The sequence below is a fragment of the Lithobates pipiens genome, unplaced genomic scaffold, assembly GCF_037356315.1.
Source record: "Lithobates pipiens isolate NorthernLeopardFrog02 unplaced genomic scaffold, aLitPip1_a1.2 Scaffold_1, whole genome shotgun sequence".
NCBI classification, from domain to species: Eukaryota; Metazoa; Chordata; class Amphibia; order Anura; family Ranidae; genus Lithobates; species Lithobates pipiens.
Window position 1 is genome coordinate 202,406,074 of NW_027507685.1, and position 72,089 is coordinate 202,478,162.

Below are 72,089 nucleotides of genomic sequence, written 5' to 3' on the forward strand. Positions count from 1 at the left end.
TTTTGAAAAAACACATTATTTTTAACTTTTTGCTATAATAAATATCCCCCAAAAATATATAAAAAAAAACATTTTTTTTCCTCAGTTTAGGCCGATACATATTCTTCTACATATTTTTGATTAAAAAAATCCCAATAAGCGTTTATTGATTGGTTTGCGCAAAAGTTATAGCGTCTACAAAATATGGGATAGTTTTATGGCATTTTTATTAATATTTTTTTTTTTTTTTACTAGTAATGGCGGCGATCTGCGATTTTTATCGTGACTGCGATATTATTGCAGACACATTGGACAATTTTGATACATTTTTGGGACCATTGGCATTAATACAGCAATCAATGCTATAAAATGTCATTGATTACTGTAAAAATGTCACTGGCAGTGAAGGGGTTAACCACTAGGGGGCAGGGAGGGGCTAAGTGTGTCCTGGGAGAGTGTTTCTAACTGTCTGGGGGATGGGCTAGCAGTGACAGGACAATGATTGCTGCTTCCGATGACAGGGAGCAGACGATCAGTGTCCTGTAACTAGGCAGAACGGGGAGATGCTGTTTAGATCGGCATCTCCCTGTTCTTCAGCTCTGTGGCGCGATCGTGGGTATCCCAGCAGTGATAGAGTCTGCGATTCCTGCGGACACAGTCACAGAGATCGCGGCAGGTGTGCACGTGCACTGCGGGAATTACAAAATAACATACAGGTATGTTACTTTGCCCAGCCGTGCCATTCTGCCGACGTATATATATGCGGACAGCAGACGGCAAGTGGTTAAAGAGGAAGTAAACTTCCATCTTTAAGTTTTACCTATAGGTAAGCCTAGAATAAGGCTTACCTATAAGTAGTGTAAACATCTCCTAAATGTGCGCCGTTTAGGAGATATTTACTGTGCATTCAGCCAATGAAATCACAGGCGCATGCGCTCCAAAGGAACAGCCATCCGTGCCGTTCCTTCAGAGCCCTGTGCCCTGACCAGCGGCTCCCGTGCGCATGCACCGGAGTGACATCATCGCGACTCTGGCCAGTCACAGAGCCGGAGTCCGCGAACCTGGAAGACCAGGTGAAGATAGACGCCATCTCCAGCGATGACATCGCATAGCTGAAAAGCTATGTTTTGAGGTAAGTTTCACATAATGTGCTAGTATGCGATGCATGCTAGCCCATTCTGTCTTTGCCTTGCTGCAGGTAAGAAAAGAAAAGTGCAGCGATTTACAACTGTTTAAGTTTTAACTATTGTCTTTCCAAAAAAAAAAAACTTTACATAGAAATTCAACCTTTGTGTATTGCTCCTAACTGTCCCTAATTTTGAAGGACTGTCCCTGATTTGGAGCAAAGTCCCTCTGTCCCTCTTTGCTCCTCACTTGTCCCTCATTTTGGTCTGATCTATATAGTTGTGTATAAAATGCACTTTTTATCTTTCAAAAGGTGTTTCCCAGTGCTAAACCTTTCATCCAATTTCTAAATGGCTGCATTTGTAAATTTCAAGAGCCAGTATAAAGGAATAATAGTGGGAAATAATAATTTAAAAAAATCCCTTGTGGGTTTAACTATTTTTTTTTGGGAGGGGGGTTAAAGCGGTAGTAAACCCGCAATTTTTTTTTTTTTAACACCTGCAAAGCAAAAGGCATAATGAGCTAGTATGCACCGCATACTAGCTCATTATTAAATACTTACCTTAGAACGAGGCCCCGACATCTGGCCCGATCCATGCCGAGGGAGCCGACATGCTCCCTCTGCGTTTTTTCCGGGTATCACGGCTCCGGCGCTGTGAGTGGCCGGAGCCGCGATATCGTCACTCCCGCGCATGCGCGCAAGAGATTTCATTCCGGCCGGTCGGCCACTGCCGGATTTTCAGGCTGAGAATCCCCTTGTGCGCATGCGCCGCTGCAGTCAGCGGCGCATACCGAGGGGAATATCTCCTAAACCGTACAGGTTTAGGAGATATTTTTTTTACCTACAGGTAAGCCTTATTATAGGCTTTTCTGTAGGTAAAAGTAAAAAAATTGAGTATACAACCACTTTAACCACTTCCCGACCAGCGCACGACGATGTACGTCGACAGAATGGCGCGGGCAGGCATATTGGCGTACAGGTACGTCCAATATTCAATGCCGCTCTGCCATCGGGAGTGCGCCGCCGGCGGCGCGCTCCCGCGCTGGTCGGGACCCCCGTGAGTCCGGTCGCGGGACCCGCGGACTCGATCGCTGCGGGCATCCCCGCGATCGTCTCACGGAGCGGCCGAATGGAGGAAATGCCGAGTAAACAGCATTTCTCCATTCTGCCTAGCAACTAGTGACGCTGATCTCTGCTCCATGTGATTGGAGCAGAGATCAGTGTTCGCTAAATGAAAGCCCAACCCCCCCCACAGTTAGTAACACACCCCTAGGAACACTTAACCCCTACACTGCCACCCACTGGTTAACCCCTTCACTGCCAGTGTCATTTACACAGGAATCACTGCATTTATATAGCAGTGATTACTGTATAAATGACAATGGTCCCAAAAATGTGTCAAAAATGTCCGATGTGTCCCCCGCAATGTCGCAGTCACAATAAAAATCGCTGATCGCCGCCATTACTAGTAAAAAAAAAAATAATAAAAAATTATTAATAAAAATGCTATAAAACTATCCCTATTTTGTAAACGCTATAACTTTTGCGCAAACCAATCAATAATCGCTTATTGCGATTTTTTTTTACCAAAAATATGTAGAAGAATACGTATCGGCCTAAACTGAGGGAAAAAAATGTTTTTTTATATATTTTTGGGGGATATTTATTATAACAAAAAGTAAAAAATAATGCGTTTTTTTCAAAATTGTCGCTCTTTTTTTGTTTATAGCGCAAAAAATAAAAACCGAAGGGGTGATCAAATACCACCAAAAGAAAGCTCTATTTGTGGGAAAAAAAGGACGTCAATTTTGTTTGGGAGCCACGTCGCACGACCGCGCAATTGTCAGTTAAAGCGTCGCAGTGCCAAATCGCAAAAAGTGGTCTGGTCTTTGACCAGCAAAATGGTCCGGTCTGCAAGTGGTTAATTCTCCTTTAAGGGGGCGTGACCTATTTCTATATACTTTTGCTAGTAAGTGTTCCTCATTCCCATGTCAAAAAGTTGGGAGGTATGTATGTGTATACAAAGTACTATTGCTATGGTTATTACTATATACTGTACAACAAAAATGTTATGGTCTTAACACAGGAGCCATGTTGGTGTAGCCCCACCTGAGCCTCTCTAAAAAATGTCTTCCGCTGAGCGCTCACGCATGCGCACATCTGCGGGTAAACCGGTCTTTTGAATGGGTAGTGTGGAGCTGGATGCCGAGAACTGCGCAGGCGCAAAGAGTCCGCCGGTACGTAGAGCGCTTGCGTGAACTGTCTGCCAAGGCGGAGGTTAGAGCAGTGCGCACGCGTAGAGAGAATACTATAGCCGTATTATGGTAGTTTGGTGGGTGGGAGTGGCTTTGCGCATGCGCCGTTGGTGTCGGTGTGGTCCTGCCGCCCGCGCCCTTCCGATTCCGGGACCAGGAGCCGGGGCAGCGAGGAGCCAACATCAGCTGTGACACGGAGAGCCATGTATGTGCGGGTTTGTGTATGAAGCCGGGGGTGTGGGGGGCGGCCGGCGTGTGAAGCCGGGGTATGTGGTGGGGAGGTGTCTGGTCGAGCTCAGTGCTATCACTATCTGCATTGTGATGACACTGGCAGGGAGGGGGCGGCTGTGGGGCTGGAAGGGGATTGTAAACTGTCTACAACTGTGAGGAATGGATGAGGCTCTGTACGGGAAGGAATACAACATTGGGGGGGGGGGGGGGGTGATTCACTAAAACTGCTGCCCATGGTAACCAATCGGCTTCCAGCTTTTGCTTGCGAGTTAGGCTTTGAAAAATAAAAGCTGGAAGCTGATTGGTTGCCGTGCACATCCCCTTAATGCATTCAGCTATCTTCTTGCCATTTAAAGCAGTATTAAACCCATCGTGTCATTGCAGATTACCAATCTCATTACATGCCACGGCTGCATTCTTTTTCTTTTAGGAGTTTTCACCTGGTGATCCCGCCAGCAATGCACTTCCTGTCTTCAGGCTCTTTCAGACAAGTGGCGGTAAAGACAGGTGACTGACTTCTTGTTAAAAAAAAAAAAAGACAGGTGACTGAGCCGCAGTTTAATAACAATAGAGCCGGACAGAGCTGTGAACATGCGGGCCCAGCCGCAATGCTCCTTCTTTTTTTTTTACTGATTCAGCTGTGCGCAAATTCCGACGCTTCCCACACACGTACAAATCTAAAATGTGTTTCCGAAAAAAAAAATTACTTAGACCCCCCTCCCCCATTAATTTTTAGGCGCATGATAATAAAATGGTGGGTGTTGCCATTTTTTTATGTCGCACGGTATTTGCACAGCGGTATTTCAAATGCAATATTTTTGGGAAAAAATGGACACTAACGCCATATAATACGCGGTTGCCTGTTAAAATATAATAGTTGATGTTACACTTAGAAAATGGATAAGTAAAATGTCACGCTTTAAAATTGCATTGCGCACGCTCGTGGAATGGAACCAAACTACGGTACTTAAAAATCTCCATAGGCGACGTTTTATAAGGCTTTGCAGGTTATCAGTTTAGCGTTTACATATGAGGTCTGGTGCTAGAATTATCGCTCTCACTAGAACGTTTGTGGCGATACCTCACGTATGTGTGGTGCGATCGCAGTTTACATATGCATGCAGGGATGGGGGCACTTTATTATATTTATTTTTCTCTTCTTTTTTTTTTTATTTTTTTTTTACTCCTGTAACTTTTTTTTTTCTTTTATTGCTATTACAAGGGATGTACACCACTCCTTGTGATAGCATGGGCAGTGACAGGTCCTCTTTAGGCCCCATTCCCACCTGAGCATAGTGTTTTCAGGCAGAAGATCGCGTGATTTTAGGGCTTTTTTTACCGCGTTTTGCTACGATTTTGTGCAGGGCCAAAGGTCACCAATGTAAAAAGAAGAAAAATGCCCAAATCTGCCCGATTCGAGTGACAGAAAAGGGTCCAGAACTTGTTTGAGCTTCAGGCGACTTGGAGTGGAGATGTGAACCGTCTCCATTGAGAATAATAGATGTTTTTCCCCCTCCAGCATTTTGTAGCTTCAAGCTAGAAACGTTCAGGTGTGAATGGGGCCTTATGGAGAGATCTGGGGTCTGTTAGATCTCTCCTCTGCCCTTCAAAGCATCAAATCAAACCAACATCTGTTTGATCTGATGCTTGCTCAAGTCGATAATTGGTTGTTTATGGCCTTCTGTTAAAGGAGCATGACTGAAAAAGGTCTGCCGACCAGTGTGTTCTGAAGTGGGGGCGCCGCCCCCGTCAGAACACAATAGCACAACAGGGGGGATTGCTGTATTAACATTGCATAGTTAGTACAGTGGCTGCTCCGGAGCTGTCAATATTTTTGTCGTTCAGCTCTATTCTATGCATTAAGGTGAGAAACCTTCTGTGCTGCAGAATCACCCTTTTCTTACCTGAGCCCGATCGTTCCAGCAATGAGCATGAGCCCAGCAGCTCCAGCTGTTGTCTCGGGTCCTCATTGGATAGATTGATAGCAGCAGGAGCCATTCTCTCTGCTGTCAATCAAATCCAGTGACATGGGAGCCAGGGGTGGGGCCGAGTCCTGCTGTCTGTGTCAATGGCAGTAAGACTCGGGAGCGCTCCCGCACAGGTACCCCCATGGATATCGGCTCTATGTGGGGGTACTCACGGAATAGGAGAAACCTGGAACGCCGCTGGGGACCCCAGAAAAGGAGGATCGAGGCCATTCTGTGCAAAACTCTTGTACAGAGCAGGTAAGTATTAACATGTTTGTTGTTTAAAAAAACAAAATCGCTTTACAATCACGCTCACCCCTTGATTGCTAATAAATGTTATCCCCTTCCCAGCCAGTGTCTTTAGTACAGTGATAGTGTATATTATTAGCACTTATCGCTTTATTAGTGGAAGTGAGTCAGTACCCCCCCCCCCCACGCTGAATTCTGCACTCTGTACCCGGCGCACCGCTGAATTCTGCACTCTGTACCCGGCGCACCGCTGAATTCTGCACTCTGTACCCGGCGCACCGCTGAATTCTGCACTCTGTACCCGGCGCACCGCTGAATTCTGCACTCTGTACCCGGCGCACCGCTGAATTCTGTACCCGGCGCGCCGCTGAAACTGAGCACTAAATGAACTCCTCACATAATGCTCTGCTGGTAATCACTGCCGCCCTCTATACATTTATATAGTCTTACAGATACAACCAGTCCTTTCAGGACAGCCATAATGCTGATGCGGCCTGTGATGAATTTGAATTTGACACACCTGTTTTAAAGCTTTGTTTCCAGAAGTGGGAGGGCATTTGTAAAAACAGAACTTCCCCCTTTGGCTTCATGTACACTGCTGCTGGTAAACGGACGTTTAGGGCCGGTTCCCACTGGTGCGATTCGCACAGCACTGCAAATCACATGTGATCTGTGCGATGCGATTTCAGCCATACAGATAGTATGGCTGCATCGCATTCGGACCAAACTTGCACAGGACCCTTTTTTGGTTTTGCAGCAGAATTGAATCGCACTAATGCGATCCGATTCATGTCCGAGTTTGCAGTTCACACTGCGATATGTGAACTGATTTGGGGGTGTCAAAAACTTTTAATTGACACCCACAGCAGTTCGCGTAGGGCAGTGTGAACTGGTGTCGGTAAACATGCGATGTGGGAACCTGCAGTGGATTCGCAGGGTTCCCGCATTGTGGCAGTGTGATCCTGAGCCTTAAGAGCAGTTGGGCATTTTTTTCAGCTGCCCCTGAACTCTCCTCTATGTTATCTTATTAGTATATGGACACAGGGTCTTTTATATTTGTTTCTAGACAGCTGAGTTCAGAAGCATTTTTTGGAAAGCCAAAAAATGCACTGCGGTAACTCGCGTTTAGCTGCGTTTCGTTTACAGGCATTTTTTAATTTTTGACTATTTGCAACAACAAAAAACACGGCAAAACAAATGTTTTTAAACATTGGTTACTATCTGTCAAGTTAAATTGTTCGGGAGAGGTTTTAAAGCGTCCCGTGTACATTAAGCCTTTGGGTGAAGTTCTGCTTTAAAAGCAAATAAAGCTGTGTAATGCGTCGGTACCCAGGCTGTTAATGCCACTTTTTATATATTAAGTGGAGCATGTAAAACTATTGAGACAACATCAAACACTGTGTAAAAACTATCAGCCTGACAATGCATTACATAACAAAGTCGGCTTATACAATTTTATAGCATCAACTGAGCAACCTTGTCATTGCTTCCAGCGTTAGTTGTTACACTGCAAGGTCAGATGTACACCTCGTCTACATATACGTCAGTTGGTGCAGCACAGTGTTTATTTTTTTTGTCCCAGTAAGTAAAATGTGAATACATGTAATATCTCTACCCTTTTTTTGGTGATTAGCACTTTGGGGGTTATTTACTACAGGAAAATCCACTTTGCACTGCAAGTGCACTTGAAAGTAAAGTTGCTGTTAATCTGAGGGAAGGAAAATAAAAAACATTTTAGCTTGCACATGATTAGATGATAAAATCAGCAGAGCTTCCACTCATTTCAGATCTACCCCTTAGATTTAGAGCGACTGCACTTGTAAGTGCGCTTGCAGTACAAAGTGGATTTGCCTTTTCGTAAATAACCCCCTTTGTGTGTAGAATTTATGCTGGATATACACATGGCAGTTTTCAACCGACTTTAACTTTTCTTGTTCAATACATTTCTATTCCAACTACAACAACCGTTCAATTGCAAATATTTAATAATGAATTAAGACAACTTACTACCAAAAGTTTCAGTAATTTCATGGTTTCCATATAAAGCCTTTGATGGTAGGTTGCATTAACGCTGAATTTTGGGCATAAAAACCTTTATTGAAACTTACCTTTCATTAGCCACAAGGGCTATAAATCCACTTTGAGTGCACCAATTGCCTTTGCAAACCCAGTTATTACCTTGTAACAGTAACATCATCACTGTGCTGCAGTGTTAATTTTGTCAACAAAGACATTTTCGTCTACAAAATTAATACTATTGATAAGAGCCCTTTCACACTGCCGAGCCCAGACCATACTGTCGGATTTGCAGCACATTTCGGCCGATAGCGGGGCGCTTTTACCCCCCCCCCCCCCGCTAGCGGCCGAGAAAGGGTTAAAACCACCCGCAATAGTGGCATTTTGCTGGCGGTAATGCAGCGCTGCCCCATTGATTTCAATGGGGAGCAGCCGTAAACACACCACTCCAAAGAAGCTGCTGGCAGGACTTTTCCCGACGTCCTGCCAGCGCACCACTCCGGTGTGAAAGCCCTCTGGGCTTTCACAACGGAATGAATGGTGCAGCAGTTTGGGGGCAGATTGCAGGCGCTATTTCTAATGCTATAGCGCCTGCAAAACGCCCTCGGTGTGAAAGGGCTCTTGGGCACAAACAATTGAGATGACAAAAATATGACTTAAACTAAGATGGCATTTTAGTCAAGAGTGGGACTAAAAGTAAATTTTGATGTCAAAATTCTATTAACACTGGTCTGTAGTGCATGTTCAAACCTAAATACCATAAATAACATTAGATTTTTCACTCAGCGGTATATAATGAGTTTGGAAATTGTAGAGAAATTCCTAAATAATGCATTACAATTTAACTACACCCATTAGATTTTAGACAACTAAAATTAGTTTTTGTCGACTAAAAAGTACTGGAGATTTATGCCATGTACACCCGGTCGGACTTTCCGGCAGAAAAAGTCTGACGGAATCTTTTCATCTGATATTCCGATCGTGTCTGGGCCTCATCAAACTTTTTTTTTCGAAAATTCTGACGGACCTAGAAATAGAACATGTATAATCTTTCCGATGGAATCCATTCCTAACAGGAAAACCGTTCGTCTGTATGCTGTTCCGAAGGACCAAAAACGACGCAAAGGCAGCTATGGGCTACTGGCTATTGAACTTCCTTTTTCTAGTCCCGTCGTACGTCACTGCGTTCTAGACGTTCGGACTTTCGTGTGATCGCGTGTAAGCAAGACCGTTTCAGCAGAACTCAGTCGGAAAAATTGTCAGTTTATTCTGACGGAAAAACCGGTCGTCTGTACGTGGCATTAGTCAACTAAATACGACTAAAATGGGACCAAAACACCCTTTTTGTCAAAAGACTAAAACTAAATGGAAATGTGCTGCCAAAATGAACACTGCTGTGGGTTGTGATTGACGGTCTGGTTTTACTTTCTCTGTCGTGCAAGATGGTTGTTCTCAATGGGGAAATGACTTTATCCACAAACAGAGTTTTTGTTCTCTAAACGTGCATGAGCATGTTGATTATGAGCTGAAATAATTATAATATTGGGCATTGTAATGTGTAAAAGTGTTGTGCAAGTCAATTTTAGATGTAAGATATGCAAACACCATCTAACCTCTGGCTTGCTCAGATCACCTGAAGGTGCATGTCTAGACATAAGGAGGGATAGAGAGGGATGATATCCATGGTGCTGGGAGCAGTAGTGCTCTCCAGGGAAAGTCTGGCAAATCAATACTTTGTCTGAAAAGGCTTACCTAAAAGATTTAGACCCCTTTCACACTGGGGCTGCATTAGCGCTAGAGCGCTGCTCGTTTTAGTGGCGCTTTTCATGAAGGGGGTTAAAAACTCCTGTGTTGCTGCTCTGCCCATTAGAGCTGCACGATTATGGCTAAAATGAGAATCACAATTTGTTTGATTAGAAGATAGATCACGATTCTTGCCGTGTATCATCATCTTTCACATTCAAGCAAAAAAAAATTGGGCTAAGTTTACTGTTTCGTTTTTTTGTTTTTTTTTAATTCATTGAAGTGTGTTTTGTCCCTAAAAATTGCGTTTTGAAAGGCCGCTGGGCAAATACAGTGTGACATAAAATATTGCAGCAATTGACATTTAATTCCCTAGGGTCTCTGCTAAAATATATATATACATAATGTTTGGGGGTTCCAAGTAATTTTCTAGCAAAAAATATTGATTTTAACTTAAGCAAGTGTCAGAAAAAGATTTAGTCTTTAAGTGGTTAAACTTCCTGCATGGTTTAAAAACTTAGCAGACTACCTGGATTTTTTTTTCACACAAAAGTCTATCCCTTTTGATCTAAGAAGGAAGAGTTAGTTACAACATTTCATGTTAAAAACTTGGCAGACTGCCTGGATGTTTTCTTTTGACAGCTGAGTGAGCAGTTTAAGAGGAGTTTCCCTTAAAAAAATAAAATTAAATTAAAAGTCAGCAGCTACAAATACTGCAGCTGCTGACTTTTAATAATCAGACACTTACCTGTCCCAGGGTCCAGCGATGCGGGGGAATGAAGCCCCGCTCATCCCCCCTCCTCTCGGCGGCGCCGGCATTGCAACTGTGGGCACCCGGCTGTGGCTTCACAGCCGGGCACCCACTGCCCATGCGCGAGTGGCGCCGTGAATGGCCACGCAGTCATCTGGGACTTGTCAGGTGTCCCAGATGACTGACAGGAGGGAGGGGGCAGAGCTGAGCCCTTCCTGCGCCAAGGGGAAGTTTGGTATCTTACTTGGCATAACCTCATCTTTTACCAAAAAATTGGGGATTTTACACTGGGGGTGCTGCTCGTTTTAGTGGTGCTTTAGTTGTTTCAGATGCTATGGGGTTAACAACTCCCATGTTGTGGCGTTTCCAAAGAACTGCCCATTAATTCCAATGGGCAGGGTGTTTTGGGAGTGGTAAATGCATCGCTCCCATACTGCCCCAAAGATGCAGGTTACAGGACTTTTTGGAACGTCCCGCAAGTGCACCGCCCCAGTGTGAAAAGTGACACTTGAATGAATGGGAGGTGGTTTTAAGACGCTTAGCAGAAGCTATTTCCACCGCTAAAGCGCCTGAAAACCTCCCAAGTGTTGTTTTTTTTTTTTTTTTTTTTTTTTTTTTTCAAATAATCAAAAATTAAAAATGTCAGTAAACGAAATGTGGCAAAATGCGAGTTACCGCGTTTAGAAGCTGTTACAGGCATTTGGCGTTTCAAATACCTCTGAACATCCATCCTGAACTCATTTTTTTTTTTTTGCTTTTCAAAAAATGCTTTTAAACTCAACTGCCTAGAAATGACCCTGACCCTTATCAGTACATGTACAGATAAGATAACCTAGAGGAGAGTTCAGGGGCAGCTGGAAAAGAACACCCAACTGCTCCTAAACGTCCATTGACCAGCAGCAGTGTACATGAAGCCTTAGGGCCTCTGCAAAACAATGTTTGGGGGTTCTAAGAAATTCTCTAGCAAAAAATGTAGATTTTTACATGCATGTAAGTGTAAGAAGTGTCAGAATTGGCCTGGAGCTGAAGTGATTAATCTTGATCACAAGTATACACTCCTTACGCTTGTCACAGGGAGGGGAGGCTGCTTTGTTGATTGATCACAATGGTCTTTGTTATAATAAGCCTAGTAGTCATCCATCTGTCTGTAGACCAGCTAAGATGACCTCCTTGCTTAGTGACATAGTAAGCCGGGCAACTAAACTGGTTAATGACCAATATTGTCCTACAGAACTTGAACTAAAGCACTTAGGAGCATCAGACCACCTCATCATTTAATTGGAGGTCTTTGGACTGTAGGGTGCCTGACAACTAGCCAAGCAGCAGAAGGTTTGGCTTATGTCCCATGTAAATTGGCCCTCTTGAGATCAATGTGTTTGTGCTTCAGTTAACTCTACAAAATTTGTGTATAAAGGAGTGTATAAAGGAGATAAAAACAAACATGCACACTAAATGCAATAATGAATCTACTGTTTAGCTTTAGGCACACTTGTGCAACCTGAAAGTTGCACGATTTTGCCGTGATTTTTGCTGCAATTTTGACGTAAATTGAAGCAATGCCTGTGTAATCTTCAGGTCTATGGACCTCCAGTCAGACCAAAGTAGTACATGGACTACTTTGAAGTCACACAGATATGAACAGTACTCATTGGAAATCACGGGGTATGACTTGTCATGCGACTTTGCAGTCCCAAGTCTCACAGTCAGTGTGAAAGGGACCTTGCTGTTTTAAAGATGAGCTTTAGGTCGATTTAAAAAAGAAAAACACTACTTAATTATGTTGTAAAAATGAACTAAAAATTGAACTTTTTTAAACTGAACCTGAATGTCTTAAAGGCAACCAAATGCTGTGATGGCATGCTCTAATTACCGTCACAGCAGCGCTCAGTCCTGCGAGAAAGAGTCAGCTCTATGAACTAATCAAGCTCTGCTGCAGTAGCTTTCTGATGAGGAGAGGACAGAATGATAAATGTATCTGTGTGCTGCTGTTCCTTCAGTCATCAGTCAGTACTATGGCATGGTGCAGGCCAGTGACCAAACAGTTTTGCTTGAAGTGAACCCGTCATGAGAAAAGTATGGGGTCTGCCATTGCTGGCCGCCTTCTGAAAATGCTGAGTAGGTCAGGTTCAACTTTGAAGTGATTGTAAAGGCAGAAGTTTTGTGTTTATTTTATTGCATTAAGACAAAAAAACTTCTGTGTGCAGCAGCCCTCCTCACCCACATAATACTCACCTGAGCCCCATCTCTAGATCAAGCGTTGTTGTAGGATTGTCTCAGCTGCCCGGGACTCCCCTCCTCATTGGCTGAGATAGCAGTATGGTGTCATATAAAGTTAGTCAATGAGGAGAGAAAGGGGGTCGGTCACGGCTCCATGTCCAAATGGACACAGGGAGCTGTGGCTCGGCTCAGGTGCCCCCATAGCAAGCTACTTGCTGTGATGGGCACTCAACAGGAAGGGGACCTGAGAAGAGGGTCTGGGCTGCTCTGTGCAAATCCACTGCAAAGAGCAGGTAAGTATAACATGTTTATTATTTTTACCCCAAAAAAAAATTGACTTTACTATCACTTTAAGGCCCCTTTCACACCAATGGACCAAAAGGGTCCTGTCCGTTTTTCAAGGGGACCTGATCGGACCACCCATTGTTCTCTATGGGGTGGTGGATGTCGGCGGATATGTGACCGCTGTTACCCACCGGTATCTGATCTGTTAAAAACAGATGGATGGGGATATATGTTCGCCATCCACCTGGTGGAACGGATGGCATGCAGTCTGTTTCCATCCAACCACCCTATAGAGAGCAAACCAAGAAAAAGAACCACTGCTCCAGGTGTATAGGGATAAGGCTGATTGGAGTATCTTGCAGAGTGCTAGCCCCGTCCCGCCTCTGTGGGACACTTGGAAAGAAGAAAGAAATGGCTGCAAATCCAGAACTTCCAATTGCCTTTTATTTTGTTTCACAAAGATAACACCAAACTTGTATGCATTTCATTCATACATCTTGTGCTTAATCATTGCAAACGATTAAGCACAAGCAAGATATATGTGTGAAACACGTTCGGTGTCTTTGGTTTTATCTTTGTGAAACAAAATAAAAGGCAATCGGAAGTTCTGGATGTGCAGCCATTTTTCTTCTTTCCAACCCTATAGAGAGCAGTAGGCTGTGTCCGCTCTATGTAGCGAAGCGGATACTGACCTGACCTGTCATCAACAGAGATTCCTCGCTCAGCAGGCCCCGTGTGAAAGGGACATAACACTTTTTAGTTACAGACCCAGAATAAGCATTCTATGTAAATGAGTGTCAGATTTCATATCTCTGTTTTCTAAGCAGGTCAAAAAAGCATAGAAGCCTAACTAATAGCGTGACAGCAAATACAGCATCATTAATTCTGTCAGGCAGGTACACACACTGGTGCAGAGAAAAGGGTCACTGACCTGGATGTGCTTTCTGGCAGGGGGTACCTAGATCACAACACGTGTTGAACAATTACAAATCTTTTTGACAGGTAGGACAAATGCACACATTTGTATTGGTCATGTGCTGCAAAAAATGTTAAAATATCTTGTGACTACTTGGACTATTTTCTGATGATACTCTTGTTCCTTTTTGCCTTTTGACATTTAATAATTGTTTGTCTGAAATGGTCAGATTAGTCATGCTGTGTAAAAGAGATACAAGCTTGCACACATAAGGGCACTATGTTTTGACTGATCAACAAAGACATGTCTCCTGCCCTTTCCATACAGTGAAACCATTGTATTCATTCCCTCCCAATGTTAGCTTAGGTTAGCCATACACACTTGTATTTCTCTTGTTCAGTCCCACGAGCTGAGCAGGAGAAATCAATAGGTTCCCCTATCCACGCTAAACAGCCTGGATAGAGGAACATCCTACCGGCTACTGTATTCTGACAGCTGATGCTCCGGCAGCTGTCACAATACTTGATAGGACGCAGTTACTGTTCAGGCGAGAATTTCAGATTGAAGTTTTTCTGACATTAGAGCCATGTATGGTTGGCTTTAGGCCTCATTTACACTTGCGTTGTATACAAGGCCCCCAACCATTCCCCTTACGGAAATGCAAAATTGTGTGTGTGTGTGTGTGTGTATATATATATATATATATATATATATATATATATATATATATATAATATGTGATGCTGCCCTGTAGCAGTAAAAGTGCTAAAGGGCGGTCAGCAAGTGGTTAAAAGTTTTTTTTTTTTTTTTTTTTTTTTTTTTTATATATATATATATATATATATATATATATATATATATATATATATATATATATATATATATATATATATATATATATATATATATATATATATATATATAATTGTTATTAAAATGACAAACGTGGTATAATTGCCTGCTCTGTGTAATGGTTTTGCACAGAGCAGCCCGATCCTCTTTTTCTGGGGTCCCCTGCTGGCGATCCAGGCTCCTCTACTTTGGCAAGTGCCCCGATGGCAAGCCACTTTCCATGGGTGCACACATGCATGCTCGCTCACAAGCCGCCCTGTCTGCTTCTATTGACACAGAGTGCCCAATATATCACGCAGGTGCCCAGGGAGGAGGGAGACAGTGGTGAAAAACCTGCGAATACAAGGTTTGAATCTCGGCTGATCCCTGCTGAACCAGCCAAGATTTGAACAGTCTATGGTTGGCTTTAGATTCTATTTACACACTTATGGAACATATTGTTATCCTTTTTAAAAGGGTGCACAAAATCTCAGTGCCTACCAAGCAGTCTCTTTATGTAGGGGCCAGCGGGTATATTAAAGAATATGTAAACCCAGCATTGTATATTCCTGATATGTGCCTGCTGTACCATGTACTTCTATGAGAAAGTATCCTGTTCTCTTTGTATTTCTCCCTTTTTGTGTGAAATCCCTGCCAGTCCCTACTGACAACACTAGGCATGAGAGCACATCATGGCCAATTTTCTGGCTGTGCTGGGAACTCTGCATGCTCTCCAATGATCAGACTTGTGCTGACACCCAACCCCCTCACCCCACAAAACTAGTCACTGGGAAAACTGGTGTACTGCTTTCTCCTCCCCCCAGCTCTCTAAGCTCCCCTATGTAGCTGAGAACAGAGGATATGTGATCACTTTAAAAGAAAATTGAAAAAATTATATTTGTAATGTATTTTTATATCTATACACTAATGTTTTGCCTTTTTATTTTATTCCTAATGAGTGTTTTTTTTTTTTTTAGTTTTTTTTTTTTTTTACAAGTTGAGGATTCACATATGCTTTAAGCTTAAAGAGGGATTCCGCCCAAAAAAAAAATATTAAAAGCCAGCAGCTATAAATACTACAGCTGCTGACTTTTAATAAATGGACACTCACCTGTCCCGGGTTCCAGCGATGCCGGCAGCCGAGGCCGATCGACCGCTCGTGCCTCGGCTGCTGCCGCCGCCATTCTAGGTGAGGGAATCAGGAAGTGAAACGAATCGGCTTCACTTCCCGGTTCCCTACTGCGCATGCGCGAGCCGCGCCGCGCAATAGGAAATCTCCGCACTGTCACTGGGACCCGTGTGTGTCCCAGCAGACAGCGCGGCAGGGCAGGAAATGGCGTAGACTCCGTGGGAGTCTATGCCCGGAAGTGGGTGAAAATACCTGTCTTTGACAGGTATCTCCACCCCCCTCCCCCCTGAAAGGTGTCAATTGTGACACCGGAGGGGGGGGGGGGGGGGTTCCGATCAGCAGAGGTTCCACTTTAGGGTGGAATCCCGCTTTAAATAGTTCTGTACAATATACTTCCAAAATTAGGATTGGTTGAGCCTGCCCTTGAGCAGAGATCACATGACCAAATATGTGTAATAAGTGGGAGAGCCTAAAGGAGCATTTACCATTCCGGAAAAGGTATTTTAGGTGTTTTATACACTCCAGGAAGAAAGTGGACATTTGAGTTCACTTCAGGGGGAACATGGTGCTTTAATGTGTTGAAATTTTTGCTATTGAAAATGAACTAATTAAAATTGACTGTGTCCTCTTTTCCCCACCAGCCTATGTGTATGGACTCTAAGCCTCCATCATGGGGCATATGCTATCCAGAGTGTTTGGGAACAAAGAGATGCGAATATTGATGTTGGGTCTAGACGCCGCTGGGAAGACCACCATTTTGTACAAGTTGAAGTTGGGCCAGTCTGTCACGACAATTCCCACCGTAGGTTTCAATGTGGAAACTGTGACCTACAAGAATGTCAAGTTCAATGTGTGGGACGTTGGTGGTCAGGACAAGATCCGTCCGCTCTGGCGGCACTATTATACAGGCACGCAGGGCCTTATATTTGTAGTAGACTGTGCTGACCGAGATCGTATTGACGAAGCACGGCAAGAGCTGCACCGCATAATTAATGACCGAGAAATGAGGGATGCCATCATACTAATTTTCGCCAACAAACAGGACCTGGTGGATGCCATGAAGCCACATGAAATCCAGGAAAAGCTTGGACTAACTCGTATCAGGGATAGGAACTGGTACGTCCAGCCGTCATGTGCCAACACCGGAGAGGGACTCTATGAGGGCCTCATGTGGCTAACTTCAAACTACAAATCTTAAAGTCTCTTCTTTTTATGGTGGAATTTTTTTTTTTAATATATTTTTTTTTCTGTAATTTTAACGGCTCACTAGAGGAGCTTTAAAGGGAGTATTCCTTATCAACCAAATCTTGGTGGCCCATTTTGTTATGTTCTAAGAGTTAAGGGGAGATTTTGGCGCTGCTGGGCTGCAAAGAACTTGCAGGATACTGACAGCCCCTTACGATATCTGCCTTAATTAATAGTGTAAAGCGGTTAACACAAATGAACATTCGATCTTCCTTCAGACCTCAGCAGTCACATCTTTTGTCTGCTGCCCTGTACTGTTAATGAAAAGGGCTGGTAACCTCGGCAGCAAAAACCTTGCAACAGCCTAGCAGTAAAACGATCTGTTTCACATGGGGAAGATTTAGTGTTACATTATTATGGATGCATCCTCTTATAGTGTAACGCCTCATACCAGACCTGTGCCTGAACTTTATAATGCTTGGCAGATGTTTTTCATCAGCAAAATCTGTTTATCGGATGCCATTTTCATTAGTTGATAATTAGTCTGATGTTCAGTGCATGTTGCAATTTCGGGAGCTGAATTTGGATTCATTTACCCTTTAACCCATTCCTGTACTAGCATTCCATAAACCATTATTGACTGTTATTTTTGTAGTTAACATTCCCCATCCATGTTTCTTTAACGGTGCTTCCAATCTTTCTCTTCATTCCACTGTTAGTAACAAAATGTGCTCATTTTAAACGTACCCTTTCGGTATAGCCATTTTCTAACATTGTATAGGCCCACCAATTACAGATCTGTACAAAACGATGGTCTAAACCGCTTGTCTCCCGATGCTCATATACTGGTACATGCAATGATGACAAATCCTATGAGCCAGGTAGTCAAGGCATCTAAAAAATAAAGAGCACTTTTTCCCGTTTTTGCAAAAACTGTCAATGCCTAAAACTACTTGCTAGCCCCTTGATTGGAGGATTATCTGGCAACTTATTTTTGTAGAAATTTGTCCATCTCTGCCTGTTACATATATGTCTGTTACTGAGCAGGTAAAAAGATTGAGTCACATTTCATGTTTTTTTTTTTTTGGATGGTTTAATTATTACTAATTTATGCTTTTGTTTCTAAAAGTGCATTAGTGCCTGCCACGCCACTGACCTCTTAATATTCTGTTATTAATATAACGCTCTAATTGGCAACCAAATTTGCGGCCAAAGCTCAGTTTAGCCAATTGTCCTTTTTGATAATAAAACAAGAATGACACAAGTCATTATATTTGCACTTGACTATATAAATCAAGTTTTTGATTCTTTTTTTTTTTTTTTTCTTCTTTATAAAATCACGTCCACATAGTGGCCTCCGGTATGGTGTTAAAATACAGTGTTAATTGTTGATTATGAGGCTGTCCTACTTTAAGAATACTTTGTTTTGTCTGGCTCAGTCTTCCAAGCCTGACAGGCAATATTGTCTGACATAAGTCCTGCTGCTATACCAATACATAGGTGATGTGGCAGGATGTAATTCTTACTGACTTGTGTTGCTGAGCTATGCAGACTCCCCTCGCTGTCTTCTTTTTTTTTTTTTTTGCCCCACCTTTCCTCTATGCGCAAATGCTATTCCTGTTCCAGAATGTTTTACTTCCAAGATGATTTTTGTTTAATGTTGTATTGCTTTAAATTTCAACTGATCAATAAAAGTTCAACAATGCATCCAAATGTGTGTTACAAAGGATATGTGTTAATACATTAAGCATGTGAAAAAAAAAACAAAAGTCGTTACAAAGTTGTAGTACTGATTTTAGGTCAACATTGCATCCATATGTGTGTTACAAAAGATATTTAATGCAATGCATGTGGAAAAAAAAAAGGATCTGCAAAGGGAGTAGTACAGATTTTTTTTTTTTTTTTTTTTTTTCCCTCTATTGGTAATTTTGGTTTTTGGTCTATGTTCCTGCGACACGGGGCTTTTTTTTTTTTTGTTTGTTTGTGCAGAGAAAAGTTTTCTTTTGCAAAAGTCAAGCCTTTCCCTTGTCCGCTGAGATTTGAACAGTGTTTACTCTTTCGTGACCAGCGTTTTATTTTTTTTTATTTTTTTTATTTTTTATTTTTTTTGAAGCTTGGGTGCCCAGACCAATGCATCAGTTAACTTGACCACTTGTCTGTTAGCAGATTGGAGAACTAAGAGCACACGGTTGAACATTCCTATTTCTCTGCTGCAAGGTTAAAGCGGTTGTATAGTTAATTTTTTTACTTTGACCTACTGGTAAGCCTATAATAAGGCTTACCTGTCGGTAAAAAGAATATCTCATAAACCTGTACGGTTTAGGTGATATTCCCCTCGCAATGAGCCACTGACTTCAGCGGCGCACGCGCAGCGGGGATTCTCAGCTGAAAGTCTGGCAGAAGCCAGACCCTGCCGGGAAGAAAACTCCTGCGTGCATGCACGGGAGTGACGACATCGCGGCTCCGGTCGCGATACCCGGAAGACACGCCGAGGGAACATGTCAGCTACCTCTGCGTGGACCGAGTAAGATGCCGGCGCCTCGTTCTAAGGTAAGTATTTCATAATGAGCTAGTATGCGGTACTCTGTAGCGCACACCCACATGGGTGTCCACTGTAGGAGAGCCTTCTCCACTGTGGACACCTGATGCAGGGAGGAGCCACCACCGCCACTGATGGACCCCAGAAGAGGTAGATCAGGGACACTGTACAAAACGAACTGCACAGTGGAGGTAAGTATCACATGTTTGTTATTTAAAAATAAAACAAGAAACAAGGGTTTACAACCCCTTCCAGCTGACCGTACGTATATATGCGTCTACACAGAAGGGGGTCTGTATCTGTGAGGCCGCATATATGCATACCTGTCTTTGTGCTGGGAGCGCACCACATGGCACCTCCCAGCACAGATACTGTGCTCTCACCGAAAACCCTGGGTCCAGGATTAACAATTAGGACCCCGGACTCCTGGTTCCCAGTCATCTGATCACTGTTTTCTATCTCCTCTGAATGGAGAGAAAGATGCATTGCATCTTTGTTTCCTTGCAGGGAAGAAAGATGTAAACAAAACTGTGTAAAAAAAAAAAAAAGAAATTGGGATCAGTGTCAGTGCAAGTGTGTTTTAGGTAGGATTAACAAAAATAAATAAAAATGTATTATATATATATAATGATATACTGAAACTGCTTCCCATTAATATCAATGGATGATCCTTTCATGCTGGGGGCAGTGCATCTTTGGAAAGCGCCTAAAAAATGCCTCTGTCCATTGAAATAAATGAGAAGCTCCTGAAAAGCGCTGCAAAAGGTTCACATGAGCTTAAAAGCGCACAGCTAATGCCACAAAAACGCCCTACGTTTTATGGGGAGTTTTAAAGCACCTCAATGTGAAAGGGGTCTAAAGCTGAACTCCAGCTTTTGTTTACATAGTCCAAGCTGGTTCAAACATACGATGTCCCTCACTAACCTGTGTGGCCACTGGATGTGTGGTATAAATTGTGTAGCTGAGGCTACATACAGCACACCACTCTGGGTTAGGGTATGAGACTGTGTCTCATACCTGGAACACATTAGATTCTATCTGATCGGCACTCAGCCATTCAGAGAAAGCAATGTATTCTAGCAATGTCCCAGACATAATTCTTGCCTAGGCAAGAAATGGTGGAAGTGCTGCTTTGCAGAACAATAGATTGTTGTAAAAAAATAAAATAATCCAATATTTAAAAAAGGGAAGGGAGGGGAGGCGGAGAATTAGGTTTAGGGTGAATATCCAGCTTAAAATGTTGTATTGTGGCCATAAAGCAGTTATTGGTTCAAATGGTAAAAATAAAGAAAGCAAAACACCGCAAATGTACATCACATGCGTCTGCTTAATATGCAGCCGCGGGGGGCGGGTAGTATGGGTTGCACCTTTGCCTGGCAGCAATAGGGCTGTAGGCTTGGCTCCAAATTGACACATTAAGATTGTATGATCTCCCTGTGTTTTGTATGACTTTCCTCTTACAGCCCATAAATATTCTGTTTCCTACCCTGCACTGGCTAGTCCCAAAACCTAAAAGAGCATAAAGCTGTGTACACACAGCTCAGATTCCTGCATCCACACGAGTGAGGTGGATGCAGGGATCCCCCCCCCCCCCACAGGGACTCCCTGCTGTCAAAATACAGAGTCCTGCAGACACTGATCCAATTAAAATTTTCCAGCAGATCCCTTGAACAAAAGCTGATCCAACAATCTGCTTCTGTCCGGGTTCATATTGCTGCAGATTTGGCATGCGATTTGACATGTCAAATCGCATGCCAAACTGGTAGCAATGGCACCTTCCGAATCAGTGCCGCGGTGCAGCACCAATTCCCAAACATAGTTTCTGCTTTTGCCAATTTCAGGGTGCGATTTCCATTGACATCTGTACAGAAACCTGCACAAATGTCTCTGAAATCGCCCCAGAGGTCGGGACTGAGATGCGGGAATTTAAATTTCATTCCCGTTGTCAGTGTGAACCAGGGTTTTGAAAGGAGGGCTACACAGATAAAAATTCATCTTCATCTTGTCCCTGTTGAATCAGCTGAATTTTGATTCTTGTGTGCACAGCTTATGGCACGAATGTGCAGTACTGTGAAATGGCTTTAAAGCTGCACAAAAAAACTTTCATTTATTTACTGTATATTCCTTCATAACCACAAAGGATATAAGTTCACTTTATGACCACCAAATGCCTTTGCAAACTGAGATACTACTGTGCAAATGTATTAGTGCCATGATCACTGTGCTGTACATAAGCTGTGCAGAGAACAGAGCTGTGGGAGGGATCCAACGGGTCTAGCTATTACAGGCTGCCTGCAGAAAACAGGAGGGGGGTGGATACAAGACCGGTCACTGCACAAGGTGAAGGAGTAGCAGTGACTGGTCTTTAATTCAGGTTCAATTTCTGCAGAGACAAAGTTTTACTGTATTTACTGCATGTGCATATTTAGTTACACTGCTTGCACAGGGACACATGCAATACCACACTGCCACATTGTTTTTTTGTGCGTGCATTCCCCTAGCCTCCCCTAGAGAATGGACTTCAGTGGTGGCACACACTGGCTTATGCTGCTAGAGAATATATACTAATGGTGGCCAAACATACGGTCATTTTAAGCCAATTTGAGCCAGGTTTCACTAAATTGATTAGACAATGCAGCTTACTACCAACAGTTTCAGCTGAGTGAATGAAATAGATGATGGTGGGTTGCCTTGATCTCTCTTTTTGTAGTTGAAGGTTGGTTCAAAGTGCTGTGTGGACATCACAAGTTATAAAGGTAATGGAGGAATCCTCTGCTAGGGTTGGGACAATCTAATGCAGGATATAGATGTTCTGATTTTCTTTCCTGCAGCCATGAAAATCGGTTGATTCCCCCATCAACACGGGCAGCTATTGTCTTCTCCCAACAAGGGGAGCTATCCCTTCCTGGAGAACACAGTGGAGTTTATTTACTAAAGCTGGAGAGTGCAAAATCAGGCTCACTTCTGCATAGAATCTAATCGACTTCTAACCTTAGCGTGTTCAATTAAGCTTTGACAATAAAACCTGGAAGCTGATTGGTTTCTATGCAGAAGTAAGCCTGATTTCATAGCGATCACCTGTAAACAAACCGGCGTCATGATGACGCCGGTTCCTCTCTCCCCTCTCTGTACTGGTGTGTACAGTGGAGGGGAGAAATCGGATGGCAGCCACAGCCATCCCAGCAATACTCTGCAATACCCTGCCAATACCCAGCCATACCCATCCAAGCTCAGCCAATATTACATTGGGGGAGATGACGTGGATATTACAGTGGGGGAGATGTTTATTGCAGTAGGGACTATATGGTGGTGGCATTTTCACAGGTTTTTGCAAATTCAATTATTTGCTGATCTGAAAAATGATCCGATCTGTGACTCTGATCCGAGGAACGATCTGTGAGTTTTTTGATCCGTTGCACCCCTACTGCTATCAGCTATAGCCACTGACAATAATCACATGTAAAAATCCAGCATGCTGATTGTATCCAAGTCGATTGATAGATCGGTTTTGGGTACAGTCAGCCTGCCCATAGATGGTTTGAATCTCGACCAGTCCCTGCCAAACTAGTTGAGATTTGAACCATCTATGCCCAGCTTAAAGCAGCTGATGGGAGAGACTGCAGGAAACTGCAGATACATTTGGGGACATTTATCAATCTTGATCCAAGACAGAGCAATGCTAAACAGGAGCAGTGAAATACAGTTGGTATAGAAAGGATTCCATCTCCACATTTTGTTTTGCAGCCTGAAATGAAGACACCATTTTTGTTTTATCCAGCTGTATTTAGCGCAAATTTTAACATACAAGTAAAAGGTATAACACCAACATGTCAGGAAAAAAAAAAATATATAAAAACTGATTCGCTGAGATGGAAAAAGGATCGCCCCCTTGTGTCAGTATTTGGTTGAATCACTGTTGCTTTAATTACAGCCTTTAGTCTGTTGGGATCTGTCTCTACTAACTTTGTACATGACTAGACTTTGCAATATTTGCCCACACTTCTTTGCAGAACTGCTCAAGTTCAGTTAAATTTGATGGTGTGACTGTAGACTGCAGTCTTCAAGTCATTCCACAGATTTGCAATGCGGTTTAGGTCTGGGCTCTGACTAGGCCATACAAGGACATTCACCTTTTCCTTCAACCACTGTGTGGTCATTTTTGCTGTGTGCTTTGGGTCATTGTCATGTTGAACAACTTTCTGGCAGAGGGCAGCAGATTTTTCTCAAGCATTTGATATTGTTTTGCCCCATCCATTTTCCTTCTATCCTGATAAGTGCTCCAGTCCCGGCTGCAGAGAAACACCCCCATAACAGGATATTACCACGGCCATGCTTTACTGTAGGAATGGTGTTGGATGGTAAGCTGTATTGGATTTCCACCAGACATAGTGTTTGGTGTTGAGGCCAAATAATTCAATTTTAGTCTCCTCTGACCAAAACACATTTTTCCATGTGGCCTCAATATCTTCAAGATGTGTTTTTGGCAAAGCTCAGTTGTGACTGCATGTGGCCTTTCTTGAGTGGCTTTTTATTTTTTCTTGCAACCCTCCCATATAAGCTACATTTGTGGAGAATTTGTGATATTGTTATCACATGCACACAATGACCACGCTTTATCATTAATTCCTGCAACTACTTCAGAGTTGCTGTAGGCCTCTTGGTAGCCTCTCTGACCAGTTTCCTCCTCGCTTTCATCCAGTTTGGAGCACAGTCCTGATCCAGGGAGGGGTCTGTGCCTTGCACCCATAGTTGATTGATTGCTAAAGTTGCACTACCAGGGACTGATATGCTCCAGGAAAGCTTATTTTCATGCTGAGCTAATCAAAATTCAAAGTAATTTTTTAGGAGAGGGGTGATCCTTTTTCCAACTCTGATTCCTTTTTTCTTTTTCCCAGACACGTTGTTGTTCTATCACTTGGATGTTATAAGTTGCACTGAGTATATACAGTTGGCTAAAATAAAAACTATCTGTCTTCATTTTAGGCTGCAAATAAACAAAATCTGATTATTTTAAAGGGGGGGGTGATTAATTTCTATACCCACTGTACAGCGTGAGACGGGATTTAGCATGTTATCATAAATTCCTCCTTTAGCCCATCAAATGCTGTGTGTGCGATTGCAATAAACCTGAGTCTGACCATTTCTTAAAGCGATATTAAGGCAATTTTTTTTTAATAGTATTAAAATGACAAACCTGTATTACTTACCTGCTCTGTGCAGTAGTTTTGTGCAGAGTGGCCCCAAACCTAATTTCCTGGGGTCTTAGCCTGGTCTGCAATCTTGACTGCTCATCTGTGTCTGCCCATAGCAAGTCACTTGCTGTGGGGGCAGACGTGCAGGCTTGCTCCCAAGCTGAGCTGTGTGTGTCTATAGACCCACAGGATTTGACTGACAGCCAATGGCTCCCACTGCTACCTGATCCTCCTGAGATGAGAGAAGAACTGGAGCCAGGCACAGTGCTGGATTGATACTGGACAAAACCATTTTAGAACTACTTTATGCTTCTGCTTAGAGTGGAAATATGTCTTTGAACATTGCAAGCTGTTGCACTTGCCTGCCTGGGAATGCAGACACGCAGGACTTTAAACCTGTTGCAGAGACTTTTCTGAAGTAGCCGCTGCCTGACACCCTACTAATTATCATCAATTTGCTTAATATATCTTCCACAATTATTTGGCTGACGGCATATATGAAGAGCCCTGGTAAGAGTTGTGTACAGCTACACCTTCTAAGCTTTCAGTAAGCGCAATTTTTATGATGTACCGGTACATCTTTTGGTTTGAAAAACAAAAATGAATGATGCCCATCAAAGAAAGGTATTTTATTCAAGTGTATCTCTAGTTTCTTAGACCCTCTAATGTTTTTATTGGTACCTGGGTCCGCTTCTATTTGTAGTGGTGACCGCTGTCACAAATAAGGGAAGTAGAGGGAAAATAGTAGAGCTGTCTCCAGAAGAAAGATGAGCTCAGGCATCCTCCCGGCAGCACAGTAGTGTAGTGGTTTGCACCTTCACCTGGCAACAAAAATCGAATCCCAACCATGGCACCATCTGCCTGGAGTTTGCATGTTCTCCCTGTGCGATTTTCCTCTGGGTACTCCGGTTTTCTCCCACACTCTAAAGACCTGCTGGTAGGTTAATCGGATCCTTTCTAAAATTGACCCTAGTATATGTATGAATGTGTTTTAAGGACCTTAGGTTGTAAGTTCATTGAGGGTAGGGACTGATGCGAATGTACGTATATGTAAAGCTCTGCGTAAATTTACAGCGCTATATAAGTACCTGTAATAAATAAATCCTCTGAACTCATTTCTAACCCGAGCTCCGTACTCCAGTGAGCTGCAAGCTGGGTCATTCCTTGGCCCGCTGCTCGTTGCAGTACAAAAAAAGTTCAGGTTAAACTGCCGTGGCACACTAGTGTGGTGTGGGAGTTTTGAAAAATATTTAAAATTGCTAGCGTTTTCAAAACCTCGAACATGGAAAAATGAAGGCTCTGTTCACGCTTGTGCGATGCGGGAACCCTGCAAACCCACTGCGAGTTCCTGCATCGCACCCGACTTGCACGGCAGTTCACACTGCCATATGTGAACTGCTGGGAGTGTCAATACAATGTTAATGGCACCCCTATTTCAGCTCGCATATCGCACTGCAAACTGACAGTTCAGACATGAATCGGATCACATCCATGCAATCGGATTCTGGTGCAGATCAAAAAAGGGGTCCTGTGTGAGTTCGGTCCAAATGTGATATCAGCCATATTATCTGTATGGCTGAAATCACATCACACGGGCATCGCATGTGATTTGCATTGCAGTGCGAATCTTGCATAGTGCACAATTGTGAACTGGGACTCAATGGTAAATCAATGTTGAAAAAGGTAAAGTAACATATATAAAAATGCAATCTCTGTCAGTCTGTCATTCATTGGTTCCTTTCATAACGCAAGACTTGTGCGAGATCTTGAGAGAATGCAATCGCTCTAATTATATTATAATAATAGACTGTTTCATTCCAACGTTGATGCCTTTAAATAAAGTTTGTTCATTGTTTAGTGATGGGGAAATACTTAATCAAGTCTGGAACTCTGAAAGTGAAACTGTTAAATGATAAGCAAAAGTACAAAGAAGATTACAATCGCTTCAATCTGATTTGCTCTTGAAAGCAGGCACAACATCCTTTACATTAAAGCGGGAGTCCGCCGTGTTTTTTTTGTTTTGTTTTTTGTTTGTTTTTTTTGTTTTGTTTTTTTAAAGCCAGCAGCTACAAATACTGCAGCTGCTGACTTTTAAAATAATGACACTTACCCGCCCAGCGCGCCCGCGATGTCGGCACCCGAAGCCGATCTCTCGATCGTCCCTCCGTGGTGCTGCCGCTATCGTGGGTATGGGAATCAGGCAGTGGAGCCTTTCGGCTTCATTTCCCGATTCCCTACTGCGCATGCGTGAGTCGTGCTGCGCAATAAGGATGGTCCCCGCTGTCTCTGGGATCCGTGTGTTTCCCAGCAGGCAACGGGGGACCTTCGGAAAGGGGCGTAGATTCTGCGGAAAGGGGCATACCTTCTGCAGAATCTATGCCGGAAGTGGGTGCAGATACCTGTACTGTACAGGTACCTGCACCCCCCTCCCCCCTGAAAGGTGCCAATTGTGGCGCCGGAGGGGGGGAGGGTTCCAATGAGCGGAAGGTCCACTTTAAATTTAAAATTAAATCTATGTGTAAAAATAAATAAGTTCTTCACCACAAAAATAGTTAAATCTTTTCAGGTGTGCCATGAAATTTTTTAGATCTTTTTGGTTTGAAGGAAGACAAAGTTTGAGAGACACTGGGTTAAGCCTCGTACACACGGTACGATTGTTGGCCAACCAAGCATCAGATTTTTTGTCAAAAGGGCGTGTGCCGGGATCTTGTCTTGCATACTAACGGTACACAATTGTCGTGCCACAAATATTAACATAGTGACGTACTACGAGGAATTTCAGCTCTTGAGCGCCTCCTTCTGCTAATTTCGTGTTTGGTAAACATTGATTCCGAGCATGCATGTTTGTACTTTCAACTTTTGTGTGATGGATTTGTGTACTGACCATACGAAAATCAAGCCATTGTCTGCCAAAAAATTTCTAGCCTGTCATCCAACATTTGTTGGCCGAAAATTGGACATTTGTCAAAAGGAGCATAAGATTTTAGGACAACAGTCTGTCAACAAACAATCCCCTGCCAATAATCGTACCGTGTGAGGCTTTAGAGAGAACTTTGGAGGATTCACAAGCTCATCTCTACTCCAGAGATAAGGGGAAGTCTGCCACTGAGGCACCTGTACCTGGGACGTCTTAAACTGACCATACATTGATCGAAATGTGGCTGATTGAGCAGAGACCAGCCAAATTCTGATCAATGTGGCAGTCACCGGCCAACATGTTGAAAAACCTAAGGAATATAAAGGACTTGCCTAAATTGCATGCGTGGATTGAGGGGAAATCTTCCAATGGGGCACCTGTTGTTTAGCCTTCTTTCACACTGCTTTGTAGAAAAATCGTGGTAAAAACACCTGCATTTTAGATACATTTCCAAGTGTGCTTTCTGGTTGTCTGTACCTGAGAAAAATGGACATGAGACTCAAATTTGCGTTTTTGATGCATTTTCCATTAATTACGATTTTCGCTGCATTTTTGGCACAGTTTTGAAAAACCCCTCCACAGCTAAAGCGTGAAGGACTTTTCAAAATGCACCAGACTCAAATTGCAGTGGTGTGAAGTCTCATAGGATTTAAAGGGAAATGTTTTTCTTGCAAGGGAAAAAACACATCAGTGTGAAAAGCCCTTAGAGGGGAATTTCCTTATTTTTTTTTGTAAAGGTTTTCTCTCATTTCTAAAAGGCAAGGAAGGGAGGGGGTGGTGCTACAACCTGACTGCCAATATTAGATGGAGGCAGATAAGCGGGTGCCAGATCTTCAGCCACATTACTGTTGAAGCTTGAGTCCATACAAATCAATTGGCACAGCAGAGAGTTGCCGTAAAAACTTCCTTTTATTAATCCACCCACAGGAGTAAAAACTCACAGAAAAGTTAACTTTTTGCTGCAACTCTCGGGTGTGCCAATTTTTTTTGTATCTCTTTGACAGCAAGTGACTGGAAAATTAAACTGGCAGAAGTTCTAAAGCCAAACTCTAGACAGATATAAATTACGCAAATGAATGCAGTTCTGTAATTGTTAGTATATAATTCATTTTTCTTTATTAAATGCAAGTATGTACCTGAATTTGACCTGGTATCAGCCTTTTATAGTTCCCGTACATCAGAGCTGGAATGTGAGAGAAAGTGGCAACACAAGGGGCCAAATCAGTTAATGTGCTGACAAGAATGTTGATAGGAGGAGAAGGCAGAGTGACATGAACTTGAGCTCAGCGCTGTACTACCAATCACAGGCTGGCCACAGGTCCAGGAGGATCTGAGCTCAGGGGAAGTTGGTTTAAAATGTGATGCTGACGACATCTAGCAGCAGATAAAACATGCAGCAGGGAAAATCTGTGGATTGAAGTTGAATGTTTTTTTTATTTTTTATATTTTATCTTGTTATTTGTGGCTGGAACTGCTTTAATCTTCCCAATGAATGAACAAGTGGACCTCTTATCTAGCAGATTTTTTTTTCCTTTGTAAGTGATCAGGGTTAGTGATGTATAACAATTGGGAGTTTGTGAAGCCAGGTGGCCCAGATCCAATACAATTTGTCATGTAGGTCCTTACGTGATGCACCCTAACGTTCAGCTTCCATCAAATCATTCACCCATCTGAGCCAATTGGTTCTGATTAGTACCTTATATGTGGAAAACTTATACTGTATGTTGGATCAGACTCCAGTACAGCTATGGAAAACTGCAGCTGAGGTTTATCATTTTGAAATTGCTGAGAAAGTGAAGGGTGGTGGCATTTGAAGCTTTGCACTTTATAGTAAAACTATAGGACAAAACATTTTTTTTTCCTTTTGGATAGAGCACAGGAGGTTTATAACACCTTTGGGATATATATATATATATATATATATATATATATATATATATATATATATATATATATATATATATATATATATAATTTTGCCATCTGCAAATATTTCCCTTCACTTCCTGTCCCATAGCCAAAACAGGAAGTGAGAGGAAATCCCTCCAAATTAAGGGAATTCCTTGGGTGCCCCCCAAGGTCACCAGAACTAGTTTCCCCTGTTACATTTCTGTGGACAACCCAAAAGGTTTAGGGGTGTGCCTATGGGAATTTTTGACTGTTCTTCCAGAAGTGCATTTGTGAGGTCAGGCACTGATGTTGGACGAAAAGGCCTGGCTTGCAGTCTCCGCTCTAATTCATCCCAAAGGTGTTCTATTGGGTTGAGGTCAACTCTGTGCAGTCCAGTAAAATTCCTCCACCCCAAATTCGCTTATTCATGTCTTTATAGACCTTGCTTTGTGCACTGGTCCAAATCATTTGGTGGAGGGGGGATTATGGTGTGGGGTTGTTTTTCAGGGGTTGGGCTTGGCCCTTTAGTTCCAGTGAAGGGGACTCTTAAGGCATCAGCATACCAAGAAATTTTGGACAATTTCATGCTCCCAACTTTGTGGGAACAGTTTGTGGATGGCCACTTCCTGTTCCAACATGACTGAGCACCAGTGTACAAAGCAAGGTCCATAAAGACATGGATGAGTGAGTTTGGGGTGGAGGAACTTGAGTGGGCCAACTCAATATTGAACCCTATGGGCTAAGACTGGGATGCCATTAAAGTTCATGTGCGCATAAAGGCAGTGGTCACAATACTTTTGACAATATAGTGTATATATATATATTTTTACCAATCTCTTTTTATTAACATTTTTCTTCCATCACAATCACATTGTGAAACACACATAAAAATATAAAATACATACAACAATAACATATTACAAAAAGAAAAAAACTAGCATACCCCTCCCCTTCAGGAATCCTTCATACCAATTCTTCCTATTTTAGCTATCATTCCTTAACTAATCTATAGCTAGTGAATTGTCTATTGACCTTTTATATTTCCATCTGATCCCAAAATAAATGGTGTCAGCCCTGGTAGCATCAACCATGGTTCCCATATTTCATTAAATTTATTTGCTAAAACCCTGTTCTTCTACACCTGCCATTCTTTTAACAATGCATCATTTACCTATATCCACCATTCTTCATATGTCGGAGTTTTGGAGGATATCCATTTTATTGCTATCAGCATATGCATTAGATCAGCAGATGCTCTTGAATATCTCGGGCATTATGACTTGTCCTGCCTCCCCCATTGGTATAATTTAGCTGGTGTCCTATAAGCTCTATATATTATATATATAATTGGATTAAGCATTGCTGTGGAGAGATGGATACGGACTGTACATGTCCCAGTATACACTGCCATGTTTCATCTGTCATTTTTTCCAAGGTCTTTTTCCCATCCCCTTCTAGCTAAACAGCTCTGTGATTGCTCAATCAAATGGCCATAGATAGTGGAAATAAGACCCCTCTTAACCTGTATCTTTACAAGAAAATCCATAAGTGGCATATTAACTGTTATCTTTAAAGTTGTTGTAAACCCTTACAAACAACTTTGACCTACAGCTAAGCCTAGATTAAGTCTTACCTGTAGGTCCAAGAAATATCTCCTAAACCTACATGGTTTAGGAGATATTTACAAAAAGACAGGCACCGCAGACATCAGCGCGCAGGCGCACTGGGCAGGCCGCAGATCACTCCGATATGCTGCTCGTGTCGGCTCCCGTGCGCATGCGCGGGAGTGACGTCATCGCAGCTCCAGCGAATCACAGCGCCGGAGCAGCAAGACTCGGAAGTCACTCCGGGATACATGGCAGCGGCGAAGATGAAGATGGAGGACCGCTTCGGGGGGCTTCGTTCTCAGGTAAGTTATTCATAATGAGCTAGTATGCTATGCATACTAGCTCATTATGCCTTTGCCTTGCAGGTTGCATTTTTTTATTTATTTTTTTAAATAGCCTTTACTTTCTCTTTAAACTGACTCTGTAGCGCATGGCGCAGTTGTAGATATTGATAAAAGGTGTAAGAGGGCATTAAGTATTTTTAATTTTTTTTGCAAATCTTGAAATGTTTTTAGTATATTATCTGTATAAAGCTGTACAATATATTTTATCCCCTTTTCTCTCCATTTTCCAAACCCTTTTAGTCTGCCCACTTCCTCGTAGTTTTTATTTCCCCATAGGGGAGAATAGACGGAAAGATTACTATATTGCATAATACGTCTGGACCCTGAGGACAGGGTTGATGACCACTTATGTAGAAGAAGTGACTGTGGGGCCCAAAACATTTTAATTACATTTACATGCCCTACCACCGATAAAGTTAATTTAGTACATATTCTACTCTTCACCTTAAATTTATCCAATATAGGGACCAAGTTATAATTTATATATTCCCTTATGTTAGAAGAAACCCGTATTCCCAGGTATTTAAAGGATGAAACGACCTGTATTTTATGATCTATCTGGGCAAAAGCTGGTGTTAAATCATCAACTGGCAATAGCACTGATTTTTCCCAATATATAACAAACCCTGAGAAACTGCCAAAGGTCTTAATCAGTTTTATCGCATATGTCAAGGATTGATTTGTATTTCCCAGAAATAGTAAAGCATCATCTGTGTAAAAGGAAATTTTGCCCGCTCTTCTCTCTCAAATCCCCTGCCAGTGGTTGTTTGTCTAATTGCTATTGCCAGTGGTTCTATAGCCAATGTGAATAGCATCAGTGATAGTGGGCACCCATGCCTAGTACCTCTGGACAGAGCAATATTCTGATAATGAGCCATTTATAAGTATAAAAGCTTGTGGAGCTGAATACATTAATTTAATCCATTTTACGAATCCTCTACCCAAACAAAACTTCTCTAGAACCTCTCATAAATATGTCCACTTGACGCAGTTGAATGCTTTGATTGCGTCTAGGGATAGAATAGCTTTTTCTCACATTGTCTGATGGGATCTGTAAATTTAGAAATAATCTTCTCAAATTTGTTAAAATAATAAAAATAGTGTAGCGCTTCAATAATAAATGTAATCAACACAAATTATATAAAAATAGTAATAGCAAAACAGAAATCGCACAGAACCAAATGCCTAGAAATAAAAGTCCAACATAAGGCACTCATTCAACTATGTTGATGGCGTAGGGGTGACCAAACCGTCACATAGAAGGAAAATGGTGTACTGGACGAATGTGTTCATGCGGGTAAACTTGATTGTAAGCATCAAAATGAAAAGTAGATAAATACTTCTTACCGGAGCAGTTGGACTCACACAGTCATATGACGGTTGAGTCTAGAAGGCTTGGGGTCACACTCTGGGACCAAAGACTGTAAGGAGAGAGGTCAGTTGAGCTGGTGGAGGAGCTCCAGGCGGTTGTAGGCTCAATGGTGGATCCTTTCAGATGAAACATCAAAGGTCAAGGTAATCAAGCTCAGACGCAGCCCGTTGTACCAATACTCCAGCCTCCCCCGAATGGGGAGGGGGGTGTTTGTGAAGTTTTACACCAAAGCAATGGAGAGAAGAAAAAAAGGCTCCACATGGTGCGGGTCAAACGATATAAAAACGTTGGTTTATTAAAGTCAAAAGGTAATAAATGACTTGGTGATCACATAAAAAAACAAAATGAACTAAAAGCAATGTGGGGTACCAACAGCTCGCCCGACGCGTTTCGACATATGTGTCTTCAACTGGGGCATGTTGGAACCCACCACATTGCTAACGAATATATAGAGAATGAGAGAGAGGTCACGCCTAACAAGAGGCGGGACATCCAATCTCAGACAGCCTCTTAAAGCTACAGTGTACAATTTAGTCAAACCAAAGTAAACCAATTCAGACACTATAAACAAATACAAATAACATCTAAGAATGTCACTCATGTAGACTGTTGGATAGGTATTGATGACAATAAAATCTAGAAAATAAGTAAAAAGTAAGTCACCATGCTCGCTCGTGGATAGCACTGAATAGATTACATTGTTCACAGCCTAATCAGATATATAGATACAGCATGATTCAATTCACTTGTAAAGCATATGCAGAGAACACATCAAGCACTAATACATAAAAATCAGACCTGCGTTGTTCGTTATACATAAATTATATTAGACCTTTGCCAGAAGCTGCCAGTTTACATTTACATTATTCACAGCCTCATCGGACTTATAAATTGCAATCCCAATGCACACACAAAGCACATACAGAGAGCCCATCCAATTCTAGTACAAACAATCAGACATGCACTGTCAATTATACATAAGCTGCACTATACTGTCCCAAGAGCGGACTAATTTGTTTATATTATAACATAAATGGAGCTGTAACATTCTCAGTGATAGTGTCTAATAGAGATCTATCATTATGTGATTTGGATGTCTCTTACTTGTTGTACCAACAATGTATAGCCTGGAGATGTGCATGAGTACTCATGGTGATAATTCATACATGATGATCAGTTTCGTAAAGTTCAGATCAGATAAGCTGAAGTGTCGTGACGTGTAGTGACACAGAAACGGCTGAACCAATCACTCAATGTGTGTGTCATGTGGCTAAATGTGGGAGTGGTTGAAAAAGGCTCAAGTCTAAGGGGTAGAGGCGTGTATATTTACATGTCATCAAGCAAAAATGTAAGGAGGAGGTGTCATTCAAAGCTTGGCGCCAATTTACTCCTTGTTGTGCGTTCCACTTTGCGGGCCATATCAAGCATCGTGAGCGCTTATAGGTGCATAACGACGAAATGGGGCGTGTGTATAGAAACGTCACAAGTTGCGTAGTCATGCAAAAAAATAAAATAGGAAGGGGGCGTGTAAACGTCACACTCCATATCTCTCCACGGAAGTGTAGGGAAGGGGGAGGCATTTAGATCTGGCGCCAATTTACACATGGAGAGCGTCACACGCCAATGGGCGTGGTCGGCAGCAAAAGGGCCAATCCGAAAGTCTGTCACTCTGCACATGCGCAATGACTAATGACGTAATTACGTCATGTCATGCGCAGTGATGGAACAAGGGTGGATGCCACAAGGTAATCACGGGGAGTATAGAAGATGTGACAGTATCACGTCACGTCCAATAATAAAGCCCGACGTAACCGTGGTAACCACGGAAGCGTCATCGCATTTGAGGATACCGCAAGTAAAAAAAAAATGCAGGTAAAAAAACGAAAAGAAAAAACAAAATATCACTACACCATCAGACTGTACATCTTACTCAGGAGATTTGTACCAAAAATAGCCAAAGGTTATGTGAAATGAAAAAAATAAAGAATAGTCGCGTGGGTCAGATGCAATGCTTACAAATTACGCACATATTAACCTAAAAAATATATATATATTTTGAGGTACCTGAAACCCAAAAAATGGCAGTAGAATATGATAAATATGACATATTCTCAACTAATGGGGGGATATGTGAAAGTAAAAATATGATGATAATAATAATAATAATAATTTGCGTTCTCATCATATTTTTACTTTCACATATCCCCCTCTCAGATCACTACTAGAATCTGGATATATGCATTTATTATGCATTTTGTCTAGATCATGTGGAATCTGGGACGGATTTCCTTTCACATTCTCACTTTTAAGTTTAGCCTCACTTTTGGCATTAGTTGAGAATATGTCATATTTATCATATTCTACTGCCATTTTTTGGGTTTCAGGTACCTCAAAATATATATATATTTTTTAGGTTAATATGTGCGTAATTTGTAAGCATTGCATCTGACCCACGCGACTATTCTTTATTTTTTTCATTTCACATAACCTTTGGCTATTTTTGGTACAAATCTCCTGAGTAAGATGTACAGTCTGATGGTGTAGTGATATTTTGTTTTTTCTTTTCGTTTTTTTACCTGCATTTTTTTTACTTGCGGTATCCTCAAATGCGATGATGCTTCCGTGGTTACCACGGTTACGTCGGGCTTTATTATTGGACGTGACGTGATACTGTCACATCTTCTATACTCCCCGTGATTACCTTGTGGCATCCACCCTTGTTCCATCACTGCGCATGACATGACGTAATTACGTCATTAGTCATTGCGCATGTGCAGAGTGACAGACTTTCGGATTGGCCCTTTTGCTGCCGACCACGCCCATTGGCGTGTGACGCTCTCCATGTGTAAATTGGCGCCAGATCTAAATGCCTCCCCCTTCCCTACACTTCCGTGGAGAGATATGGAGTGTGACGTTTACACGCCCCCTTCCTATTTTATTTTTTTGCATGACTACGCAACTTGTGACGTTTCTATACACACGCCCCATTTCGTCGTTATGCACCTATAAGCGCTCACGATGCTTGATATGGCCCGCAAAGTGGAACGCACAACAAGGAGTAAATTGGCGCCAAGCTTTGAATGACACCTCCTCCTTACATTTTTGCTTGATGACATGTAAATATACACGCCTCTACCCCTTAGACTTGAGCCTTTTTCAACCACTCCCACATTTAGCCACATGACACACACATTGAGTGATTGGTTCAGCCGTTTCTGTGTCACTACACGTCACGACACTTCAGCTTATCTGATCTGAACTTTACGAAACTGATCATCATGTATGAATTATCACCATGAGTACTCATGCACATCTCCAGGCTATACATTGTTGGTACAACAAGTAAGAGACATCCAAATCACATAATGATAGATCTCTATTAGACACTATCACTGAGAATGTTACAGCTCCATTTATGTTATAATATAAACAAATTAGTCCGCTCTTGGGACAGTATAGTGCAGCTTATGTATAATTGACAGTGCATGTCTGATTGTTTGTACTAGAATTGGATGGGCTCTCTGTATGTGCTTTGTGTGTGCATTGGGATTGCAATTTATAAGTCCGATGAGGCTGTGAATAATGTAAATGTAAACTGGCAGCTTCTGGCAAAGGTCTAATATAATTTATGTATAACGAACAACGCAGGTCTGATTTTTATGTATTAGTGCTTGATGTGTTCTCTGCATATGCTTTACAAGTGAATTGAATCATGCTGTATCTATATATCTGATTAGGCTGTGAACAATGTAATCTATTCAGTGCTATCCACGAGCGAGCATGGTGACTTACTTTTTACTTATTTTCTAGATTTTATTGTCATCAATACCTATCCAACAGTCTACATGAGTGACATTCTTAGATGTTATTTGTATTTGTTTATAGTGTCTGAATTGGTTTACTTTGGTTTGACTAAATTGTACACTGTAGCTTTAAGAGGCTGTCTGAGATTGGATGTCCCGCCTCTTGTTAGGCGTGACCTCTCTCTCATTCTCTATATATTCGTTAGCAATGTGGTGGGTTCCAACATGCCCCAGTTGAAGACACATATGTCGAAACGCGTCGGGCGAGCTGTTGGTACCCCACATTGCTTTTAGTTCATTTTGTTTTTTTATGTGATCACCAAGTCATTTATTACCTTTTGACTTTAATAAACCAACGTTTTTATATCGTTTGACCCGCACCATGTGGAGCCTTTTTTTCTTTTTTCTTCTCTCCATTGCTTTGGTGTAAAACTTCACAAACACCCCCCTCCCCATTCGGGGGAGGCTGGAGTATTGGTACAACGGGCTGCGTCTGAGCTTGATTACCTTGACCTTTGATGTTTCATCTGAAAGGATCCACCATTGAGCCTACAACCGCCTGGAGCTCCTCCACCAGCTCAACTGACCTCTCTCCTTACAGTCTTTGGTCCCAGAGTGTGACCCCAAGCCTTCTAGACTCAACCGTCATATGACTGTGTGAGTCCAACTGCTCCGGTAAGAAGTATTTATCTACTTTTCATTTTGATGCTTACAATCAAGTTTACCCGCATGAACACATTCGTCCAGTACACCATTTTCCTTCTATGTGACGGTTTGGTCACCCCTACGCCATCAACATAGTTGAATGAGTGCCTTATGTTGGACTTTTATTTCTAGGCATTTGGTTCTGTGCGATTTCTGTTTTGCTATTACTATTTTTATATAATTTGTGTTGATTACATTTATTATTGAAGCGCTACACTATTTTTATTATTTTATCTGTTGAACTTTGTTTGTTTTTGGTGTTGGCTGCTGTTGTGGCCGTTGTGGCCATCTTTTTACAAACTATAGCGCAGTGTTTTCCCTCTTTACATTTCTCAAATTTGTTGTTGTGGATCTTCCTGGAATGGAGGCTGATTGATCCAAATGTATCAACTTGTGTATAACTTTATTTAATCTAGATGCCAAGACTCTTAGCATCAGAATTTAACAATGAAATCGAGTGATAGGACTCTGGCAATTGATGATTCATATCTGATCTTGGGTAGTACTATAATTAAAGCATTATTCATAGATTGCGGAAGCTTAAATGATTCATATGCATGATTCAACACTTTCAACAGTTCTGGCAACAAAATATCTCCATAATTTTTATACATTTCTGGTGGTAAACCAGGAGCTTTCCCATTAGGGGAAGCCAAAACTGCCCTATATAATTCTTCTAATGTTAGAGGTGCATCAAGGTATTCTCTTTTCAATATATGGTATTGTCAGGGGATTCAGGAAATCTGAGTTCCTTCAGGTGATAAATAGCCTTACTATGGTATAAATCTAATAAAAAGTAGTAAAAGAGGACAATATATCCTCTTGAATATGTGAAATATTCCCAGTTGGTGTACATATACAGGAAATAAAATTAGACTTAACCTGTGTGATTTACCAATTACTACTAACATTTTCCAATTTCTTTCTCCCTCCTCAAAATACTTACTTCTTACATGGAATTGATCCCTTTCAGCTTCTTCCATAGCTGTTCTTTTATATAAAAGTTGTATATCCTTCCAAATAGCTTGATTTCCAGGTGTAGGGTTCTGAACATATTGAAATTCTTTTTGTCGTATTTCTACAGCCAAAAGAGTTTCCCATTCCCTGCTTGTCTTTTTAAATCTACTTATAGCCTGTATTAGTAACCCTCAGGAATTCCTTCATAGTGTTCCATACCAACTGTGGGGTTATTAAAATGGTATTATCAATAAAAAAAAATCCATAAGCAATTGTCCCATGGTTTCTCCATGGCCCAATACCTGTAACCATGAGGCATTCATACACCAGTAACTTTTAGTGCATAGTTTAATTTTATTTATGGTAAAAAAAAAATGGTGAATGGTCCCTTGCCAGACACTGTATGTGTGATACAAAAGGAAGCATTAGTTCCATGTCCAGAATCAAGTCCTAGATAAAGTACCATAAGTCGAAGAGCAACAAGTATAAGCATGTATTCCAGGATTGAGAAGGCGCCACATATCACACAGACCTATTTCCTGCAGGTTATCTCGCAAAGGGGGTTTACGACTTTGGACCCGCCAGGTAGCAGTTCATACTCTCATCACAAACATAAAATTCCCCATTATCATTATTGCGATACCAGAATATTCAGCCAAAAATATACCAATCCTCTGCAATATTCTCTTTGAATTATATGGTGGCAGAACATACGCTGATCCTATACTACATGCAGTGGTAAACAAGGAGCATACTAAAAGGACATATCTACTCTGGGGATCAATCAATGTCTGTCTGCAGGAGAATGCTTGCTTGTATGCTTGTGGATATTAAAACACTGACACCTCTAGAAAATGTAGAGAAGACTGAATGGTCTTGAGTAGAATACTTTGCATTTTGTAATGAAAGTGCACTAAAAGTGCACTTGGAAGTGCAGTCGCTCTAAATCTAAGGGGTAGATCTGAAATGATTGTAAGCTCTGCTGATTTTATCATCCAATCACATGCAAGCTAAAATGCTGTTTTTTATTTTCCTTGCATGTCCCCCTAGGATCTACAACAACTTTACTTCCAAGTGCACTTTCAAGTGCAGTTGCAGTTCAATGTGGAGTTTCCTTTAGTAAATAACCCCCAGTATCTTTTGTAAGATAGGTTTCCTGCAGGCAGACTATTGATGAGTTATATTGCTACATAATAGAAAAAATAGCCCTTTTTTTAACCAGGTCCTTCAATCCTCTCGCATGCCAAGATATTAATGCAAGTGACCATTATCCCTATTTTTAGATTGTAAGCTCTAATGAGCAGGGCCCTCTGATTCCTCTTGTACCAAATTGTAATTTAACTGTAATGTCTGCCCTTATGTTGTAAAGCGCTGAGCAAACTGTTAGCGCTATATAAAACCTGTATACTGTAATAATTAGGGATGAGCTTCGTGTTCGAGTCGAACGCATGTTCGACTCGAACATCGGTCGTTCGCCGAATTCCGAACGTTTGGGCCGTTCGCGGCAAAATTCGTGTGGCCCACAATGCACTGCGATGGCGCAATGCATTGCTGTCTCACGATTGGCCAAGCATGCACTGTGACCCCGCATGCTTGGCCAATCGCAGCGCCAGCAGCGAGGAGAGCCATGGTTGGCCACAGGCATCCTGCCTGTGGCCAATCATAGCTCAGGCTGTGTAGTGCACGCCCCACACTATATAAGGCCGCCATTAAGGCAGCCTCGTGCAGTGTGTTGGCGTCTGAAGCAGTGGGTGTTCTGTGTACCTTCAACACAGTTACACACCAATCGTTTTTGGCTGATTTACTATCTTGCTCTTGTGTAGTGGTTACTGTCTGTGCCCTGACCGCAGTATACACCACTATATTCACCTCACCTATATAGCTAGTGATCTAGCTTTAATAATAGAGCTTGCAGTCAGTAGTGTTAGTGCGTGCTGTCTGCGTGCTCTGTACCCAGTACATACCACTATATACACCTACATAGCTGTTCTCTATTTGAGCCCGATTGTCATCTGCAGGAGTTATTGGAAGTTGTCTGTGCTTCCAGCACAGCACAGTATACATCTGTATATACCCCTTTAACTCTGCTGTTTTCTGGTTATTGTCTGCGTGCCCTGACCGCAGTATACACCGTGATATTCACCTCACCTATATAGCTAGTGGTCCATCTTTAACAATAGAGCTTGCAGTCAGTAGTGTCACTCAGGAGATAGTGCGTGCTGTGTGCCTGCTCTGTACCCAGTACATACCGCTATAATCCACCTACATAGCTGTTCTCTATTTGGGCCCGATTGTCATCTGCAGGAGTTATAAGAAGTTGTGTGTGCTTCCAGCACAGCACAGTATACATCTGTATATACCCCTTTAACTCTGCTGTTTTCTGGTTATTGTCTGCGTGCCCTGACCGCAGTATACACCGTGATATTCACCTCACCTATATAGCTAGTGGTCCATCTTTAACAATAGAGCTTGCAGTCAGTAGTGTCACTCAGGAGATAGTGCGTGCTGTGTGCGTGCTCTGTACCCAGTACATACCGCTATAATCCACCTACATAGCTGTTCTCTATTTGGGCCCGATTGTCATCTGCAGGAGTTATAGGAAGTTGTGTGTGCTTCCAGCACAGCACAGTATACATCTGTATATACCCCTTTAACTCTGCTGTTTTCTGGTTATTGTCTGCGTGCCCTGACCGCAGTATACACCGTGATATTCACCTCACCTATATAGCTAGTGGTCCATCTTTAACAATAGAGCTTGCAGTCAGTAGTGTCACTCAGGAGATAGTGCGTGCTGTGTGCGTGCTCTGTACCCAGTACATACCGCTATAATCCACCTACATAGCTGTTCTCTATTTGGGCCCGATTGTCATCTGCAGGAGTTATAGGAAGTTGTGTGTGCTTCCAGCACAGCACAGTATACATCTGTATATACCCCTTTAACTCTGCTGTTTTCTGGTTATTGTCTGCGTGCCCTGACCGCAGTATACACCGTGATATTCACCTCACCTATATAGCTAGTGGTCCATCTTTAACAATAGAGCTTGCAGTCAGTAGTGTCACTCAGGAGATAGTGCGTGCTGTGTGCGTGCTCTGTACCCAGTACATACCGCTATAATCCACCTACATAGCTGTTCTCTATTTGGGCCCGATTGTCATCTGCAGGAGTTATAGGAAGTTGTGTGTGCTTCCAGCACAGCACAGTATACATCTGTATATACCCCTTTAACTCTGCTGTTTTCTGGTTATTGTCTGCGTGCCCTGACCGCAGTATACACCGTGATATTCACCTCACCTATATAGCTAGTGGTCCATCTTTAACAATAGAGCTTGCAGTCAGTAGTGTCACTCAGGAGATAGTGCGTGCTGTGTGCGTGCTCTGTACCCAGTACATACCGCTATAATCCACCTACATAGCTGTTCTCTATTTGGGCCCGATTGTCATCTGCAGGAGTTATTGGAAGTTGTGTGTGCTTCCAGCACAGCACAGTATACATCTGTATATACCCCTTTAACTCTGCTGTTCTATAAAAAGGCATCTGCAGGAGTTAGTGGGTGTTGTGTGCCTCCAGCACAATATAAACTACCCAACTACTGTTTTACCCAACTCCCTTCAGGCCATTACCATGTCTGGAAGGCCAGCAAGGAGAGGCAGACAGGCGCGAGCCGATAAAAGAGGGCAAGCAGGCTCTGTGTCTAGAGACAACAGTGCTGGTCGTGGACGCGGTGCATTGTCATCAGCACGTGGCCATGGGACATGCTTGTCCTTCTTTTCTGCAGCTGGACATGTTGAACCGCAACATGCCAACGACTTGGTAGAGTGGATGACCAAGCCCTCTTCATCCTCCTCATCCTCTCTCACCCAGTCTCAGGGTAGTAGAAAAGCAGCTGCCAACACATCGTCGTCCCTCCTCTCAATGTCATCATCAGTGACTCCTTCCCTAGACCCACCACGTCCTCCTGAGGAGTCTCCTGAACTCTTTGAGCACAGTGTTGGGTACATGCTCCAGGAGGATGCCCAGTGTTTGGTGGGCTCTGATGATGACACTCAGCTAGAGGAAGGCAGTAGCGTGAGCGCAGAGAGAGAGGATGCTCAAGAAGCACAGCAATCTGGCAGTCATGTTCCACAAGCTGCAGCATACTGCCAGGTTTGCTACAGCGATGAAGAGGGAGGGGATGATGAGGGCACTGACTCCACGTGGGTGCCTGGAAGGAGGGAGGAGGAGGAGGAGGAGGCACATGTCCAACGAGGCAGGATGCCCTCCGGGGGCCAGCTTAGGGGCAGCACACCGACTGAATCACACCGCAGAGCTCCGCCTGCGCAGAGCGCTTCCTCTGCGCGTTATTCTAAAAGTTCTTTGGTGTGGGCCTTTTTTGAGACGAGTGCATCAGATCGCACCGCTGCTATTTGCAACATATGTCTCAAGCGTATCTCACGTGGCCAAAACATCAGCCGCTTGGGCACCACATGCTTGACCAGACATATGTTGACCTGCCATGCAGCTCGTTGGCAAGCATACCTCAAAGACCCACACCAAAGAACAAAGCGGACTTCTCCTTGCTCCTCATCAGCTGGCATCTCCAACCCCACTAGACCTTCAGTCCTCTCTGAAACCTGCTCTGAGAGGAATGAAGGTGTAGAATTAGGTGTGTCACAGCCAAGTGCTTCCGGGAACTCTGCTAGTGGTACATCCACGTCCGATTATAGCAGGCAAATGTCCCTGCCCCAGCTGCTGGACCGGCGGAAGAAATTTACTCCCAGCCATCCACATGCCCAGCGGTTAAATGCTAGCTTGGCTAAATTGCTAGCACTTCAACTGCTGCCTTTTCAGTTGGTAGACTCGGCCCCCTTCCGTGAGTTTGTACAATGTGCGGTTCCTCAGTGGCAGGTCCCCAAACGCCACTTTTTCTCACGGAAGGCGATTCCAGCTCTCTACCGGCATGTGGAAGGCAATGTCCTTGCCTCGCTGGACAGGGCGGTCAGCGGTAAGGTGCATATTACCGCTGACTCATGGTCCAGCAGGCATGGACAGGGACGTTACCTGTCTTTCACGGCCCATTGGGTCACTCTTCTGGCTGCTGGGAAGGATGCAGGACAAGGTGCAGTAGTGTTGGAGGTTGTTCCGCCACCACGCCTCCAAAATGCTACTATTGGTTGTGACACACCTCTCTCCTCCACCCCCTCCTCTTCGTCTTCCTCCATGGCCTCTTCCAGTGCACTGTCCTCAGAACCAGCGGTGCTCCGTAGGCATTGCAGGGGCTACGCAAGTACGCAGGCAAAACGATGCCATGCCGTGCTTGCGCTGGTTTGTTTGGGGGACAGGAGCCACACTGGGGCGGATGTTTTGTCAGCTCTGCAGGGGCAGGCCGAGAGGTGGTTGACGCCACGCCAGCTTAAGCCAGGAATGGTGGTTTGCGACAATGGCACCAACCTCCTCTCCGCCCTCCGACAGGGACAACTGACCCATGTGCCCTGTGTAGCTCACGTCCTTAACCTGGTGGTGCAGCGGTTCTTGGGCAGGTACCCCGGCTTACAGGATGTCCTGAAACAGGCCAGGAGAGTCTGTGTGCATTTCCGCCGATCATTTAATGCCTGTGCTCGGCTGGCTGAGCTCCAAAAGGAGTTGAACCTGCCCAAGAACCGCCTTATATGTGACATGCCCACCAGATGGAACTCAACATTGGCCATGCTGCAGCGGCTGCACACGCAGCAGAGGGCCATCAATGAGTACCTGTGCGACTACGGCACCAGGACAGGGTCAGGGGAGCTTGGGTTTTTCTCACCACGCCAGTGGGGCATGATCAGGGATGCATGCACTGTCCTGTCACCGTTTGAGGAGGCCACAAGGATGGTGAGCAGTGACAGTGCATGCATCAGTGACACTGTACCTCTTGTCCACCTCTTGGAGCATACGCTGCGCGGAATAATGGACAGGGCACTTGAGGCAGAACAGAGGCAGGAAGAGGAGGACTTCCTTGCCTCTCAAGGCCCCCTTTATCCAGACAGTGTTCCTGCTGTGCCACCCATCACACAGGAAGAGGGTGAGGAGGAGGAAGAGGAGGAGGAGGATGATTGTGTCAGCATGGAGGTGGAGGCTGGCACTCAGCATCAGCAGCAGCAGCAGCAGTCTTATAGGGATGATTTACAGTCCCAAGAAACACGTGGACTTGTACGTGGCTGGGAGGAGGTAGCTGCGGATCATGTTGTCCTTAGTGACCCAGAGGACTCCGGACCGAATGCCTCAGCTAACCTACGCTGCATGGCCTCCCTGATCCTGCAAAGCCTGCGGAAGGATCCTCGTATTCTTCGGATCAAGGAGAGGGACCATTACTGGCTGGCCACTCTCCTTGATCCACGGTACAAGGGTAAGGTTGCCGACCTTATCTTGCCATCGCAGAGGGAGCAGAGGATGAGACATCTCCGGGAGGCCTTGCAGAAAGCTCTGTACAACGCGTTCCCAGAGACTGGGAGGTCACAAACTCCTGGTCCTGGACAACGTGTTGCTGAGGCATCAGTCAGAAGGAGCGGTGGAGAAGGTGGCCGTCTGACTGATGCTTTCAGACAATTTTTTAGTCCGCAGCCCCAAGGTATGATTGGTTCCAGCACCCATCGCCAGCGTCTAATTTACATGGTGCAGGAATACCTAGGGGCAAGGTCAGACTTGGACACCTTTCCCACTGAAAATCCTCTGGCTTACTGGGTCTTGAGGATGGATCACTGGCCAGAGCTTGCACAGTATGCAATTGAGCTACTGGCCTGTCCTGCATCCAGCGTTCTTTCGGAACGCACCTTCAGTGCTGCTGGTGGCTTCGTTACCGATCACAGGGTGCGCCTGTCCACCGAATCAGTTGATCGACTGACCTTCATCAAGATGAATCAGTCTTGGATCACCCACAGCTACCAAGCACCTGAAGCTGATGTAACCGAATAATTTTTTTTGAAATACCACATCCCTTCAAGACTGCCTATGCTGATGCTGAGTGACTGTCCTGTTATGTTGATTGTCTATCCTCTTCCTCCTCCGCTGATATGTTGGAAGAACATTTTTGGTTCTGGGTGATGCCAGCAGCCCAATTTTTCTGCCCCTGTTTAGCAGGGGCGTTTAAGTACAATTTTTGATGCAATGCTTTGCAGCAGGGCTAATTCCTGCAATAAAACTAGAGTATATGGCAGAGGTTGCAGTGTGATGGCACCAGTGCCTAAGGCCCAATTTTTCTGCCCCTGTTTAACAGGGGCGTTTAAGTACAATTTTTGATGCAATGCTTTGCAGCAGGGCTAATTCCTGCAATAAAACTACAGTATATGGCAGAGGTTGCAGTGTGATGGCACCAGTGCCTAAGGCCCAATTTTTCTGCCCCTGTTTAACAGGGGCGTTTAAGTACAATTTTTGATGCAATGCTTTGCAGCAGGGCTAATTCCTGCAATAAAACTACAGTATATGGCAGAGGTTGCAGTGTGATGGCACCAGTGCCTAAGGCCCAATTTTTCTGCCCCTGTTTAACAGGGGCGTTTAAGTACAATTTTTGATGCAATGCTTTGCAGCAGGGCTAATTCCTGCAATAAAACTACAGTATATGGCAGAGGTTGCAGTGTGATGGCACCAGTGCCTAAGGCCCAATTTTTCTGCCCCTGTTTAACAGGGACATGTAATTACAATTCTTGATATAATATTTCACAGGAGGGCCCCTTCCTGTGCCCACCCAGAGTAACGGTGAGGACTTATAGTGTGGTGGCACCAGCACCACAACCACCAAAGGTCAATTTTTCTACCACTGTTCAACAATGGCATGTAATTACAATTCTTGATATAATCGTTCACAGCAGGGCGCTCCAGCGCCCACCAAGAGTCACTTTGAGGGCTTACAATGTTGTGGCAAAACCAACACCTTGTTCCGCCATTTCTGCAGAGCATATAGGGCAGGCCCCTACTTTCAAACATCCAATTTACAAACATCTCCTACTTGCAAACGGAAGGAGACAACAGCAAGTGAGATGAAAAAAGATAGACGACAAAACAAATTATACAGGGGTGATAACCCTTCCCTATGTTTTCCAAAAAGCTTAAAAATAGTTTTTTTGACTGGAGCTACACTTTAAAAATGTACCAGTTGAAAATTACAAACAGATTCAACTTAACACAACAAACCTACACAGTCCCTGTCTTGTTTGCACCACCTGTATACTGCTGTTCTGAGTATATAGGGCCTGGGGGCCACACACATTTCCTTTTTTTAATATGGGTACGGGGTTCCCCTTAATATGCGTACAAGACCCAAATAGGCTGGTAATGGGCAGGGAGGGCTACCCATGCCATTTTTCTGAATGGTTTTCAACCATATTGCAGGAACCAGATATAACATTAAAACCGCAAGCAGTTTTAAATGGTGTTATTTCCGTTTAATGTCATTTTGTGCAGGGACTGTTCTAAACACGGGAAACACGTGGCACTTCACAGGCATACTACAGACACCCCCCAGACACCATATTTAAAAGAATATTTCATTTTTTTTTTTCACTTTAATCGTCATTAAAATCAGTGTTCCCGCCAAAACGGCCGCTTTTAAAACTTTTTATTGCATTGACCCATGTCCCCTGAGGCAGGAGTCAGGTCCCCAAACCCTTTTTAGGACAGTATCTTGCATATCAGCCGTTAAAATTAGCACTTTCCATTTCGAACGTTCGAGTCCCATAGACTTCAATGGGGTTCTAACGTTCGTTACGAACGCGGGGTGCGTTCGAAAGTTCTGGTGCGAACCGAACCGGGGGTGTTCGGCTCATCCCTAGTAATAATAATCCCTGTCTATTATAGCTATAGCCACCAGTATGAAGGTATACAATACACATAGCTGTTACATATTACTTTCTCTAGAAGGATACGCAACCATAAATATAAACAAAATCTTCAAGTATAAATAATAGCTCATCTTAGCCACGGTGTAGCACATAGCAAAATTGATATGTGAAAGCCCCGAAAACGGGAGAAAGAGCAAAAAAAAAAAAAATCCCAAAAAACACACACACAACCTTCATAAGACATTTTTCCCAAGGAAAAAAAAGGCGGTACAAAATAAACAGAAAACTATTCCAGGCCTGAATGTGAACACACATCCAGCTGAAACACACTCCCCCTGCCTTTAGCCTATAGTAATTAGGACAAAAAAAGGAAAAGGATTAACATCTTATCAACTGGATATGTGCCTACAATGAGAAGACAAATGTTGCTCGTTTTTATCCAGCCATATTGTGGTCATCTTATTCCACATGCACACGACCGGACTTTCTGGCAGACTAGGTCTTCCCAACGGACTTTCAGTGGAATCCCGATGGACTTTCCGTATGAACGAACTTAGCCACACACGAACTGACTAAGTCCATTCAAAAGTCCGTTCATTTTGAACGTGATGATATAAGACGGGACTAAAAAAGGAAGTTCAATAGCCAGTAGCCAATAGCTTCCCTTGCATCATATTTGGTCCGTCAGACCAGCATACAGACGGTTTTCCCGATAGGAATTGAGTCTGTCGGACAGATTTGGACATGTTCCATTTCTAGGTCTGTCAGATTTTTTAAATGAAAAAAATGAAAAAATGATCGGATTAGCCCACACACAATCGGATTGTCCGACAGACTGATTCCGTCGGATCTAGACTGCCAGAAAGTCCGGTCGTGTGTACGTGGCATTAGAGTTGTCAAAAAAAATGTCTCATCCTTAACAACAATCCTAAACTTGGCCAGGTATAACATTCCATATGATATTTGAAGCTTGCGCTTTTTAACTTCTGTATATTGAGCCCTCATTTTCTGTATTTCAATTGAGTAATCTGGGTAAAAGGAAATTTTTTAGCCCTTTACATCTATATTACCCTTTATTTTTGCCAGGGCCAGGATTTTATCTCTGTCTCTAAAGTGTAGCATTTTTACAATAAATTGGCGTGGATATTTTCTAGGAGGAAGGGGGTCTTGATGGTATCCTATGTGCACGCTTAACAGAGAAAGATGAAGAAAAATGCTTTTAATCAAAAATCTCCAGCAACCATTGTTCCATGAAATCAACAGAATTTCTTCCTTCTATCTGTTCAGGGAGGCCCAATATCCTCAAGTTATTTCTTCGGAGCCTGTTTTCTAAATTATCTATGTAATTAGCATGATGTTTCGACTGTAGTCCCACTGCTTTGAGGTCACGCTGCATAAAAGCCAGGGTATCTTCGACGTTACTAACTCTATCCTCCACAGCTGTTGTGAGCTCTCGCACTTTTTCCATATCATGACGTATAATAGTAACTTCTTCGCGTAAGTACTGAAACTGATTTGATAAAGCACTTAGTGTAGCGTTACATATCCGTACTGCTTTGAATACATCTTTTAGAGTTGGCTCTCCCCCCTCTACATTTTTTATAGTCACTTTATTGACAGTTTTATTTACTTTTTTTCTTCACCTCCTCCTCACTCCCCCTCTCCCCCTCTGTACAAACATCAATCTCCTGTACCTTTGTGTGTGTAGGCTCCGGGATCAACTCCTGAAAATCTTGCTTCTCCAATATCTGCGCAAGTATATGCTGTGTGTGCTGTATTACCAAAGGTTCCATGGTCATATTTCCTACAGAGCTTTGCGATTTCTCCCCCAAACCTTTGTCCTTTATCTGTATCCGCTGTAAAGGACGGATCATTACTATCAGGGGCGCCAGTGTTGTTCCGTCCCCTCCATTCCTTCTCTGCATAGCTCTAGTAGTTATCTCGAACTTCAGTTTTATTCATACCAAATCTTACGGCTCAGGTATTTCAGGCTCCAGAGATGCCCTTGTGCCGTAAATACAAAGAATTCAGTACAGTGCAACATAGTTCAGCACAATTTAGCACTGTTCAGTATAAAACAGTACAGCACAGCACTGCCCAGCATGGTCCAGCACCATTCAGCACTGCTCAGTACAGTTCAGCACAATTTGGCACCATTCTGCACCATTCAACACTTTCAGTATATAGTGTACATAAACTTCTATGGGGTTAAGTTTGCCCTGGAAATAATTGGAGATGGTCTTATAAAAGTCAGTGGGGCTGTAATGCACAAGTGCGGCCAGGACACTGAAAACATGGGTGTTCGATAAATGATCATTGCAACAGGGGACCTCAGATCAAGGTATGTGTATGCATTTCGGGAGAGGGCAAAAGAGTGCACTTATTTAAAGAGATAAAAACAAAATAGTCGCGCTTAAACAAATGAAAAAACTGATTATATATAGTGAAGATAATAATCAAAGGCATAATATTTAAATAAAATTATGTAGAATGAGGCAAAAAAATTAAAACTGTAAATATAAAAAAAAAATGTATATTGATAAAGTTCTAAAAAATAATAAGTGAAAGTTCCTGAGGTATATAGAAGAAGGAATCTAGTGAGATATTTGAATCGAAGGAGTTCCATTATCAAGAAGCAATACAGATCCCCTTGTGACAGTCACTCTGTAAGTGGAAACTCTTACCGGATGATGTGGACCTCCTATCGCTAGCGACGTCACATGCACATGCAGATATAACCCTCTGTGGGGTAAGGTGATCCACCACATCTCTGGAACTCACTGAGGATCAGGGAGATTGGTCCAGGATATCCAACCCACATCTGGGAGTCTCCATCTGCCAAATTCCACAGAGCATATAGGTAAAAAAAAGGGGGCTCCAATAGTGTGATAAAGTCTAAAACACTTTATTGATAGAAGCCAAGGAGGTGGGTACTCGCAAACACATTAAAAACTGGAGTGTGGTAAAAGTCAATTTGCCGGCAAACTAAATTTCAAAATAACCTGCACTTCTGGGGTCAAGTGTGGTGTAATGACATCAGCACGTAGCAAATTGACTTGTACAACGCTTGTGTTTTTATGTGTTTATGAGTACCCACCTCCTTGGCTTTTATCAATAAAGTGTTTTAGACTTTATCACACTATTGGAGCCCCCTTTTTTTTACATATATGCTCCGTTGGATTTGGCAGATCGAGACTCCCAGATGTGAGTTGGATATCGTGGACGAATCTTCCTGATCCTCAGCCATTTCCAGAGATGTGGATTACCTTACATCACAGAGGATTATAGCTGCATGAGCATGTGACCTTGCTAGCACTAGGAGGTCCACACCATCCGGTAAGAGTTTCCACTTACAGAGTGATTGTCACAGGAGGATCTGTATGCTTCTTGGTGGTGGAACTCCTTGGATTCAAATATTTCACTGGATTTCTTCTATATACCCCGGGAACTTTCACTTATTATTTTTTAGAACTTTATCAATATAAAAAATGTTTTATATTTACAGTTTTCATTTTTTTTTTTTGCCTCATTCTACATACTGGTAATTATATTTTAATATTATGCATTTGATTATTATTATCCTCGGAAACAATTCGATGCATGCTCGAAAGCATTGAACTTCATTTTCTCAGCTTGTTGTAGTGTTGTACATCACCGAGTTCTTGACGGTGGAAAGTTCAGAGAACTTTTGCGTAACCGTGTGTATGCAAGCCAATCTTGAGCGAAATTCTGTCGGAAAAACCATCCAAGTTTTTTCAGACGGAAAATCCGCTCGTGTGTACAGGGCATAAGAGAAGCAGAACCTTTTTTCTTTGTTATTGTGTTTATTTTTTCCTCAATAACTTTTTACGAGATGCTTCTCCTATAAAGTCTGTAGTTGCTTAGAGCCACTAGAGCTTCATGTAGCAGCTTTCTGGATCGGTTGACTTCTCGGCTGGGGAACTGTATTGTTCCTTGTGGAACTGTACCTGGACTCCGCCAGGAGAAAGATGCAGGGCCAGTCTATAATGTTGCTTTGGGCATCAGATCCAATCCTCCACTTCCTGCCTGCTCGTTACAGGGCACAGCGATCTTTGGACTTACTGATGCTACAGTGACTAGCCATGGAACGTTTGTCTTCTTCCTGCTCCATGCTACATCTTGTGAATACTCGTTTTTTTCCCCCTTCCTTCAATGTATAATAAGCATAGGGAGAACAGGTCATTGAGTCTTGCCTGCTTATGCGTACACACGATCGGACATTCCTATAACAAAACCGTGTATTTATTTCCGACAGGTGTTGGCTCAAACTTGTTTTGCATACACACTGTCACACAAATGCTGTTGGAAATTCCAAACGTCAAGAATGCGGTGACGTAGAACATGTACGACAAGTCGAGAAAAATTAAGTTCAATAGCCAGTGCGGCTCTTATGCTTGATTCCGAGCATGCATGGAATTTTGTGCATCGGAATTGTGTATACGCGATCGGAATTTCCGACATTTCGGAAAAAAAGAGATCCAGCTCTCAAATTTTTGTTGTCGGAAATTCCGACAGCAAATGTCTGATGGAGCCTACACACGGTTGGAATTTCCGACAACAAGCTCATATCGAACATTTGTTATTGGAAATTCCGACCGTGGGTACGCATCATTAGAAAACAGCTTTGGGGTTCTGCAGCATCTCCACCAATGGCCCAGAATCTGATAGTCCTTATCACTGCTCTCAATGTGAGTACCTACCCTTGATTTAATAGGAAGACTTTCTGCCCTGTTAGGGGCCTCAGATCCCAGGGCTTGTAAACACGTCCCCTCTGTCTCTCCTTCAGAGTCCACCTCTGATTGTCCTCTTGTGTCTTTTTTGATTCCTAAAAAGGAGGAAGGCTTCTCAGCTGACTCAGATTACTTAGTTTAAGAGTATATGCAATACGTTGATATATACACCAGCCACTTTATTGGGTACACATGTTCAACTGCTAATCAGCCAATCACATGGCAGCAACTCAATGCATTTAGGCATCTAGATGAGGTGAAGATGACTTGCTGAAGTTTAAACTGAGCATCAGAATGGGGAAAAGGGGGGATTTAAGTGACTTTAAATGTGGCATGGTTGTTGGTGCCAGACAGACTGGTATGAGTATTTACAAAACTGCTGATCTACTGGGATTTTCACACACAGCCATCTCTAGGGTTTGCAGAGAATGGTCCAAAAAAAGAAAATATCCAGTGAGCGATGTTAATGTCAGAGGAGAATGGGCAGACTGGTTTGAGATAATAGAAAGGCAACAGTAACTCAAATAACCACTTGTTACAAGCAAGATATGCAGAATACCAGGTCTGAAGACCACACCTGTCAGCTAGAACAGGAATTTGAGCCTACAATTGCTACTATTGATTTCAGCGGCAACATTCAGATTTTGGTATAAACAACATGAAAGCATGGATCTATCCTGCCTGGTATTAACCACTTCGTGCCCGCGCTATAGCCATAAGATGGCTACAGCGTGGACGCTATCTGCCGGGAGGGCATCCCTGGACATCCTACTGTTTACTACCGCAATGCGCGCTCCTGAGACCGTGCTTCGGGGAAGTTCTGTGCTGGCCGTGTCCCTTGGGCACAGCCAATCACAGATCGCTCTAAACGGCCAATCACAGCGGCGTTTACAGCACAATCGGCGTGTCCAATGAGAGATGATCTCATATGTAAACATATGAGATCATCTCTCAGCGCCACTCTCCCTCCTCACACAGAGACAGCATGTGAGGAGGGAGAGATGAACGGCTGCAGTGGCTGTAAGTTAAAAAAAAAAAACGTAAAATAAACTGCCATCTGTCTCCACTGCCATCTGCCCCCATGTATTAGTGCCATCTGTCATCAGTGCCACGTATAAGTGCCATCTGTCATCAGTGCCACATATTAGTGCCATCTGTCATCAGTGTCACGTGTCATCAGTGCCCGGTATTAGTGGCATCTGTCATCAGTGCCACATCAGTGACACATGTTATCAGTGCCACGTATCAGTGCCATCTGTCAGCAGTGCCACATGTCATTGTCCTGGTGCTCCAGGGCCTTCAAAAGTGTAATAGGTAGTCAACAAGGTAGATGTGTAATTTATGCTCCTAGAGCAGGTGATGGCACTCCCTGCATGTTGGGCCTCTCTAAGTGGTCAGGCTGTGGAAAAGTCCCACACATGTGGTATCGTAATACTCAGGAGGAGTAGCAGAATTCATTTTGGGGCGTCATTTGTGGTATACACATGCCATGTGAGAGAAATAACCTATTACAATGACAATTTTGTGGGGAAAAAAATCTTCATTTTGCAAAGAATTGGGGGGAAAAATGACAACATCAAAAAGCTCACTATGCCTCTTACTAAATACCTTGGAATGTCTACTTTCAAAAAAGGGGTAATTTGGGGGGTATTTGTACTTTCCTGGCTTTTTCGGTTCACAAGAAATGAGATAGGTCACCAGTACATTAGGTGTGATCAATTTTGTATGATTCGCACCACAGCTTGTAGACTCTGTAACTTTCACAAAGACCAAATAATATCCACTAATTTGGGTTATTTTTACCAAAGATATGTAGCAGTATAAATTGTGGCCAAAATTTACGAAGAAAAGTTAATAATTTGCATAATTTTATCACAGAAACAAAGAAAGATTTGTTTTTTTTTCAAAATGTTCGGTCTTTTTTCATTTATAGCACAAAAAATAAAAAACCCAGAGGTGACCAAATACCACCAAAAGAAAGCTCTATTTGTGGGGAAAAAAGGACACCGAAAGCTGAAGATTGGTCTGGGCAGGAGGGGGGTTTAAGTGCCCAGTAGGCAAGTGGTTAATGGTTCAGGCTGGTGGTGGTGTAATTTGTGGTGACATTTTCTTGACACATTTTGAGCCCCTTGCTGACCATGTTTATGACTAGTGTACCCATTTTCTGATGGCTACTTCCAGCTGGATAATGCACATGTCAAAAAGCTTAGATCATCTCAAACTGATTTCTTGTACAGGACAATGAGTTCTGTTCACTGTACTCCAATGGCCTCCACAGTCACCAGATCTCAATCCAACAGAGCACCTTTGGGATGTTGTAGAGCAGGAGATTTGCATCATGGATGTGCAGCTGACAAATGTGCAGCAACTGTGTGATGCTATCATGTCAATATAAACAAAAATCTGAAGAATTTTTCCAAAACCTTGTTGAATCTTTGCCACAAAGAGGCAGTTCTAAAGGTAAAAAGAAGGTCCAACCCGGTACTATCAAAGGGTACATTATAAAGTGGCCAGTGAGTATATGTCTCCCAAGAGCAAGGATACTATCCTTATTCTCACAACACACCCCTGTTTTGCCTGAACCAAACTGCATGTACCTGGCCAAAGTCCACCAGTCTGGTTCCTTAAAAATATTGGTTCTGGGAGCCTGCCTTGTACAGTCACTGGCCTCACCTGGAAAAAAAATCTTCATCCCTTGAAAACACTTTGTTTAACAATATCTTGTTAAAGAGGGGTTCTGTGCCTTTTGATAAACGTCACCTGTTTGGCAAGTCCTTGGATGCTTACATCAAGAGAAGGGGGGAAAAGAGTACCCTTTTACCCCAGAAGAAGAATGTTAATGCCCCTGCAGGAAATCCAGCCCCTGAAGGTGAAGAAAAGCTCCTTTCATTTATCTCAGGCATTTGGGTCCAAGCCCAGCTCACAGTTTTTCTGCAAAACTTGGATAACTAACCCCACTAAGCCTGGGAACAAGTCTTTCCCATATTAAGGGGATAGCCCCTCTTGCAAGAGTTGGGGGGGGGGGGTCACTTGTCAGCCTTCTCAGCTCAAGTTATTTTGGATGCTGAGTCTAGAATGTTTTATCTTGGGGCTTCATGACAGAGTCCCGCTCCTTACCTCCACCAAACTTCATGCTGTCAACTTGCAATCCATCCCACAGTGGGGGTGAACATTCATGCTGCCATTTCTGGAGACAGGGAATTTCTTATCTAGCCTGTCCACTGTCCCCAAAGCAAAGAACGGCATTTACCTCATTCTGGAACTAAAATTACACATGGAATCTCTCAGTTCAGCCATTGCTTCCCTTTAGCCAGATGACCTACTGGCTTTTGTGGCCATCGAGGATGGCTGCTTACACATTCCCATTTTTTCTCTGCATGAAATTCCTGTGTGCTTTGTTGTGAGCACATAACAATCCAGTTTCGACTTCTGTTCAGCTGCACATCCGGTCTTCACCAGGGTGTAAACCTTTGTTCTATCTCTGCTATACTCTCAGGGTATCCCCATCATAGGACCTTCTTCCTGAAGGAACAGTTGGTTGGCCCATGCCTTGTTAGCCAAAGTCTGTTGAGTGGTACAAACTCTGCACATGTCTCCTTTGCTTCTACCTCGCGGTCCAAGGGATGCCAAACTTTGAATTATAAGCCCTTGTACACACGGTCGGAGATTCTGACAACCAAATCCGTCGGATTTTGTCCATCGGATTTTGTCTGAAACTGTTGCATACACACGGTTGGACAAAGTTGTCGGAAAATCCGACGTGATTACGTTATTTCTTTACGACGGGACTACGTTCACGCTAGTAGCCAATAGCTTTGGTGTAGGAATTTGATCTGAGCATGCGTGGCACTTTGTCCGATCGGAATTCTTTACACATGATCGGAGTATGTCCGATCGGAGCATTTTGTCGGAAAATTTTACCGGCAAGTTGGAAAAGTTGGTCCGTCGAATACTCAGATGGAAACAGTCCGATGCAGACCACACACAGTCGGAATATCCGACAAAACGGTCCGATCGGACACATTCCGTCTGAATCTCCGACCGTGTGTACAAGGGCTTAGGCCTTATATTAGTCTCCTTTGAAATCGTACTATGTGCTGTGAGATCGGGGTGATTAAACTCAAGCAATAGTTGCATTTCCTATGAGTTGCACCAGTCCAAATTGTATTTTAGGGCATGGCAGCCCATTTTTAGTTAATAAATGAAAAGTTCAATTGTACAGTTGCACACACAGGGGTTATTTCCACATAACATGCAAAAATGATAATACAGAGCCACCTGACTCACTTATTGGCAGCACTGCTGCTCCTCTTACCAGTCCTTTTGACTGTGTCATCCAGCTCTCCTGGAACACTTGGCTCTCTAGCCTTCAGTCACAGTACCCTGCTGCACATCCCACCTCTGGCCTAAGGATTAAGGTTCTCCTGACACCCCTGATAGCAGGTATTAGTCCTAGGAGTCAGGTCAGCTCCTGTCTCCTGTCTGGGCCCTCTGACCCCTCGATGAGACCTCTGTCTCGTGGCTTCTGGCTGCGGCCCCCAGATCCTGGGTGAGACATTCTGACTCCCACACTAGGAGTGGTCCCTAAACTGGAAGCTGTCTCCAAAATGGGGGCTCTGAGCAATTCCCAGACCTGAGTATATAATGACTCCGCACATCTGTGTAGTCAGCCAGGATGTCTAGCAAAACCCGGACATAGGATTGAATGTTCTGATTCAGAACTACAGACTCTGGAGAAAAAACACTGCTTTCTCCACTCAAAAATGGTAGTTCTGAACCTTGCATTAACCCTTAATGTGAATTATGTGTAACACTTTCCTAGATTCTTACAGTGACAGAGCCTCCTTTTGTCACATCCCCTCTGCCTTGTTTCCAACCAAAGGGCAGGAGACGCAAGCCCCACACGTTGGCACCTCAGTACCAGCGACCACTTAACACAGACACTTACCGTCTGTCACTACCTTCCCTTGTACCATTAAAGGGAAACTCTGCTCCACTTGACTTACATAGACCTTCCCAAGTCTTCTTCCTGGTGTGCTTCCACAAGAATTTTTTCGGAGACCTCAACCAGGTCCTAACTGTCTTTTTACCAACCCTTCTAACCTTCGAATACAGGGTCCCAATAATACCTTTGTTTTCTTGGTGTAATTTGGCGTTCCTGACACCTTTCTCCAACTTCCTGATGCTGTCCTGAAGCTGTAGGGAACCTCCTGTGCGTAACCCAGAGCCACTTTTTCTCATTTGTACCAACTTAAACCACTCTTGGTGTACCCTTGGCTTCATAAACCCTTTTGTGGTTACTCTTGGCAACCAATATCTCTTTTGCAATAACCTTCAACATCGGTTAACACATTTCCATGTTATAGTTACCAACTCTGTAATTATTTTCTGTCAGAGTGTCTCTTGGTACCTCAACTTGTGCCTCTTTGTGGGTGACGGACAGAATCAATGCTACTGCCGTGTCTGTTATGGGCCCTTCCTTCTCATGAGGTCTAGTAGGTGAGACAGTATATGCACCATGTATCAACCACTGCTCAGCCACAACTCAGACTGCACCAGCAAGTATGCACCCCATTACACCATCCAACAGAGAGACTTCTAACATTTGTCGTTTCTGATTTCTCTAGCAGTTTCCCTGAGCGCCTTCCAAACAAAACAGCTGCTGGATGCAATCTCGCAGGGAACAATGAGACCAGTTTCCATACAATTAACCAGCGTTGTAGTAACCAATACCAATTTTGACCAAGATTTCTTAGAACCACTTGTCAGCTGTCTCCACTGATTGGTACTGCGCAGTACCAGGCCGCCCATCTGTGGTGGATGCACACAGGTGTATGGTGAATGTGTTTTTGCCATTTCCAACATTTCCAGTAAAGTATTAGTTATCACTATGCACCCCACATCCAAACACAGGATTCTAGAGACTCTTCACTTATTAGCGATGTGTAGGGCCTCATTCACTAGGGCTTGAAAGGCAAAGACATTTAAAGAAACAACCACCTTTATAGAGGCAACTGACACAACTTGCGGCTTCCCTTGAGCACTGTCAGGCACATGTGTCATACTCATCCTCTCATTTTCAGCAACACTAAGCCTCTACAAGTCATTATCAAGTACTGTGTCATTCTGACACTCAAAACTTCTCATTTGTTGGGCTGTGGACAAAACCTTGGCCATGTATGCACCCGTGACTAATGGCTGTTCTTCAGATCCTCTGTTTGTCACAGCAGCTGTCATGTCCAACCGACTGTCACACATGAAGGTTTCCTTTACTAATACTATTAACTTTCTTGCCAAACTATCCCAGTCTATACTGTCTGTGCTCCAGTCACCAGCACTCCGTACTAGTACTGCTCCATCTACTCAAGGAGACATGGGCGGACAGAGTGGCTTGGCAGTAGACGTCACTGTTAACCACATTTGACTGTGATAATCCATGCTCCACCATTTGAGCTATTTTGCCATTTTGTTCAACCCAAGCAGTACCAGAGCTGTCCTTTACAAACGCTGGCTCCAACACAGGGAGTCTTTGTGAGGTTTCCATGGACAATTCTGTGTCATTGCCTGTAGTTGCCATGGGAAAACCTTCATCCTTAACATTGTCAGAAATAGATTCCTCATTATCATTCTTGACTTTCATAGACTGTCCCAGCTCATTACCAGCTTGAACCTGTGGGATATTTATTACATCACTTTTTACCTCAAGAGACACTCTCTCACCCGTCGGGGTGTCTACACAGTTGTCCTGGGAAACCTCAAGCTCAGACACCATGAACTCCTAGGAGGTTTCCAGGGACACCTCTGTTGTACCTGTCATGGTTGCTAGGGGCAATAGCACGCATACCTCAGTGGTCACCCCTGACGTATCTTCTTCAGCTCTCTGCTGAATCAGTCCTGTCTCTTGCACAGAACAGATTTCCCCCTTAGACACAAACAGACTAATCCCGTGTACACACGACCGGTTTTCCCATCGGAATAAACTCTGAAAGTTTTTCTGATGGAGTTCCGATGGAATTCCACTGAAACTGTCTTGCATACACACGATCACACCAAAGTCCAATCATCAAGAACGCAGTGACGTACGACGGGACTAGAAAAAGGAAATTCAATAGCCAGTAGCCAATAGCTTCCTTCTCATACTTGCTTCAGAGCATGCTGGTCCATCGGTCCATCGGAACAGCATGCAGATGAGCAGTTTTCCTGATAGGAGTTGGTTCCGTCGGAAATATTTAGAACATGTTCCATTTCTAGATCCGTCAGAATTTTCTGAGGCATACACAAGATTGGAATATACGATGAAAAGTTTACGTCTGACTTTTTCTGTCGGACATTCCGCTCGTGTGTACACGGCATTAAATATATCACCATTTTCAGACTTGTTAGTATACATCACATCATCATGTTTAGCTTTAACCCTCACCTCTCTGCTACATAGGGCATTGCATTGAGACAAATCCTTAAAGTGGAGGGCCACCCTGAAAACCAAAAAATGTTAAAAATGACAAAAAAATCTAAAAAAAATAAAATGAGAAAAAATTTTTTTTTTTTACTTACCAGAAATGCCTGTTGCTAGGCACTTTATCCTAATCTTCCTCTTCCTCCTCCGCGGAGATCTTCTGTCTTCTGTCTTCGTCGCGGCGTCTTCTGGGTAATGGGTCGCGCTGTGTTCTGGGAACTGTGTGTTCCAGAACACAGCGCGTCCCATTCAGAAAGCGCTGCGGGACTCGCGCATGCGCAGTAGTTCCGGGACTCGCGCATGCGCAGTAGGAAACGGGCAGTGAAGCCGTAAGGCTCCGCTGCCTGTTTCCCTTACAGGGAATGGCGGCGCCGGGACCCGAGAGCCGAGGGACGGCTCGGCCTCGGGCGGCCGACATCGCGGGCGCCCTGGACAGGTAAGTGATTTTATTAAGTCAGCAGCTGCAGTGTTTGCAGCTGCTGACTTTTTTTTTTTTTTTTTTTTTAAACTGGCCCTCCTCTTTAACAGTCCTCAAGTTTGCTGCAGGCTCTGCTTTAAACTGTGCTTTGCTACTGCACAGGGTATTCATTTGCAGCAAGTCTCTAAAAGCAAATTTTCTCACTGGAGTTACTCCTACTTCACAAGGAATAGTCCCAAGACCAGTCTCTCTCACACTTGTAACAGCAACAGTATTACCATTCCATTTGGCAGGTGTTGAAAGCTTCAATTGAGGGCGTTGTCTGTTCTCTGCTGCACTCTCACAAGCTAATGCCCCCATGTGGGCACAGGGCAACATTGCAGCCTTCTTGAACTCTCCAAAATCCCCTGCAAACCAAGCAGGTTTCATGTTGCCAGGGGTAACAGCAGACCCAAAAACATGGTCATATCCCTCGCAGGATGTGGCTACTGTGCCCTCTTCTCTGGACTGACCACTTCACACAAGCAACCATAATATGAAAACATCGGTTTTTTATGCTCTCTGAACCAGTTTCTTATGCTCTCTGAAGCGTTTTTTTATGCTCTCTGAACAAAGGCTGAACTAAATTTTCTCTACAGTTGCCAGGGCGACAACAGACACTTTTGCTCAAACATCTTCACTCAAAATTTGAGCCACATCTCCTCTGTAGCTCCTTCTTTTTGCAGGTTGCTATGTGAGACCACATTTTCCCCACAGAACTTTTGCAGTGTTCACTAGACTTGTTTGCTTCTTGGTACCTGTTGTCGTAGTCATCTCGATCGTGACCCATCAAGTGATATACCCCCTGGTACTCCTCAATCAGAAAAGGTTGCACCAATTCAGCCCAGCGGCCTCTGAGCCACCCTCTGTAGGAAGCAATCATTGTAAACTCCAAAAAGTCCTCAACATCAACAGTAGGCAACATGGGTCATATGTAGTCAGCTGCACAGATTTCTCCTTTGTTGTCACGGGCAACCACATCCATCTGCTCACTCCTTGCATTGAGTGATGGCTTGCGTTACTTTTTCCTTTCCGCACGCTCCTGTGCGGCCAAATACATCTTGCACCAGTCTGGGGCTTGTTCTGTCGGTAACAACCCTCCAGCCACAGGGTTCAGACTCTCTAAGGCAGGGGTGCCCAACCTTTTGAAGAGCGAGGGCCACTTAAACGACTTGGTAACCAGTCGCGGGCCACAATGAGCAAAGCAGGCGGATGACAGGTCCATGCAGAGCCTACTCTACTCTTTTTTTTTTTTTTGCGAATCAGATTGGAGGTAGGCAGGTGTAAGAGGACACAAATCTGTTTACATCTGCCGTTAATAGAGGTGAATGGAGGGTCCGATTGAGTTGGACCGATTGTGTGAAAGGGGCCATTCACACTAATGCAGCGCAGTGCACCTGTGTCTTTCCTGTGGGTTAGCTAAACTTTGCCCTAGACTTCTATTATATCCTGCAGGGGTGGTGCACTTTCTGAAAGCTCACCAAACCCGCAGGTACTAACATAAGTCTAGGCCTCAGTGCAGGTCACCTGAAGGTGCACTGAACCTGCGGGTCAGTTTGAAAGCAGCCCAGTAACCACTGCGCAGATAAGCCCATATACAGTGCCTTGCGAAAGTATTCGGCCCCCTTGAACTTTTCAACCTTTTGCCACATTTCAGGCTTCAAACATAAAGATATAAAAATTTTATTTTTTGTGAAGAATCACCAACAAGTGGGACACAATTGTGAAGTGGAACGAAATCTATTGGATTTTTGAAACTTTTTTAACTAATAAAAAAATGAAAAGTGGGGCGTGCAAAATTATTTGGCCCCCTTGCGTTAATACTTTGTAGAGCCACCTTTTGCTGCGATTACAGCTGAAAGTCGCTTTGGGTATGTCTCTATCAGTTTTGCACATCGAGAGACTGAAATTCTTGCCCATTCTTCCTTGCAAAACAGCTCGAGCTCAGTGAGGTTGGATGGAGAGCATTTGTGAACAGCAGTTTTCAGCTCTTTCCACAGATTCTCGATTGGATTCAGGTCTGGACTTTGACTTGGCCATTCTAACACCTGGATACGTTTGTGAATCATTCCTTTGTAGTTTTTGCTGTATGTTTGGGATCATTGTCTTGTTGGAAGATAAATCTCCGTCCCAGTTTCAGGTCTTTTGCAGACTCCAACAGGTTTTCATCCAGAATGGTCCTGTATTTGGCTGCATCCATCTTCCCCTCAATTTTAACCATCTTCCCTGTCCCTGCTGAAGAAAAGCAGGCCCAAACCATGATGCTGCCACCGCCATGTTTGACAGTGGGGATGGTGTGTTTAGGGTGATGAGCTGTGTTGCTTTTACGCCAAACATACCGTTTTGCATTGTGGGTAAAAAGTTCGATTTTGGTTTTATCTGACCAGAGCACCTTCTTCCACATGTTTGGTGTGTCTCCCAGGTGGCTTGTGGCAAACTTTAGACAAGACTTTTTATGGATATCTTTGAGAAATGGCTTTCTTCTTGCCACTCTTCCATAAAGGCCAGATTTGTGCAGTGTACGACTGATTGTTGTCCTATGGACAGACTCTCCCACCTCAGCTGTAGTTCTCTGCAGTTCATCCAGAGTGATCATGGGCCTCTTGGCTGCATCTCTGATCAGTCTTCTCCTTGTCTGAGCTGAAAGTTTAGAGGGACGTCCAGGTCTTGGTAGATTTGCAGTGGTCTGATACTCCTTCCATTTCAAAATGATCGCTTGCACAGTGCTCCTTGGGATGTTTAAAGCTTGGGAAATCTTTTTGTATCCAAATCCGGCTTTAAACTTCTCCACAACAGTATTACGGACCTGCCTGGTGTGTTCCTTGGTCTTCATGATGCTCTCTGCGCTTTCAACAGAACCCTGAGACTATCACAAAGCAGGTGCATTTATACAGACTTGATTACACACAGGTGGATTCTATTTATCACCATCAGACATTTAGGACAACATTGGATCATTCAGAGATCCTCGCTGAACTTCTGGAGTGAGTTTGCTGCACTGAAAGTAAAAGGGGCCAAATAATTTTGCACGCATCACTTTTCAGTTTTTTATTTGCTAAAAAAGTTTAAAATATCCAATAGATTTCGTTCCACTTCACAATTGTGTCCCATTTGTTGGTGATTCTTCACAAAAAATTGAAATTTTATATCTTTATGTTTGAAGCCTGAAATGTGGCAAAAGGTAGAAAAGTTCAAGGGGGTTTCGCAAGGCACTGTATACACTGCAATTTTTTTTTTCCCATTCAGGTATCGCCTGCTGTTGCTGTGCCCGGCAGAGTGCATTTGGTATCACTCCCCCTGTGGCAAGAGTCGGCGTTATACAGGAAGCCCTGTGATCTGGGTTTGTCAATCTGCCATCCCACAGAAGGAGGTCGTGGGCCACATCAGAGGGCTCCGCAGGCCACATGTGGCCCCCTGGCCACTGGTTGGGCACCCCTGCTCTAAGGGCTAAGACGCACACAATGCAGAACATATACAGTTAATTGCCAACTCACTGTTCTGGCTTGCGAGGATCCTGAACACCACTGCCTTGCCCACATCTGTACACCCAATATGAGAGATTGGGGTGATTAAACTCTAGCAATAGTTGCATTTCCAATGAGCTGTGGTGCCAGTCCAAACTGTATTTTAGGGCATGGCAGCCCACTTTTATTCAATAAATAAAAAGTTCCCTTGTACATTAGTTGCCCACGCAGGGGTTTCTTCCACATAACATGCATAAATGAAAATACAGAGCCTCCTGACTCACTTGTTGGCAGCGCTGCTGCTCCTCTTACCATTCCTTTTGACTGTGTCATCCATCTCTCCTGGAACATTTGGCTCTGTAGCCTTCAGTTGCAGTGCCCTGCTGCCTGGCCCACCTCTGGCCATTGGGGTTCTCCTGTCACCCCTGATAGGAGCCGACCTGACTCTTGGAATGGAGACCTGCTATCTCCTGGCTGGGCCCTCTGACCCCTAGATGAAACCTCTGTCTCGTGGCTTCTGGCTGGGGCCCCTGACCCCGGGTGAGACCTTCTGTCTCCCACACTGAATGCTGTCTCCAAAATGGGAGCTCTGACCAATTCTCAGACCTGAGTATATAATGACCCTGCACACCTGTGTAGTGAGCCAGGTTGCAAGCATCTAGCAAAACCTGGACACAGGACTGAATGTTCTCATTGAAAACTATAGAATCTGGCGAAAGCCAAATACACAGCTTTCTCCACTCAGAAATGATAGTTCTGAACCTCGCATTAACCCTTAATGCGAATCCTGTGTCACATTTTCCTATATAAGTGACAGAGCCTCCCTCGGCCACAGTGCTCAGTTTCACTCCAGACTGTTGCAACTCTATGGCTGTGTGCAACAGGCAGATTCAGCCCCTGAATCATCCCATTCGCTTGACCAGAAAAAGTAGGCTTGCCATATTGTGTTGGCTTTTCAGTACAATTCTGGAATTGAGAAAGCCCTTTCTTCCAATGTCTTGGAAAGCGTTCATGACAGATGCAAGCCTGTTGAACTGGGGCAGATTCCAGCAGATCCTCATAGTATGGGGACTTGAGCTCTGCTGGAAACCCTGCTCCCAATCAATATCCTGGAACTCGGACCTCTTGTTCACAAGGTATTTGACCAAGATTCAATTAGATGGCCTTGTATATGAGAGGTCCAGCAGCTGAAGCTAGCATCAACTCACAGGAGAGCACAAGAAGCCACCCAAAGAGAAGTGGATCTTATTCTTGATTGGATGGAAATTTGTGTTCCAGCTTTATCTACAGTGCACATTCCAGGCATTTAAAATTTTGAGGTGGACTTTCTTAGTCATCAATGTCTGATTGGCATCATCTCTTCACCCAGGAGTATTTCTAGACAGTTGTCACAGATGCGGGACACCAGACGTTGATCATCCAGCATACATATTTATAAACAAGCTGGACAGGTTGTTTTTTGGGTCCAGGAATCCATAAGCCTTCACTATGGATGACCTAGCAGCTGCTAGATCAATTTCACTTGATCTATGTTTTACCCCCACCAAAGTTTTTCCTTCATCCTCTTCACAGAATAGGGATGGGGGGGTATTGCAGTGATTATCATTGCACCAAACTAGGCCAAAGAGAATGAATGTGGTACTCGGACCTCATCATCATCTCCTGTCAAACGTTCCGTGGACCCTGCCATACTGACCAGATCTGTCATGGGGGCTGATTCCCCATGGTACTTCTTGGTAGGTGGCTGGTTTATGAGCCTCAGTCATCTTTACACTCCTAAATGATAGAAAATCAACTTCTTGTAAAGTCTACCATCGCATCTGGAAAGTTGTGCAAGGTGCAAGGCTAGGAAGTTCCACCCCAGAAAGTACTTAATGGAATGAATCTTGACTTTCTTCTAGTCTGGTTTTGATCAGCATTTGGCCTTGAGTATCACCAAAGATGAATTTTTAATCAAATCCATTCATTTCCAGAGATTGCTTGCATCTCACTCATCGGCGAACACATTTCTGCAGGGTGTCATTCACATTTTTCCATGTATGCTCCCCAATGAATCCATGGGACCTTAACTTTGTTTTATTGGTTCTTCGGAAACCTCCCTTTGAACCTATAAGGGATATCTTGCTGTCTTCCCTCACTCAAAAGTTGTGTTTCTTGTGGCTATTACTTCTGCAAGATGTGTTTTACAGTTACCAGCCTTATCCTGTAAAAAACTCTTTCTAGTGTCTTGTAAAATAAAAATGGAAGTCTTGCAAGCAACTAGGATGTAAATGTATTATCTTGAGCTGGCAGCAAGTATAAATGGAGCGGATAAAAAGGATATAGCGTTTTTCCAGACTATAGAAATCCCCCTGATGAGTCACATAACCCCGTGAAGTCACATAGGGGAGGGGCAGGTTTGTTTGACAAGACCCTTAGCATTATTCAAGGAGAGACATGAATTTGCTTCAGCACCGTGGGATTTATTGATATACGCTGTATACGGTTGGTGCACATTCTTTTGAGGATCTGTGAAGATTCAGCAAGTTTCAGTTTTTTGATATTTATTTGATAACTGTTTATACATCACCTGACCACACTGAAATGCTGCATATGTATACAGTGTTTGTAATGTCATAAGAAAACTATTCATTATTATTGCATATCATTGCACATTATTGCATTTTATATTGGCACTAGGGATGAGCTTCGTGTTCGAGTCGAACGTACGTTCGACTCGAACATTGGCTGTTCGGGCGTTCGGCGAATTCCGAACGTTTGGGCCGTTCGCGTCAAAATTCGAGTGACGCGCGCGCGGACCACAATGCACTGCGGTGGCGCAGTGCATTGCTGCCCCATGATTGGCCAAGCATGCACTGTGACCCCGCATGCTTGGCCAATCGCAGCGCCGGCAGCGAGGAGAGCCATGATTGGCCACAGGCATCCTGCCTGTGGCCAATCATAGCTCAGGCTGTGTAGTGCACGCCCCACACTATATAAGGCCGCCTTTGAGGCGGCTTCGTGTAGTGTGTTACTTAGCATCTGAAGCAGTGGGTGTTCTGTGTACCTTCAACACAGTACACACCAATCATTTTTGGCCGATTTCCTATCTTGCTGCTGTGTAGTGGTTGTTGTCTGTGCCCTGACTGCAGTATACACCACTATATTCACCTCACCTATATAGCTAGTGATCTAGCTTTAACCACTTAACAACTGCCCATTGCCGATTAACGGCTTCAGGGGGGTTGTTTAACTCTGAGAGGCCGTTAATTAACGGCCTCCCAGAATTCTGCTCTCGCGTGCCCCGAGGTGTGCGCACTCGAGAGCATCCGTGACCGCCGGGTCGCATCACGGATCACGGTAAACGGCCGCTCATAGCGACCGTTTACCACGTGATTGCTCCGTCAAATGACGGAGTGATCACTTGGAAACAAACCGGCGTCATGTTATGACGCCTGTTCCTCCCTCCCCTCTCTGTACCGATCGGTACAGCGGAGGGGAAAGAGATCGGTGTCAGCAGCGATGTGGGCTGCATCTGCAGTGCCCACATCGCTGCTCACCGAATTTAACCCCCTCAATTCCCTGCCAATACTCTGCAATACCAGTACATACTCTGCAGTACCCTGCCATTACTCTGCAGTACCCCGCCATTACTCTGCAGTGCAGTACCCTGCCATTACTCTGCAGTACAGTACCCTGCCATTACTCTGCAGTACCCCCCATTACTCTGCAGTACCCCCCAATACTCTGCAGTACCCGCCATTACTCTGCAGTACCCCCAATACTCTGCAGTACCCCCAATACTCTGCAGTACCCTGCCATTACTCTGTACTACCCCCCAATACTCTGCAGTACCCTGCTATTACTCTGTAGTACCCCGCCAATACTCTGTAATACCCTGCCATAAATTGCCATACCCAGCCATACTCAGAGATACCCAGCCATACTCGGTGATACCCTGAAATACCCAGCCATAGACGCCCCCCACCCCTCACCGCCCTCCGGTGCTTCTACCAACTCGCCAGTACGATCAAAGCCAGAATCTTTTTTTTATTTTTTATTTCAGGCTTCCCAGCCTAGAGGTGAGATGTGGGGTCATATTGACCCCCCAGATTTCACTGTAAAGGGGACCTGTCACCCCATATTCCTATTACAAGGGATGGTTACTATTCTTGTAATAGGAATAAAAGTGATCAAAAATATATTTTTGGGGAAAAAAATGTCAAACTAACATAAATAAAGTAAAATGAACAATAAAAAAATAAAATAAAAATTAAAGCGCCCATGTCCCCATGTGCTCGCATGTGCCACACATGTGAGGTATCGCCGAGAATGTTAGAGCGAGAGCAATAATTCTAGTCCTAGACCTCCTCTGCAACTCAAAACATGTAACCAGTAAAAAAAAAATTAAAGCGTCGCCTATGGGGATTTTTTAAGTAGCGACGTTTGGCGCCATTCCACGGGCATGTGCAATTTTGAAGAGTGACATGTTTGATATCTATTTACTCAGCATAACTTCATCTTTCACTTTATGCAAACATTGGGCTAACAAGTGGTTAATAATAGAGCTTGCAGTCAGTAGTGTTAGGAGATAGTGCGTGCTGTCTGCGTGCTCTGTACCCAGTACATACCGCTATAATATAGGGCAGGCCCCTACTTTCAAACATCCAACTTACAAACATCTCCTACTTGCAAACGCAAGGAGACAGCAGCAAGTGAGATGAAAAAAGATGGACGACAAAACAAATTATACAGGGGTGATAACCCTTCCCTATGTTTTCCAAAAAGCTTAAAGATAGTTTTTTTGACTGGAGCTACACTTTAAAAATGTACCGGTTGAAAATGACAAACAGATTCAACTTAACACAACAAACCTACACAGTCCCTGTCTTGTTTGCACCGCCTGTATACTGCTGTTCTGAGTATATAGGGCCTGGGGGCCACACGCATTTCCTTTTTTTAATATGGGTACGGGGTTCCCCTTAATATGCGTACAAGACCCAAATAGGCTGGTAATGGGCAGGGAGGGCTACCCATGCCATGTTTCTCAATGATTTTCAACCATATTGCAGGAACCAGATATAACATTAAAACCGCAAGCAGTTTTAAATGGTGTTATTTCCGTTTAATGTCATTTTGTGCAGGGACTGTTCTAAACACGGGAAACACGTGGCACTTCACAGGCATACTACAGACACCCCCCAGGCACCATATTTAAAGGAATATTTCACTTTTTTTTTTTCACTTTAATCGTCATTAAAATCAGTGCTCCCGCCAAAACGGCCGTTTTTAAAACTTTTTTTTGCAGTGACCCATGTCCCCTGAGACAGGAGGCAGGTCCCCAAACCCTTTTTAGGACACTATCTTGCATATTAGCCGTTAAAATTAGCACTTTCCAATTCGAACGTTCGAGTCCCATAGACTTCAATGGGGTTCTAACGTTCGTACCGAACGCGGGGGTCGTTCGCAAGTTCTGGTGCGAACCGAACCGGGGGGTGTTCGGCTCATCCCTAATTGGCACATGTTAAAAGTTTGACACATTAAGTGATTGGATATGTTTTAGATTATTAGCACAGCATTACAGGTATTTGTTTTAGCACCTTTCTAGTGTCTTACCTCAACCTTAAATGCTAAATCCATGTTTCATACCATGCTTCACGTTACACCTACATTTGTGGTGTAACATGAACCATGATCAGATTCTGCAGCCCCAACTCTCCCCTATCCCTTACAGAAGCCAGGCGATCTCCCCAGACCCCACCCTTTCCCCAATTCCTGCCAACTCCTGTCATTTTTAAAATGGCTCCACTTATATAGCCGCATCATTTATTCACAGGAGCCTGCAAATTAAAGAACTGTAAGTCCCATGATCCACTGATTGCGGTTGCAATGCTTTGTAGGCTCCAATGCAAAAAAAAATAACAACTGCACATTTTTATTAATCAGTATGGTGCATTTATTTATTTATTTGTAAAAGGTGGCCTTTAAAAAGGATATTGTGTCTCCCTCTATATGTCCTTCTCTGAAAACATCCAAAGGTTTGCAAGGCCGCCACCTGGTCTTCTGTTTACACATATGTTAAAGCGGTTGTAAACCACGTCTGTGTGGCTTGTGAAAAAAAAAAAAAACACCTGCAAGGCAATGGCATAATGTGCAAGTATGCATCGCAAGATAAACTTATTTGGTTCTGATGGTGTCAAGCGTGTGTGAGGAGTACAAAGACAAGTGTGTCTTGCCTACAGTCAAGCATGGTGGTGGGAGTGCCATGTTCTGGGGCTGCATGAGTGCTGCCGGCACTGGGGAGCTACAGTTCATTGAGAGAACCATGAATGCCAACATGTACTGTGACATACTGCAGCAGAGCATGATCCCCTCCCTTCAGAGACTGGGCTGCAGGGCAATATTGCAACATGATAACGACCCGAAACACATGTCCAAGATGACCACTGCCTTGCTAAAGAAGCTGAGTATAAAGGTGATGGACTGGCCAAGCATTTCTCCAGACCTAAACCCTATTGAGCATCCGTGGGGCATGCTCAAACGCAAGGTGGAGAAGGGTTAAGGCAGTGCTGGAAAATAATGGTGGCCACACAAAACTTTGGACCCAATTCAGATATTTTCACTTAGGGGTGTACTCACTTTTGTTACCAGTGGTTTAGACGTTAATGGCTGTGTGTTGAGTTAATTTGAAGGGACAGCAAATTTACACTGTTATACAAGCTGTACACACACTACTTTACATTGTAGCAAAGTGTAATTTCTTCGGTTTTGTCAAAAGAAAAGTTATAGTGCTCAGCATAAATGAGAACACTCCTTTTGAAAAGTAAAATTTTAATCAATATCTCACTGAACACAAGAACAATTTACCAAATTTTGACAAAACTGAGTCTTAGGCTCCATGCACACTGAAGCTCAAAAAAGCTATTTCTGGACACCAGATTGCTGGCAGAAAACGCTGGTTGAAAAACCTGCTTTTAACAGCGTTTTATACTAGCGTTAATGAGCGTTTTACAGCGTTAGCGTTAATGGGCGTTTTTTATAAAAATACACAGAGGACACTCCAAAAATCCCACAATGCATTGAAAAATAGAATGCCGAACACTAATGAACGAGCGTTAATGAGCGTTAATGAGCGTTAATGAGCGTTTGTCGTTTTTTGCCGCTGAAAAACGGCACTTTGAACGCGAATTTCTGGCGTTCAGAAAAAAGCCCATAAACTCCACTGCTCATTAAAGCTGAAAAACGTCCATGTGTGCATGGACACATAGGCTAACATAGAGTGGAGTTTATGGGCTTTTACAAAAAACGCCCAAACTCCAATAAACTGCAGTTTATCAGCTTCAGTGTGCATGGAGCCTTATAGAACATTTGTTTAACGCATTACAAGAAAGTAAGGTTAATATCAAACAAATGAAAAGCAATGTGCTAACACATATGTGATAATTGCATGTGAGCAAAGGATAAAAAAAAATCCCAATATTCAGTACTTGAGAGTCCAAAGATGTTTTTTTTTTTTTTTTTTAATAATAATTATAAATACATTTTCCTAAATCTTGCTGAAGAAAGCTCCAATCACTGTGCTCCTGGTCTTAAAGCGGAGTTCCACCCAAAAGTGGAACTTCCGCTTATCTGATTCCTCCTCTTTTTCCGGTGCCACATTTGGCACCTTTTGGGGGGGAGTGTGGACCGGATGCCTGTCTTTGACAGGTATCCTGTCCGCACTTCTAGGAGACCGGGCCGCGGCGAAGTACATCACTGCTCGGTCCCCCTCCTCCTCCCTCCCCTTCTGCCTGGCCAGTTAAAGAATGCAGCGCACTTTGTGCATGCGCAGTAGAAACCCGGTCGCGAACACCGTAGGGTTCCCTTACCCACAATGGCAGCAGCAGCACTCGACAGCTGATGGAAGCGGTGCCAACATCGCTGGACACTAGAACAGGTAAGTGTCCTAATGTTAAAAGTCAGCAGCTACAATATGTTTACCTGCTGACTTTTCATTTTTAAAGGGCCGGACAGACCTTCCCTTTAAGCCCAGGTTCACATTGATTACGTGTTAGAAATCGTGCGAGTTCAGCTGAACTTTAACAACTTCATACCCGTATGTCAGTCTGAATTCGAGAGTGATTTCAGAGACATCTGTGCAGGTTCCTCAAAGTCACCTAAAGTAGTGCAGGAACTACTTTAAGGAATCATTGCGGAGTCACACCGATTCAGACGGTGCTATTGCTGGCAATAGCCACCGATTGGGCATGAAAATTGACATGTCAAATTGCAAGCCAAATCGGCCCGATGTGAACGCGGGCTAAAGGTGCCCCAAATGCTCTTCATATAAGTGCTCCACTACAAAGTGTACAAAATGCACACATAACAACAGCATCTATGATATGCACCTTTGGTTTCGTAGGATACCAAGCTTTTTGCACGTTGTTTTCACAATGTCCCACCTTAAGAATGTTATATGGGAAACTACCACCAGCTGATCTCCTTAAACATCAATAACCGAGACCCAGGGAGAGATAATAATCCAGGATAGGGTAATGCTGTTTTATTAAAAGTCAAAAAAAGGATTAAAAATATAAATTTGCCACTCACATTTAAAGGTGCTATAGTGAGCACCAACACAACCTGCCTGTTCGGTTATCCTGCCCACCACTCAGTCCAAGCCGGTGTGCGTACCAAATGGCCATATGTTCAAACCAGATCAGAAACCGGAAATGATGTCACGTATAGTCGCTTAGCTTTCTCTGGTGCTAGCGTCCCCCAGCCATGGCGGCTGGTTCGCTTCTGCATTTCAAGCCATCGCTCTCTTGTTGCATTGTCCCCGCAGCCGCTCATGGCCAGACATGTTCTGAGAGTGAGGCCTGGTTCGCGCACACGCATGAGTGAAGTGTCATGGTTATGTAGTGATCTTCCTGTGTTTGCTTACCTCCCCTCATGTGTTCAGACTAAGAGGCCAGCCACTTACACCTGGTGGTTTTTATAACCTCT

General features: G+C 43.5%; 1 protein-coding gene across 1 annotated transcript; it reads left to right on the plus strand.

Moving 5' to 3' along the window:
* The first annotated feature begins 3,422 nt into the window (after nucleotides 1-3,422).
* LOC143981992 (ADP-ribosylation factor 6-like) lies at nucleotides 3,423-18,593 on the plus strand. The gene is made up of 2 exons (XM_077480293.1): nucleotides 3,423-3,565; nucleotides 16,337-18,593. Exon 2 carries the CDS (start codon nucleotides 16,366-16,368, stop codon nucleotides 16,891-16,893), a length of 528 nt encoding a protein of 175 aa, XP_077336419.1. The 5' UTR covers nucleotides 3,423-3,565; nucleotides 16,337-16,365; the 3' UTR covers nucleotides 16,894-18,593.
* Nucleotides 18,594-72,089: the final 53,496 nt, after the last annotated feature.

Coding starts and splice junctions, on each gene's coding strand:
- LOC143981992 (XM_077480293.1), top strand. CDS start 16,366: ATGGGGCATATGCTATCCAGAGTGTTTGGGAACAAAGAGATGCGAATA.